The sequence below is a fragment of the Trichosurus vulpecula genome, chromosome 7, assembly GCF_011100635.1.
Source record: "Trichosurus vulpecula isolate mTriVul1 chromosome 7, mTriVul1.pri, whole genome shotgun sequence".
In the NCBI taxonomy this organism is placed as follows: Eukaryota; Metazoa; Chordata; class Mammalia; order Diprotodontia; family Phalangeridae; genus Trichosurus; species Trichosurus vulpecula.
The window spans coordinates 37899571-37971134 of NC_050579.1; the positions used below are offsets into that span (position 1 = coordinate 37899571).

The following is a 71564-nucleotide window of genomic DNA, read 5'->3' on the forward strand; positions in this document are numbered from 1 at the left end:
CAAAAAAGGCATGGAATATCCCATCCCCTCAATTCCTCCCCTCCCCCCAGTAATTCACGGTGATCTGGTAAGAGAGGGTGGCCTGATGACTGGGACAATTAGGAAAGGCCTCTTTCAGGAGGTGGCAAGTGGCAGGGGCAGGGCAGGGAAGGGGTTCCAAGATTCAGAGGTAAAAAGGGAAAATACTCGGGGCAGGGGGAATGAGTTTTTCAGAGGCATGGGTGGAGGAGGATGATGACATGCTATATAGAGGGAACAGCAATTCTCCCTTTGGGCTGGAGGACAGATTTTGAGAGTGGCACTAAAGATGCAATCAGAATGGGAAAGTAGTCTGGTATCAGAGTAGAGAGCTTTAAAAGGCAAACGAGGAATCTAATTTTTAAATTAGGCAACGGGATGTTTCTTGAGTTATTATTAACCTAAGATACAAGCGATTAGGAAGGTAAATTGCTTACTGTTTTTGTTTGTTTTTGAGATGCTCAAAGGAGCTAATGGAGCATATGCTTTTCCAGATTATGCTCATCCCTAGGTCTTTTAAGTGGTATGGATAATTGAGAGTCGAGTGTATTTTGTGGTGTTGTTTTTTTTCTTTGTAATTTCTGAGTCCGGAAGACTGGATCCAAGCCGGCCTGACACAGAAGGGCAGCCGACCTGACACCATGGCTAAATCATTTAACGTCTCCGTGCCCCCAAACAACTCTCTATAAAGATTATACCTTTATACCAGCCGGTGCTGGTCCACACTAGTGGAGGGAATTTCCTCACTGGGAATTCTTTACACAAATGAAATCAGAACTTGTTTTCTTTACCTCCTCCTTCGCCTTCAAAAAAAAAAGTCTAATATCCGAAGATCGTAGACTGGTCGAACTAGGAGGGACCTTGGCGATCTTTTATTACAGAAAAGGAAACAGAGGGTCGGAGAGAGGGAAGTGACTTGCCCAAGCCAGCCTGCGGCAGAGCAGAGAGGGGAATAAAGTCCCAGCCTCTTGCCTCCCAGGCCTGCGGTATTTTCATTTCCCCACGCCGGCTGCCTCTCTCTTCGGGCCCCAGCCGTAGGAATTCTGCAGATGCAGGTAACGGCAGAAATAACAAGGCGCGGTTTTCTCCGCAGAGCCAAGGCACATTTACTGGGAACTGCATGCGGACAAAAATGGGATTTTGCAGAGGACTGGCCTGACAAATAGGTACAGATGGGGGTGGGGTGGAGGAGGGGCTGGGAATTAACTTTCCAGTGCAGTTCTCCGGCTCGGGCCACTCTGCCGGAGTCCAAGCCCTGAGCTCCACCCTCGGGGAGAGCTCCTGGCCACCTAAGCCCCGCCCCCGCCCGGCCGGCATTCGGCAAGGAGCTCCGCAGCCACCTGCCGGCCCCCTTCGGCTCCCCGGGTGGCCAGCTCTCTTTACCTGGGGCTGGCCCGCCCACCTGAGCCCCGCCCCGTCCCGCTCTAGACTCGCGGAGCTCTGCTCCTAGCTCCTCACTCAGGGGCCTCCCTCCCGGGGGCGTTCGGAGGCCACGCCCCTTTCGAATCCCAACACTCCAGCGCCCTGTGATGTCACAGAAGCTTTGATACAAAGAAACCTTCGGCCCACGCGGGTCGCCCCAGCAACGGTAGAGGGTGGGGGCGGGGCCGGGGCCGGGGCCGTCGCCGCCTTCAACTGTTGCGGAAAGGACTGGGGAGAGTTGAAGGAGGAGGAGCAGGAGAAGGGAGAAGCCGGGGGAGATTGTTCCAGGCTGGACGCGCGGCATCCTTCTCCTCCTGGCACCGCCGGGGCTGCCTCCTGCCTCCGGGGCTGCGGAATGCGCTCGCCCCCAGCTCCTCCGAGCCAGGTAAGGCGTAAACTGGGGCAGCGCCAGGCTGGGAGGCTGGCTGAGCGCCGGGGGACCTCCGGGGGAGGCGGCGGCGGTCCAGACCGGGGACCCCCGGAATGCCCGCGGGCGGCGAGAAGTTCCTGGTTCGCTTGCAACTTCTCCCGCAGTCTGGCATCGCCGGGACGCTCGCTGCCCTCCCTGGCCAGGGTTGGAAGTTGCTTGCTTCTGTCTCCGGCCCCGGCCTGTGCTAGCAGCACTGGGGAGGCCGGGGGCACGGTCCGGTCGGAGCTGGCTTGGGGTCAGATTACCTGACCGAGTTTGCCCAGGTGCTGGGCGCGGGATTTGCCCGGAGCCAGCCCTGACTGGGCCAAGCTGGTCAACCCCCTACCGAAGCTCTTTCGAGGGGTGGGGGAGAATACACACACACACACCCCCACTCCCCCACGCCACTCTTGTGAGCGGGGCAGCCCCGTGGACAGCAGGGGCTAGGCCGCGTCTCCGTGGGGATTAGAGCATGGGGACTTCGTATGTATATATCTGCGTGTGTGTGTGTATGTATGTATGTATGTATGTATATATATTGTGGAGAAGAAACAGCTAGAGAGAGTACTCTTAGAAATACACCAATCCGCCCCCCCCCCCCCACACACACACCGAACACCCTCCTAAACTGTCCGTGTCCTTGAAAAAAGTCACATTTTTCCTGTGAGGATGTGGAAGGTTGGTTTGAAATGACCCGCCTCCCATCACTCCTTACACAGACCCCTGTGTCTGGGAGTAGAAAACCCTCACTTAATCCTGGGGAAGGCGGCCCCTAGACCTCCTAACAGCTAAGCCCCCTTCTACCGCCACCCCCCCCCCCTTCACCTGCTTGGCATCTCGCCCCGGGCCTTGGTAAAGAGCAGCGGCTGAATGAAACGCTGCTTGGTTGATCGGTGTATGTTGAATGAATGATTGTAGATTGACCAGGGTTGCTCATTGCAGCTTCGTTGTCCGTCCACCAGTAACTAGTTTTAATTTCTGCCTCTTTATCTTTGCGTCCTGTGAAATGCCTCCTTTGCACTGTGCAATATGCTGGAGATGTTGTTGTTTTGTTTTTTGGCCAGAACCCAAGATCTCATTGGTAACAGAAGAAAGATGACCGGTTGCTAGTGCCACTGGGGGCACTGAGAAATTAAATCTCTGGGTCAGGGTCATATAACCTGTATGTGACTCGAACCCTGGGCTTCCTGACTCCATAACTAGCTCTATCTCCTCATTCCCACTGTTCGGGACAGGATTACACCCCAAACAGCCCCTGTGCTCTAGGAGTGTACAACCCATTGTGGGGGGTGGGGTGACAGTAGCTACATTTACGTAGAAAAATAAACACTACATAATTTGGGAAGGGAGAGACCCCCAAGGACCAGAGAGATGAGCAAAGTCTTCTGGAATATGTAAGTGAGGAGGAGAATCCCGTGCAAAGGCATCATTTCTTCTGCCAGCCTTGGATGCTTTGAGACTGGCAGGTTTCTTGTGGCAGCATCCAGCTCCTCACCCTTTCCACGGAGGTGATCTCCTAGTGATCAGAAAGGAGAGGGGAGAATTGACTGTCCAAGTCATAGGCTTCCAAGTGTCTGGTGACAATTTTTGTTCCAGTCCCTTGGTGTTTCTGATCAGGCTGTCTTGGGTGCAGAGTGGATATTAGCAGACCTGTGTTCCTGGCCGACTTGTTGGAGTCTGACCTTGAGTAGCCTCTGCCCAGCCTCTCAGAGATGTTTTTGTTGCAAGACTCAAAGCAGATACTGTAGATAATGTGTAAAAACATGTAATTCAGAGATAGGGAAACACAAGATGCTGTTACTACAGAGAGGTAGGCAGACGGCCTGATTCCTCAGACCCTGCTGTGTGATTCTGGGCAAGTGAGTTCACCTCTCAGCGCCCCCTCCCCTCTGCCTTTCCCCATCTGTAAAATGGGCCTAAAATGCTTTCACTACTGACCTGGATGGGTTGTTGAGAGGAGAGGTCCCTAAAGTGTTCCAGAAATGAGTCATTGTCTGGAAAGTGCTTTAAAGTGTTGGAGAAGTGAGAGGTATTATTACTAATACTTGGTGAGGAGGTTAGGAGGGTTAGCAGCTCACCAGCAGACAGCCCCCTAACTCTGTGCTTCTGATCTGGGTTCACCACCTTGCTGTTCAAAGTCATCTCCTGCAAGTTACTTAACATCAGTATCTTAATTTTTCCTATGGAAAGAATATTTGCTTGGCCTCAGTTCAATTATGAGATAATTTGGGTGACAGGGATTAGGACCACATTTCCAGCCTGGCCCTTGTTAAAACCTGGTATTTACTAAGCACCTATTGTGTGCTCAGTAAACAAGCATCTACTATGTGCCATGGACTGGGAAGTTGGACAGAGGCACCATCGTGGGTTTAGAGGCCAGCTAGTTGGTCCAAGTCCCTAATTTTACAGACAGGAGGGGTGGATTGTTTTTGTTTTTGGTTTTTTGTTTTTTTTTTTTTAAGTAGCCTCTTCCCTGTATGCTTGCTGGCTAATCTGTGTGGTATTAAACCCTGGAATTTTCATGGAAGAAAATCTCTCCATCGCCTGTGCCTCCGGGCTTGTCTCTCTTCTGCTTGTCTTTGTGCCCACCATGTGTTTGCTTAGATCCTCAAAGACCTGTGGCCTCTGGCTCCCTTATTTTCCCAGAGCCGTTAATCTTTACAGAGACCAAAGTTGACCTGGGGGCCAGGGCCTCAGGTCAGATCACAAGACTCAGGCTTACTTCTGGTTGTCTGGAGATTTGATGTTCTCCTGATAGAAGCAGGTGACTGACGGGGCCTTGGTTCTGTCCGTGTCAGGTTGTCTGGGCTGTGATTTCTGTCTCGTAGAAAAAGCATTCTTAGAGGCTGATGGTCCTTCAACTTTAAAAAAGGATATTTTGACAACTGCATTTTATTATAACTGGTTTCCTTTGTAATCCTGTACATTAAGCATGATTCTGAGGAGGGGCTGTAGGGTTCACCAGAACATCAGTGTTCCTGTTTTAGTGTGTCTGATTATCACTAGGAATAGTGCAAAATTTCTAAAAACTCTCTCCAAAATAGAATCGCTGGTTCGTTCACCTGGAAACATGCACAGCATTTCAAGGAGTAGGTGAAGGTGGAGTGGGAGGGCTGAGTTTCATCAGGGAAATGAAACAGTAGACGAGTCACTTCCTCCCTCAAAGCTGGAACTGTCACCTCGGCTCCTAGACAGTCGAGGAAAGCCAGTAGGCAAAAACTGTGTTGTCCCTGACTGTGAGAGCCTGCCTCCTGGGAGCCTGGTGTTACGAGTCAGTGAATCAACAGCAGTTCCAATTTGAGACGTTGCGAGAGCTGGGTTTGATTCCTGCTTGGATGCTTGCCACCTGTGTGACCAAGTCACGGGACAGCTCTTGGCCTCAGTTTCCTCGTCTGTAAGACAAGGGGGGCACAGTAGGTGATTTTCAAGTTTCTTTTTACCTCTCTGAGATCCTGTAAACTGGACAGGTGGAATAGAGGGTCTCTTGGGAGAGAACTTGCCCATTTGGTGCCTTCTACATCCATGACTATGTGTTTGAGGTTGGATTGTTTTTGTGGAAGGAGATATAAATATGTATTCTAAGTATATAAAAGCATAAATTAAATATATTCTATTTAACACATATAGCTCTATGGATATTGATATCTGTGTATTGATATATTTACTCCCCCAAAGCTTTAATAAGTTAAAACAGCAGTGACCTTGGAACAGCCTGTCTCCTGTATTTATCTATGAATGTGTCATTTTTCCTTATTAGAATATGATCTCTTAGAGGGATGGGACTGTCTCATTTTTTTTTCTTCTTTGCATTTCCTCCTCCTGGTACATGATAGGTGTTTAATAGGTGTGAGTAAGGATTGTTTCATTCTTTGTGTTTGTATCCCCAGCATGGCACAGTGCTTGGAACATAGTAGGCACTTGTGATAAAATATTTGATTGATTGATGGTTGAGTTGATTGGGGGTCTAGCAGGAGTATTGGGCTATATGAAAAACTGGGCCAGGAGAAGCATGTGTTCCATTCTCCTGCATGGTAAAAGTGGAAAATCTAAGCAAGTTCTGTTCATGGTGTAGTCTGAATGGAAATTTCTGAAGATCCCTTTGGGAGGGAAGCCTGTTAGGCATTGTCCCCCACCTCCAGATGCAGTGGAAAAAGTGGATAGAGAGTCTGACTTTGACCTAGCTTCGAGTCCCATTTCGGATACATGCTCACTGTGTGACTCTAGGCCAGTCCCTTTACCTCCCAGTTTTCTAGGCAATCTCTAGTCCAGGGGCTCTTAACTTTTTTGTGTGTCCTGCCTTCTTAGCATAATATTTTTTGAATTTTAAATTCATCAAATAAAATGCATAGGATTACAAATAAAACCAATTCTGCTGAAAAAAATAAGTTGTGATTTTTTTTTCTATCCAAATTCATAGACTGCCAGAAATTTATCCAACTCCCGGTTAAGAATCCCTTCTTAAAGTTATAGGCAAGGTACCAACCTGCCTTGGTAGAGGGGCTTTCTCACCTGGGAGTCACTATCCCACGCACTTTGCCGGGTGGAGTGAGTACATATGTAGGAGAGGACCCCCACAATCTATTGGAATGCTTTTCAGAGCTTGAGGTTGACTTCCTGTGATGAGGCTCTGCTTCTCAGGGTTCCTGGCTATCTATACGTGTTTCTCTCTCTCTCTCTCTCTCTCTCTCTCTCTCTCTCTCTCTCCCTCTCTCTCTCCCTCCCTCTCCCCCACCCCACCCCTGCCTCTCCCTCTGTCTCCCCCTCTCCCCCTCTTCACTTGCAATCCCTACTTTCCTTAGAAGCCTGTCTCACCCACCACCACCTACTTGAGGCTGTCCCTGATTCCCACAGCTGGTCCTCCCCACCACAACCCCAAAATTGCCTTGTATTAATATACACTTATATGTGTACAACATATCTGTCCTGATGGGATGTAAGCTCTATACAATTTAATTGGGACATTGGCATGGCATACATACATACATATATGTATATACACACACACATATGTATGTATGACAAGCAATTGAGATAAAAGCTTGTGAATCAGTTGATCTGGGTTCACCATGTTGGCTGATTTTGACCAATGATGGTCATCAGAGTTGACTAAACATACTTCCTCCAATAAGTAGATGTATTAAAAGAGTTCTTACCTGGATTTGCATCCTGGACCTCCTCTGGAGGTCTGCTGAAGCCTTTGGGCCTCCATCTCAGAGTAATGTGCTTACATTCATAAAATAAATTACACAGGATTACATAGGAAACCAGTTCTATTGAAATATATATAAATTCAGGGGCCGCAGGTTAACAACCCTTTTAAAGATGATATTAATAACTTCCACGTAGATAGTTCTTCCTTTGATCCATCTCTTAACACAGTGCCTGGCATACAGTAGGCACTTAATAAATGCTGGTTGACTAGATCCTCACAACATTCCAGTTGTGTAGGTGGTGTGCCTGGAGAAGCCAAGTGACTTATAATAATTGACATTTTCATAGCATGATGAGTTTGCAAAGTACTTTGTATGGCCTCGTCACAACAACCCTACTAGGTGGGTGGTATCATTATCCCCATTTTACAGTTGAGGAAGCCAGGGATCAGAGAGGTCAGTCAACAAGCATTGATTAAACACTTACTGTATGCCAGATACTGTTCTAAATGCTGGGGATACAAAAAAAGGCAAAAACACAGTGCCTGTCCTCGAGGAGCTCTGTTCTAATGGGGAAGACCACTGTAAATAGCCATATATGGCCAAGTTAGGCACAGAGCTCTATGGTCACAGCTAGGACGTGTCCAAGATGGGCAGGATTTGAACGCATCTTCTGATCAGCTCCCAAGGTGCTGGCAGAGCTGTGACCAGCTGTCCCAGGAGTGATACTCCATCCTACGTGCTCCTGCTTTTGTTAAGGCCTCATGACTAATTCAGCCTAATTGAGGAGGCCTGTTTAATTAGAACCCTTCCCTTGTCAACTGACACCTGTAGCGCAGGAGGGAGGCTTTTTTTCCCTCTCCTTTCTCTCCCCACCTCCCCACTCCTCTCCTGAGAAATTGGAGGAGGAGAGAACCCAGCAATGGAGGAGAGATGATAGAATGACTCCTAGGAGAGCTTTGTCATTCTTTATGCCATCAGATCTCTATCCTTTGTCCCCTAGCTCTGCCCCAAATCACACAGGAGAGTAAGGGGGAAATTTAAATACAACAAACCTAGATTAAGGCTTTATTGTGGCACGAGGCCCTGTAGAGATTCAGGGCCAGTTGTGTGCAAGGCCCCATTGAAATTAAATTAGATTTAGTAACTGTGGGCAAGGTCTGTGGGCTACAAAAGACAGAAAGAGTACCGGAGGCTTAGAAAGTGTTTTCCCCTCCCTCCCCCCCCCCCCCAAAGTGCTTATGTTCTCCTACTCGGAGGATTTAACAACTAGGAGAATCTGGGCAGGCTTCAAGAGGTGGTGATGCTTGAGCTGAGCCTCAAAGAAAGAGGAGGATTCTGGGATGAAGACCAATGTTCCAGACATGGGACATTGCTGTCCAGAGTGAGAGGTGGAATGTCCATAACATGAGGCGACTGGACCTCTGAAGTCCCTGCTGGTTCTGAACTTTTAGGATTAACCCAGCCCAGTGGGAAGGATGGAGTAGGTGCTGGGGCAGACAGCAGGAAGTCTTGACTGCAAGGAGTCCATTGAGGAGGCTGTCACCAATCCTACAAACATCTATTAAATGCCTACTGTTTGCAAAGCACCATGTTATACAAGGGAGACACCGATAAGATTAGTCGACAAATTAGGGTCTTAACTAAGGAGATAGTTTGTGAGATCACAGAAGCAGACAGGACAGGATTTAAAATTAACTAATGACAGGTTAGGGCAAAGGGATGAGGGGAGTTAGAGAGACAGAGTAACAGGGAGAAGCACCCTGGCTTTGCAGTGGAAAGACCTGGGTTCAAATGCCACCCCTGCCTCTTACTACCTGTGTGATCTTGGGAAGTACTTCACCCTCCCCACCCTTCTGCCTTCCCCAGGCTTGTTTTCTCACTTGTAAAAATAAAGGAGCAAGCAGGACTAGAACAGGGCTTCTTAACGTGGGGGTTTGTGAATTTTTTAAAATTTGGTTTGAATTCATTCATTTTAATTTAATTTCAATAGAGTTGGCCACTTTGTAATCCTCTGCATTTGATTCATTTAAAAACATGATTCTCAGGGCAGCTAGGTGGTGTAGTGAGCAGAGCACCTGCCCTGGAGTCAGGAAGACCCAAGTTCAAATTTGACCTCAGATACTTGATATACTTACAAGCTGTGTTACCTTGGGCAAGTCACTTAACCCCAATTACCCTGCCTTCCCCCCTCCAAAAAAAAATATCCATGGTTCTGAGAAGGGCTTCATGACCCAAGAAAGATGGAAGAGTCCCTGGGCTCGATGGCCTCGGAGTTCCCTTTGGGGCCTTTGACATAGCTCCAAACTTTGAGTAATAATCTCTGGCAGTTTTATAACTAGCGCTTGAAGGTCTATAAAATGCTTTCAGATGCCTGCCTGAGAGGGGAATTCTACCTGTTTCTTGCATGAGGGATAGTTCTGACTAATGGGATGATGGAACGTCTTGATGGTGAGCGAAAGGGGCTAACTTTGGGCCTAGGTGAGAGAGAAGAGTTTCATGAGGTGCCTGATCTCATGCGGTCTACTTCTTACCCCTTTCTTCTTTTTCTCCCAGTAGATTCCATCCTTTGGAACAGAACAAGAAAAATGATGTATTTTCTATGCTCTGGGCTTTTACCCAGCTCAAGTCAGAGCATTAGCTGCCCCATACAAGCTTGAGACCCATATCTTCTCTCCTGCATAGTCACTGTTTTTGGTGTTTTGGGTTATTACAAAGTAAAGACTGGCGTTACTGAGAGCAGAATTTTGTGGCCTAAAAACTTCTTTGCTTATTAAAAGCAGGATATTAAAAAGTTTAAACTTGGATTTCTCCTCCTCCCATCTATATGTTCTAAGCAGCTGCCTGCCTAGTCCCAGTTCTGGCTTAGAATACTGTTATTATTAATAACTCACATAGCCCATTATGGTGACAGAGTACTTTCCTGTCCTCGCATTGGGTCTTTTCTGTGGTTTATGCACTTAATTTTTTTTAAATTGATGCTTGAAAAAACCCTAGCTACTATTATTTTCCACTAATGAACCTCTTCCCTGTAACAACTAAATATAATCAAACAAAACAAATCAAGTTTACCCCCCTGAGGGAGGTGCCTCCATCCTGAGTCATGGCTTGGATCCAAATTCCAAAGTCCTTTCAATACTGTTTTCTTTTACATTGTTCCCATGTAAATTGTTCTCCTGGTTCTGTTTACTAGCTCTATATCAGTTCATTCACATCTTCCCTTTTTTCTCCAAGTTCCTCACCTTCGTAATTCTCTAGGGAGATAAATAATCCATTACCTTCTCACACCGCCACTAGTCAGTATGACCCAACTGATGGGCACCCACTGTATTGTCCATCCCATGAAAAATTCTGCTGTCAATATATATTTTTTGCATTTTTTAAGACCTTTTCTTCTGTTTAACCTCCTTGGGCTGTTACCTTGAGAGTGTTATAGCTGGGTCAAAGGGTAATGGACAATTTGGTGATTTTGGGGGTCTAATCCCAGTTTTGTTTCCAGAATTTGGTAGACCAATTCACAGCTCCACTAGCAGGGAATTAGCATGCCTGTCTTCCCCCCACATCACCTCCCTAAGTCACTCTCCTCTTTTTATCACATGTGCCTTTTTGAGTGTGAGGTGAAGTTTCTCATTATCAAATCATTAGATTTGGAGCTTTTTTTTAATATGGTTGTTGACAGCTTGCATTTCTTCTTTGGAAAACTGCCTGTGTGAAACAGCTTTTGTTTGTATTGATATATATGTAGTGTGTGTATATGAATATATGCATGTATATATGTATATGCACATAATATATAAATGTTTTCATGTATCCATTTATACATTTATATCTATATATATTTATAAATATACTATGTCTGCCTACGCAAATATAGATATAACTATGAATATATATGCTCTATGTAGATAGATATAGATATGGTATATCTATAAATATATACACACTCTGTATTACATGTATATATATTTATATTTCAGCTATTAGATCTTTATCAAAAAATTCCTGCAAAGATTTTTTTTTGCCTGTGCTCTTCTAATTCTAGCTGCATTGATTTTGTTTATGCAAAGGCTTTTCGATTTTATATGTTCAGCAAGGCCCTTTATATATTATGTGATCACTTCCATTCCTTGTTTAGTTAAAAATTCATTTCCCAAAACAGGGCTTCTTCACCTTTTATATGTCCTGGGCCCCTTTTAGCAGTCTGGTAAAGCCTATGAACGCCTCAGAATAATGTTTTTTTAAATATAAAACTTTAAACATATATGGGATTACAAAGGAAATCAATTGTATTGGAAATACATAAAAATGCTAAAAGATTAAGTGCATTGACACAAGATACTCAGATTACAAAGGAAATCAATTATATTGAAATATGGTTATCAAAGTATTTTTTCAAATGCTCACCAACTCTAGGTTGAGAGCCCCTGCCTTCTCATTAGCTGTGAAAAGTTCCTTCATTTATTCTCTTCTTTATCGTAGCATCGTTGTGAATTTTTAGGTCAAGTATTTATTGGGAACTGCTTATATTCCATGGTGTTTGTCTAAGCTGAATTTCTACCAAGCTGCTTTTCCAATTTTCCCAACAGTTGTTGTCAGAGGAGGAGACCTGGTACTTAATCTCCAGGTTTATCGACCACTAGGCTGCTGTGTTCGATTGCTTACCAAGTTTTTCCATTGGTCAATTTTTGCTGTTTTCTTAACTGGCACTAATTAGTTTTGGTGATTACTGCAGCAGTGCTCAGTCCTTTATTCCTACTTTAAAAAACATAATTTCTCCTGAGCAGGACCTTCACATTGACTTCATTATTATTTTATCCAGTTCCATAAAGTAAGAGGAAGTGTGGTATTATAATAATATTAATAAAACAATAACAAATAATAAACAACAGTAATAGCATTTATAGAGCGCTTTAAGGTTGGCGAAGCACTTTAAAGTACATAGAAAGCCAGCCTTGAAGCCAGGAAGACCTGGGTTCAAATGTACCTCTGACACATACTGGCCACGCTGGCCAAGTCACTTGACCTGTCAAGGCCCTTGATCCTCTTTTTAAGATTTTTAAGTTACCGAGGAGGTGCTGACCTGCACTGGGAGTCCCCTCTACCAATCAAGTGCCAGTTTCCAGCCAGTCCCTATTTATTTCTGTAAAGAGAGTTTTGCATTTTGAGAGATTAATTCCCAGAGATCTCACACATTTTTGTAACTATTTTGAATGGAATTTAAAAAAACAACAACAACTCTTTGAGTTTTGTTAGTAGCATGCAGAAAGCCTTATTACATGGGGTTGATTTCTTATTCGACTTCTTTACTGAAATGACTAATTGTTTCAATTAATGTTTTTGTTGGATCTCCAGGATTCTCTAATCTATCATATTATCTCCAGATAGAAGTAATGTTGTCTCTTATTTCCCTATATTTATTCCTTCAATTAATTTCTTCTGACCCTATTGCTAGAACTTGACAGAATTTACTTGTAAATCTACCTGGGCCCAGGGTGGGTGGTGGTTGGTTTTTTTTTTTCCCTTTGAGAGTTCATTTCTGACTTGTTCATTTTCTGTTTCTGAAATTGGGCGGTTTTAAGTTCCCCATTGTTCTATTAATCTGGGAACTAGATGTTTTCATAAATATTCATTTAAGTCTTGAGTTTTGTTGGTGTGTAATGGCTGACAGTTTCCTTTGATTTCTGCCTTCATCTGTTGTGAATTTCATTTGATTTCTCATAAAAACCCAGTGAGATTCTGAACTATTGTGTTAGACTCCTCATTGGTCTCCTTGGCCAGATTCCCTCCCTTTCATAAACTGCCCTTCCCTCAGCTGCTGTGATATTCCTAAATGCACAGGTTTGACCAGGCCATCCCCCTGCAGGTTAATAATAGCACTTACCTCCCAAAGTAGTTATGAGGCCTAAATGTGAGAGTATTGTAAAGTGCTTAGCCTAGAGCCTGGCGCATAGTAGGTACTATATAAATTCTTCCTCTTATCCTTAGGATCAAATATAAATCCCTTTGGCTTGCAGAGTCCTTCACAATCTGGCTCCAATCTCCTTTTCCAGGCTTATTACACATTACTCTGGATATGCCCTATAAAGAGCTACCAGGCTGGCCCACTTGCCATACAGCCATATGTAGCTTTTCATCTCTAGTCTTTTCAAACAGTCTATCACCCATGTTGGGGATACAGCCCCTCTTCACCTCTGCCTCTGAGAATTCCTAGGTCCCATCACATTCATTTCAACCTTGGAAATTGAGGGGATACCCATCAGTTGACAAATGGCTGAACAAGTTGTGGTATGTGATCATGATGGCGTACTGTTGTGCTATAAGAAATGACCAACAGGATGGTTTCAGAAAAACTTGGGAAGATTTATATGAACTGATGCAAAGTGAAGTGAGCAGCAGCAGCAGAACATTGTACACAGTAACAGCAATATTGTAATGATGTTCAGTTGTGAATGACTTAGCTGTTCTCAGCAATCCAGTAATCCAAGACAATTCCAGAGGACTTATGAAAAATGCTATCCACCTCCAGAGAGAGTACTGATGAACTCTGAATGCAGATTGAACCTTACTTTGTTTTCTTTTCTTTTCTTTTTTTTTTTTTGCAGCATGACTAACATGGAAATGTTTTTCATGATTTTCCATGTATAATTAATATATTGCTTGGCTTTTCAATGGGTGGGGAAGAGGGGAGGGTGGGAATTTGGAACTCAAAAAAATATTCAAAACAAATGATAATTTTTTTGGAAGTTCAATTCAACCCTCCCCTGATTCCCTTTTCTCTACAATGCAGTGACACTGGCCTCCTTGCTCTTCCTCCTACAAGACGTTGTCCCTTAGGACATTTTCAGTGACTGTCCCCCAATCCTGCAGTGCTGTCCTCCAGGCTTCCCTGCCTTCCTTCAAGTCCTAGCTAAAATCCAGCTTTTTGCAACCCCAGCCTCCTAAAATGCTAATGCCTTTCTTTTATCGATTCCTGTATATATCTTGTTTGTCCATAATAGTTTGCATGTTGTCTCACATTGGATTGGGAGGTCCTTGAGAGCAGGCATAGGGTGCAAAGCTGGTGATCTCCTGCTTGGTGCCTGAGGTTACTTTAAGTGGATCACCTGCTCCTTTATCTGCAGAACCAGGGCTTAGACTAGATGACCTTTAACCAATCCACAGGCATTTATTAAAGGTTGACTCTTTGCCACATACTGTGCCGAGCCTGCGGGTGCAGAGAAAGGCTGAACCCCAACAGGAATCCTTGCCTCTTAGCTTCAAAAGGAGCTTACCTTCAGGGAACATGTAGGAAAATACAGAGGTTGGATGGAAGGTACCCGCAGAGGGGACTGCTCTAGCAGATGGGGGTGGGGTGGAGGCAGTGCACAGGGAAGGTCCTCCTACGGAAGGGTTGTTTGAATTGAGTCTCTTTCCCTGCTAAAGGTGATGTTTGTGTTGGGTTTTAAAGGAAGCCAGGAATTCTAAGAGGCTGGGAATGAGGAGGGAGGCAGAGCATTCCAGGCATGGGCCTCCCAGCTCCAGGCCTCATGATCCTGTTAAGATCTCCCAGGTCTGCATTGGTGGAGGGCATTTCCACCCTGGGAGTTCCCACACAACCCAACCCTTCCTCCTTCACCTTCTACAAATCTGATAAGGTGAGTGATATAAATATTATCAAACAGTTTTTCAGGTGAAGAAACAGGTGCAGGGAGGTCAGGGTCAGGTTCTCAAAGCCAAGGCTCCCAATTCTATGCACTTTCAATTAATAGACACTTGCTTCATGAGAATCCTTTCCTTCCTCCCTTTCCTCCCTTCCAGGAGCCAGATGCTTAATAATTGTGTGACCTTGGGCAAGTCACTTAATCCCTGTTTGCCTCAATTTCCCAAACTGCAAAATGGGGTTAATAATAGCAGCTACCTCCCAGAGGGGTTATGAGGCTCAAATGTGAGAGTATTTGTAAAGTGCTTAACCCAGAACTTGGCATGCAGTAGGTGCTATATAAATGCAGTTATTAGGCAGCTAGGTCGTGCAGTAGATAGAGCGCTGGGCCGGGAATCAGGAAGACTCTTCTCCCTGAATTCAAATCTGGCCTCAGATGCTAACTAGGTGTGTGACCCTGGGCAAGTCACTTTACTCTGTTTGCCTCAGTTTCCCCATCCATCAAATGAGCTGGAGAACAAAATGGCAAACCACGCCAGTATCTTTGCCAAGAAAACTTCAAATGGGGTCACAAAGAGTTGAACACAAGTGAACAGCCACTATTATTAATCATGAGGATTGTTTAAAGGAACTGGGGATAAGTAGCCTGGGGAGGAGATGGGGGGGGGTGGATTTTATAAATTTATTATTTATTTTTAACATTAAAAAAAATTTTGAGTTCCAAATTCTCTCCCTCCCTTCCACCCCATCTCTATTGAGAAGGGAATCATGATTTTAGAGACTGGTTCAGTAAGATCCCGTTACCACTATCCACTGAGAAGGCAAGCAATATGATGTCAATTCTACATATGGAATCAGGCAAAACCTAAAGGGGGGACTTGATAGATGCATTCGCATACTTGAACTATCCTATGTAGAGGACCCAGGACAGCAGTTAGGCTCGAGCCTAAGAGAAACTTCCTAGTAATTTAGGCCATCCGCATGTTGAGTGGGCTGCCAAGCAGAGACTGACAGACGCTTATTGGATATCTCTAACAGTGGGGATGCCTCAAGGGTTTGGGGTGGACTCTGGAGGGCTGCCGAAGATCCTTCCAGCTCTGTGATCTCTGGGGCTGAGTCCTAGATGGGATCCAGGGGCACATTGCCTTGTACTTAGTAGGTGCATAATAAGTGTTGGCTGGATTAAACTGACTTCTAGCCAGGCCCCCAGCATACATAGGCTCTGTGGCCTTGGGGCAGTGTGTGAAGCATTTCATCCAGCCCACTCTCTTGATTAGATGAGGAGGGCCCAGATTCGGTCTAGGGTAGAGATGTCTCTAGCTTTAGACATTGGGGATCGGGGCATTTAGCTGAGACTTGGTCTCTGAGCTAATAGGATGGAGCCTTCAGCCTGGGCTGCAAACACACCAGGTCACTTATTAAGCTCACCTGATGCTAATGGATAGCCCATCTCTCCAGCGCGTAGCAGGCCTTTGATTCTCCTGACCAGCTAAGAGGTGTAGAAGGGGGCTGTGTGTGCCGCTGATCATTGGAGGCTGAGATAGGAGGGGGAGGGGTACCCCCACTGGCCCTCCCTGGCCCCCCACCCCCAATCTGACCAGCTTGGCTGGCCAAGACTCTGACATTGGGATGATAACCCCTGGGTCTGACTTCCTTAAAAAAACATGATGTTATGCAACCGACAAGCTCATTCTTACTGACTCAACCTGCTTCCCTTTATAACCTAGTGGGTTCTTTCCCAACCAACAGGAAAGTGTTTTCTCATTTGAATAAAAGTCATGTAGAGGTTATCACAGATGTGTTCTCTTAGGGGGAGAAAAGAGGGAGGGGGAAGAGAGTGAGAAGAATGGAAGGGGCCCAGGCAGAAATGGATAATGTAAAAGGTGGGGGTGGTTTTCTTTGGACTAGGGTGTCCTCCCTTGCCTTATTCTCCCCCCACCCCCACCCTTTTCTGTACAAGCCGCAGCAAAGCTCTGGTTTTTAGTGGGCAAACCTTGGTTCCTTTGACATTTAATACCTGTGTGACCGTGGATGAGTCTCTCAGCCTCCTTGGGGCCCCTCTCCCTTTCCTGGCTGGTTAAATGAGGGGGCTAGATTAGAGGGGCTTTGGGATCCTTCCCGTCTTTGATCTTTGATCCCTCCAAGAGAAACATAAATCTTGAATGTTATAAGTGGGAATTCCTTAGGCTACATCTCCTGGGCAAAGGCCAGAGACAGAGGCCACAGCCTGTCTGCAAACATCAGGAAGATTCTCTCTGCTAACAAGCATTCACAGCTTCTCCTCCAACCCCCCAAAACTTCGACTGGAAGGATCTCCCAGGGCCATCTAGTCCAGTGCTCCCATTTTACAGGTGAGGAGATGGAGGCCCACGTAGAGCAAGCATCACCCGCATTCTGCAGATGAGTACGTTGAGGCTCTGAAATGACCCGGCCGGGGTCACAGAGTGTGTAAGTGCCAGGGTTCATCTCTTTACACCCAGAAAACCAAACGATCACCATGCCCATCATCTGGGTAGGAGAAAAGTGGCCAATAGATGGTGGTGGGTGAGGTGAGTCAGCAAGGAGGAGGAAAGGAAAAAGTACAGGGGGAAGGGGGGGGAGGTAGGAAAAAAAATCCCCTTGTGCCAGACAGACTTTTTTTCAAATGAGATTTCATGTCTTCCTGTTTGTTTGTGTGTGTGTGTGTGTGTGTGTGTGTGCGCGCGCGCGCGCGCGCGCGCGCGCGAGCTCGCTCGCAAGTTAGCTCAGCCTCACTGGATTGCAAACATCAGTGTCACAAGAAAGTGGCTGGTGTGTTTTCTGAGCTGTCTCGGAGCCTGGGAATTAGCTGCCGAGTCAGTTCCCCTGAAGGGGGCCCAGGAGGTGTCTCAAGCATCAGGGCTAAATTTAAAGCTGCTTGGGGGAGGGGGCACTGCCAGAGGTGTAAAGGGAGGCTTTGTTACCCCCGGGGAAAAGGACTCTGGGTAGGGAGGTACTACCCCCCCCCCAACACACACGCCCTTCACCCTCAGCCAGCATCAGCAGCTGGTAAAGACAGCTTGGGGCAGAGTGAGGCTGCCAGGCACACAGGCTTCATTGCCCCTATTAAAATTCTCAGGCTTGCACACACCTGGGAGCAATCTGGAGCTAAATGGAGAAGAAAACTGCTCCCCTCCCCCTCTCTCCTCCCATCCTGTCTTCCCCTCCTTCTCCCCTCTCCCCTTCTTCCTCTCTTCCTCTTCCCTTCCCCTTCCCCCTCCCCTCTCCTCCTGTCCTCCCTCCTTTCCTTTTTTTCCTCCCCCTTCTCTCCAAGAGACAACCCATAAGCCTGAGGATCCTGGCCACCCCCAGGTACCTTGCAGCTCCTTTTAGGACCCACAGGTTGGTTCAGGGCTCAGTAACAGTAACGCCTTCTGATCCTGTAGTGAGTGGCCTGGATTCTTAGGGTAGAGAAGAGACCATGAGTATCAAGAAATCAACAAGCATTTTGTGAAGTGTATACAAAGACAAAATCAAACTGTCCCTGCCTTCAAGGAGCTTACACTCTACTGAGGGGAAATGGTATGAACATGCACAGGTATATAAGAAATAAATACAAGGCATTTTTAGGAGGGAGGGAGTACTAGCAACCAGGATGATCAGAAAGGGACTCCTAGAGAAGGTAGTATTTGAGCTGAGTTTGGAAGGAAGTAAGGGATTCTGAGAGGTGGAGGTAAGGAGGGAGTGCATACCAGGTGTGGGGAACAGCCAAGGCAAAGGCCTGGGGGTGGGAGATGGAAATGTTGAGTTCGAGGAACAACCAGGTCATATTGGCTGGACCTGTAGTGTACATGAAGGGGAGTAATGGATCTCAGAGTTGAAACCTCAAGGGTCGCCTAATCCCCCCTGGGCCTGGTTGAGGATCCCTTCTACAATGTCTCCCCGCAAGTGGTCATCTAGTCTCTATCTAAAGCCCTCCAGTGATGGGGGGCTGACTACCTCTCAGTGCAGCTTTCTACAGGGTTTCATGAATGCTTTACAAAGGATAGATTTTTATTATGAGAGGCATTGTGATATAGTAGATGGGTGCTGAAGTCACAGTTGTGAAGACCTACATCCAAATCCTGCCTGGGCAGGCGGGTCTCTTAATCTGTGCCTCAGTTGACTCATCTGTAACATGAGGGGGTTGGACTCAGTGGCCTTGAAGAATCTTTCTAGCTCTAAACCTCTCATCCTTTGGTCTAGGGCACCCGTGGGCACCATCCCATCTTATCCTTCTGAGGACACTGAGGCATGTTTCTTTGCTCATCCCTGTTGGGTTCAGAAGGGGAAAAAAGGGGGGCAGTCAAACATCACTCAGGTTTCTTGAATCCGTCTACACCCGCTACATTCATTTTTCCTCCAGCTCACTCAGATTTTCATTTTCAAATGTGTTTTCATTAAGAGTGGGGAAGAAAAAAAAAACTGACAACGTTCTCTTTGTCTTCCCCTTCCTCTCTATTCCCCTCAAGAGCCTCAAGGGGTGGTTGAGTAGATAGGGGACTAGTCTGAGGAGTCATCCAGACCTGAGTTCAAATCCCATCTCAGACTCTAGCTGTGTGGTCCTATTCAGGTACTTAGAGGATCTGTGTTCCTAGTCAAGTTACTTCATTTCTCTGGGCCTCAGTTTCATCAGCTATAATATCGGCGGGTTGGATTTGATGGTCTCCGAGATTCCTCTCAAGTCTGACTGCTCCTAAGTGGTTGGAAATTCCTGTTTAGAGATTTGTTCCAAACATCATTTAGAGAGGGTGGGGAAAGGCTTCTGTATCTGTTCAGCACATGTTTTCTGGGAACCAAGTTATTTATTAATTTCCTTTCTGATGTTCTGCCTAGCACTCTGCAGTTTGGTGGCCAAGCAGTCCTGAAGTCACTGTGGCCAGCCAGCCTTTAACTACCCTATTGGACTGGGCCTGAACTTGCTAATGTGTCCACTGCAGAGCCATTAGGATCATGAGACTAATGCATCGTTATCCTGTTGGGATACCAGGGAGGGCTGAATACGACAGCCAGTCTGTGAGCTGTGGACTTTGTGGATTATCCCTGTCTAAACTCAGGCTTTTAAACCTTTTTGGTGTCCTGGACCCCTTTGGCGGTAGCCTGCTGAAGCCTGTGGCCTCCTTCTCAGAATAAGGTTTTAAATGCATAAAATAAAATACATGCTGGCGATTATTAGGCTTGGATATTTTTTTTTCTTTGCTGCATTGTGGCTTGTACATGGGGTGGTTGTTGTTTTCAGGCATGCCCAACTCTTTGTAACCCCATTTGGGGTTTTCTTGGCAAAGATGATACTGGAGTGGTTTGCCATTTCCTTCTCTAGTTCATTTTACAGATGAGGAAACTGAGGCAAATAGGACTAGGTGACTTGCCCAGGGTCACACAGCTAGTAAGTGGGGAAGATGTGGCTTCCTCATTTCAGGCTGGGCACTGTACCACCTAGCCAAATATGGGGAATTGGTGCTAAACCTTTGAGGGATTTTTCCTAGGTTCCTTCACCCAAGTGAAATGTGAACCCCTTATGCCTCGCTTCTTTCTCTCAACCTGGGTGTTTTGTGCCACAGACACCCTCCTTTTAGAAGAGTTAAAACTAGTATAAATGAAACATTCACAATCTAATAAAAACAATCTCAAAGCTTATGTTTGGGCTTTTTGTCCCTCTTGTATGTCTGCTCAGTGAGCTTCAGGTCTTAGCATGAGTGGCCTAAAGTTAGTTGTTTGCATTAAAGACCCACAGGGGATGAATAAGTAAATTAGGAAGGGATTCGGGACTGTTCCAGAGTAGGTGTTCAGTTCTGCCCAGATTTCTCCTCCTTGAACCAAGAAGAGATTTTCTTCATTATCTGCATATTCTAGTGCAAGCAGCTGCATTAACTTGATTGGGAGGCTCTCTCTCCCTGGCTTCCTCTTTCTTTTGGGTCAATGTTCAGGTCTTTAGAAAAATCTCTTTTATCACCGGCTCTTGGACCAGGACCCAGAGATAAAAATCCTTCCTTGTGCTTTGGTCCCCAGAGTCCCCTGTCCATGAGGGTGCAGGGTTCATTGGAAATCAAGCTCAAAGGAAACAGGGCTATAGCAAGAGAGAATTGTGACTTTAAAAAAAATCGCCTGTTCTCATTCGGCCTAGTGTTGTATCATGGGGAGGAGAGAGCACAGGTTGGCGAGTCAGATGACTTGGTTTCTAATACAGCCTCCAAAATTTACCACCTGTGTAATATTGGGCAGGGGTTTGGTCCTCTGGATCTCTGTCTCCTCATCTCAATAATGAAGGAGTGTGGGATACATGCCTCTGTGGTCTCTTCCAGCCCTTCATCTGTTATCCCTGGCAGCCGTTCACCTAGCAGACTCCTAGTAGCCTGGAAGAGCTTATATTTTCTGACCATAGCCAGGGCTCTGAGGCCATAGGCTGCTGCAGAGTCCCAGCCTTTCAGAAGAGGATGGATGAGCAGAGGGTCAGAGCAATGGAAGCCGGGTTGGTGGAAGGGGGTCAGGGCCGGGATCGGGCACCTCAAACCCAGAGTTGTTCTTTTTCCCCTCTCACTGTGGCTTTTGAGGACTGTTGCTGGTGACCCCAGAGGCTCTTCCTAGAACAAAGAACCTTCTGTGGCATTGGGCATTTGGGCTGCGTGGCCGTGCCCAGTTGAAGGGATGGAGAGAAGTAGGGCACCTCCAAGCAGAGTTCCTGCCAGGCCACTGAATGAGCTCAGCTCTGTCCTTCTGGCCTCACTCTCCCACTCACTAGGAAAGCCAGGTCATGCCAGGGGATGGGGAGGGCTTTGGAGAATTGAAGGACCTGGGGCAGGGGCAGGGGTGGAGATTCAAGTCCGGTCTGCTGGGAGACAGAGGGGAATTAGTTGTTGCTTGGGTGCCCATCCCAGCCCTGGCTTTCCAGATACACTCCCATGAGCATCTGTATTGGGGTACCCTGGTATAAGGAAGCAGTTTGGATTCAGCTGTGGGTAAACAGTGTGACTGCCTTGTTTGTTTCCTTTCTAAATCCAGGGGATTTGGGTGCTTTAACTGGAGGTTTGGGGGTGGGTACAGTCCGTGGGTAGATTAGGCTGCTGTAACTTTAAGTCGAGAGGTTGGCATTCCTGGGCTAGGGATAATAAATGAGGAGTGTGCATTCTCTCTGTGGGCTTGGACGGTGCTCTGTCTGCCGAGTTCCTTTTTGAGACCAGAGGCATTTAGGAAGCCTCAGTATATTAACTCTAATTGCTCTTCCCCCTATACATTTTTTTTTTAGCCAAAGACCAATTATTCTTTCAGTACAGGTTGGTGGAGTCAGAAAGCTCTGGCTTTGGTTAAGTCATCAAACATTTATCGAGTGCTTACTGTACACAGGATTGTCGTTCTGGAAGACCCAAGTTCACCTCTAGCTCCTGCTTCCCGCTGGCTTGTTGACTTGGGCTTTTAGCTGCTCTGTGCCCAGACGCCTCTCCAAGTCCTAGCCCTGTTGCTGAATCAGCATTGTTAGAGGGCATTTCCTAGCCCCGAGTTCTCTGTGGCCCCATGGAATCCAGGACCAGACACCCCTTCCTCCATGCTCCCCACCATGTGCCAGGCACTGTGCTTAGCTAAGCTTGGGTCAGCAAAGAATCCCCATCATTCTGTACCCCAGTGTCTGCATTCTCTTTGGGGTAAATGCAGAAGCTAACGCAAAGAAATTGCAGTTGAGACAGAAGAACAGGGGATGAAACAAGTCTTCCCTCTTCTCTGTAGAAGGGGGCACATTTCAGAAGAAGGCGTATGCTGTCACATGTGTCCCATGGTTGGTTTTGGTTTTGGTTTGGTTTTGTTCAGCTGTACTTTGTCAGATGGTGTCTGTGTTGGGGGAAACCCACTAATAGACCCAGTGGTAATAATAGTACCCACCTCATGGGATTGTTGTCAGAATCAAATAAGTTCATGTGGGAATGGCAAGATGGGGCGGCAATATTTTTGAGCACCGTTTTTTTCCACTTAAAATTTTTGATGTCATTTCTTTTTTTAATCAGATTCATTTCTGAATATATATACATATATATATCCCCCACCTATCCCTTAGCTAACATTTGTAACAGAGATATTTTTATATCTATTTATATTTATTAAATTAAACTAAATTAATAAATGTTATTTATTATTATATTTATTTGTTATTTATCTTACATTTATATCTGGGTCAAGCAATTTAGCAAAGTCAACCAACCTATCAACAGTGTTTGGCAGTATATGTAATATTACACACTCATAAGCCCCCCAAACTCTTCCATGAAGGAAGGAATGGAGCATTCTTTTTTTTTTTAAAGGAATGAAACAATTGAAAAAAAAAACCCAAGAGAGCACTAATATCCAGGCTGTGGGGGGAATCAGAAAAGACCTTGTGTAAGAGGTGGTGGCTGAGCCATGTGCTGTGAAGGAGGGTAGGGATTCTTGGCGTCGGCCGTGAGGAGGGGGAGCACATTCGGGGAATGGGGGAAGAAGACGGAAGATGGATGGCTGTTCGTGGCATCATAGCTCCTGAGATGGAAAGGGCCTCAGAAGCCACTCAGTCCATCTCTGTCATTTTGCAGATGAAGAAACTGAAGCCCTGGGGTGGGGGGAGGTGAGTTACCCATGCTCACACAGGTAGTGACATTTGAACTTGGTTCCTCTGACTCCAGAGCCAGAGTGCTTCCCCGCTGAACAGCATTGTTGTATCTGGGACATCCAGCAAGCTGCTCTGACCAGACCGGAGAGTGAGGGAAGGGAAGGGAAAGGAAGGGAAGGGAAACAGACCTAGACGTGTTAGTGGGAGTTACTTTGTACAGGATATTAAACGCCAAGCTGAGAAGTTTGTATTTTATCCTGGAGGCAACAGGGAGCCACTGAAGATTTTGAGCTGGGGAGTAACACAGTCACCCGTGCTTTAGGAGTGTCAATTTGGTGGCTCTGTAGAGGATCACTTGGAGAGAGAAGCCGCTATAGAGAGAGGGGGGCTGTTATAAAAGTCCAGGGGAGTAATGTTGAGGGCCGTATGAATAAGGAGGAGAGTCAGGATGTGAGAAGTACTGTGTCAGTAGAATTGGCAAGGCATGGACTCTTAGTAGGTGCTTGGTGAATGCTTGATACAGGATTGGCTGCTTATTCCAAGTCTCTTCAGTGAATATGGGGTGTTAAGGGACCTAGAGACAGTTATTCACTTAGAGAGACTGAGTCAGGGACCCCCATTATCACAGATGGAGGGAGAAGGAAGAGGTTTGGGCTGATTCTGGCCCAGTGGGTTGAGCCTGGGTGAGGGAAAGCCCGATGGACCTCCTCATCTATAAAAGGACCACTCTTTGGACCAGACAGCCTTTGAGATCCCTCCCCAGTCTGGCTCTGTCATTCTCCCCTTCCCTACAGTTGCAGGGAATTCACAGGAGTGATTTCACAGGAGCCCTTTGCCCCAGGTCCCCATCCTGATTCATGCTCTTCCCCTTTTAAGAGCTCTCAGGCCCCTTGTAGTCGGCCCCAGTGGGCAGTGCCAGATGGCCACGTGTTTCTGAATGCCTTGCGTTTGGACCAGACCTCTTTCGGGAGGGAAGAGCCGCCTCACAAGCCCAGCCAGATGCTAATGGGCTCCTGTCCTAGACTTTCTCATTTTCACCTCCTGTCCTGGTGGAGATAAAATCGGAAACCCCAAAGGCAAGGCACCCTCCAATCTAGCCGTGTAAGTAATTAAGCCCTCACTTCAAACAACCACATTTTTTAAAAAGCTGTAATTTTTGTAGCTGAAAATAGCCGCCTGTTCAGAGAGCCAGAGGAGCTCTTGATCTGGCCCGTTTTAACTCCACTTTGGAGTCTTTCTAGATTGTGGCCCAGGCCCCTTGCAGCTACTTATAGGCTTTGTTCAACAGTGGCCTGTAGGGGAAACTGAGTTTCTCCTTCCCCACCCAGGATTAGAAGTTTTCGTTAGATTACGATGGAATGTCTTCTCAAGGTAGACCATTTCTCTTATTATTTCTCCCAAGACCCGACATTTATTCCTTCTGTACCTTTCCTAATACCGTTCCCCCAGTCTAGAAGGTCTCTCCTCTCCTGTGCATTAGGGAAGACTGAGTCGTAGAACTGGAAGTAAATTGGATTTGGAGTCACAGAACTTGAGTTCAAATCCTGACTTTGCCAATTATCATTTGGGTGACTTTGGGCTAATCATCTCACCTCCCTAGGTGTCTTTTTCTTCACTGACATCTTGATGGGATTGTGCTCTGACTCTCAAGGCCCCCCTCAAAATGTTTTATCCTGCACCATGATACGGTAGCATAAGCAGTCTGCTTTGTCAATGTCGTCTCCTCCTTTCTTCAAGGCCCAGGTCAAGGCTGTCTTCTTCCAGTTTTAGGCTTGATGTAAGGAAGAGGGGAGTGGGCTGCCTTGGGGAGGTCCTAAGCTCCTGCTATGCTAGGGAAGCCCAGATGCCCACTTTGAGAGATGTCTCAACTTCATAGACGTGTCTTCTGAGGCATTCTAGAACTCTATGTCCATGGGAAGTTAGCCAGGTGCCTTTTGTCTTTGTGCCCCAAGAGCTTAGCACCGTGCGTGGCGCATAGTAGGTCCTTAGTAAATTCTTGTTGGTATCGATTGGCTGATTGTTGCAAGACTTTTCAGTGAGCATTGGGTGTTGAGACCCAGAGATACAGAGAAACAGCCAGAGATTTCCAGACACAGAGATGGAGACCCCCCCCAGACAGACAGACACAGGCAGAGACCCTTCCCAAGGAAAGCTCCCCCACCCAAGACAGACTCCCAGAGACAGAGCCCTTCCCCCACCCTCACCCCGACCAGAGACAGATATAGAGATAGAGACAGGGCTGGTCACAGAGAGGAAAGGAAGGAAAGACTGAACACAAAGTGACAGAAATTGCTGGAAGTACAATAGAGGTTCAGATGGACTTACCAAGGGTTGGATTTGTCCGTGGGACCTTGAGAAATGGGCTTTTAAAGAACCAAGAGCTGGGAGATTTCCCCCCATTTTTTTTCCCCTCTCAGTACATCAGGATTTTGACCAGCTGCGGTATGCCACATCTCTGGCCGGAGGACCAGATACCATGCCACGTCTGAATTAGAGCTGGTGCCCTATCTTCATGAGCAAGGGGCCCGAGTTTGGGGTTTATGGTGTTGTCTCTCTCTCTTTCCCAGCCCTACCACAACAGAAGAAATCCATCTGCCCTGGATTTCAAGTTGCCAAAAATAAAGACTGTGGCACAGAAGGGCTGGAGACCTGTTAATTAGCAATGTCTTCTCCCCCGACTGACTCACTGTGGAGCTGTCCTTTTGGGGGATCGAAGCCCCTGGGAGCGGTTCAGAAGGAAGAGGATTGTCTGGTCGTGGCTTGAGGGAATCCCAATTTTTCATACCTGTGACCTGGCCTGATTGGCTCCATTTTATATGAGGGGAAAACCCAGGTGGCAAAGAAACCTGGGTCCTTATAAAGACTTGGGGACAAGACCTGGTTCCCTTGCTGTGTGAGCTGAGGCAGCAAATCACTCACCTCTCCTGGCTTTCTCCCCAGCTAAATGAGAGGGTGGAGCTACATCAAGGCCTTCTCAGCCTTTCTTGTGCATTGGACCTCTTTGTTGGGCTGGTGGGAGCCTCTGAACCCCATCCCGGAATCAGGCTTTTAAATAAAGGACTTGTTCATTTTCACTTAAAGGTAAGGGAAGGTGGCTCAGTGGGTAGAGCCCTCTATACCTGCAGGCAGGAAGATTCATCTTCCTGAGTTCAAATCCAGCCTCAGACACTTACTAGCTGCAGGACCCTGGGCAAGTCACTCAACCCTGTCTGCCTCAGTTTCCTCATCTGTAAAATGAGCTGGAGAAGAAAATGGCCAACCACTCCAATATCTCTGCTAAGAAAACCCCAGATTGGGTCATGAAAGTCAACTGAACAAAAACAATTATTTTCCCATCAATGTTCACAGATTCCCCTGGAACCTCTCTGAGGATGTAGGGGAAGGGGAGAGGCATGGTCCTCATGTTAAAAGCCCCCAAGGCTCAGTGATCTCTTAAGGGCCCTTTGGCTTTAACTCTTAGAAAAGTTGGGTTTGAAGCTAGGAAGATGACTGTAGACCTGGTAATATTAGCTTCATCCACACTCTTGCTGTGTGTAGTTACAAACCAAAGCATTTAGGTGTTTGAACTCTGTTTAAAATAGCGTGGGTGCTGAAACACAGAGCTCTTCTCCAGAAAGCATTGATGACTCCCCCTTTTTTCAAGTCCTATTTAGGCCCCTAAGTCATGAGCCAGTCCACCCCCTCCCCAAACCCCCCTCTTCCTAACTGGAGACTTGACAATGTGGGATGGAGTGGCCTTTGGGCCTTATGGTTTGCCTGTCCTGCCTCCAGTTCTCTTCTGGGCACTTCGGGTCCTGGAGCAGAGGAGGCAGAGCCCTCCTGGAAGGGAAGGTGGGCAGCTCTGGGGCTCAGGAGATGACCTTTGCCATTCACGGCACTGGGCAAGCCTAGGAGCTTGGCTGTGTGTGTGTGTTCATGTGGACCAGAGGATCCTGCTCTAGAGAAGCAGCCTGTCCCCAGGCCTGCCTGGGCAGTGGTAGTAGAAAGAGGTGTAACATTTAGTCATTTAACTAAGTTCCTCTTCTAAAGTCTTGGGAAGAAGGTTAATTCCACTTATAGATGAGGAAACTGAGGTTAATTAATCATTAAGCATTTGTTTTTTCCTTCTTCTATCTTCTTTCTTTCCCCTCTTTCTCTCTCTCTCTCTCTCTCTCTCTCTCTCTCTCTCTCTCTCTCTCTCTCTCTCTCTAGTAATCAGGGTTAAATGACTTGCCCAGTGTTACACAGCTAGTAAGCAAGGCTGGATCTGAACTCAGGTCTTCCTGACTCCAGGGCCAGGGCTTTACCACTTTACCACCTATCTGCCCTTTCAATAAGCATTTATTAAGCGCGTTCTCTGTGCCAGGTACTGGGGGTGGAAATAGGAAGAATAAAACAATCCCTATTCCTAAGGATCTTCTCGTGGGAGGGGCCACAAGGATGTCTATAAAGACATGGGATGGATCTCAAGAAAAGAAATAGAATGTCGTTAAGTATGGGGTAGGTGACTGGTCCAAGTGCCGGCACCAGGAAGTTACAAGGGTCAGGACTGGAACCCGGGGTGAGTGACTCCAAATCCAATGCTTATCCCCCAGACTGACACTCACCTGGACTTGGCAGAGGGGGACCCGAGTTTGAATCCTAGTTCTGCCCCTCATTACCTATTGACCTCGGGCACCTGGTTTCCTCTTCTCCCTGCCTTAGAATTTTGTTTGTGCAACAGGGGAGATGTCCTCTGAGCTCCCTTCCAGCTGGATCTCCCTTTTAACATCTTCCTTTCTGGCCTCGAGGTTAATTGTGGCTTGCCATCGGCTCTTCGGAAGCCAAAATCATCATCATCCTCATCCTCATGACATTTGTATGATGCTTTAAGGTTTGTAAAATGCTTTCTTTCCATAGATTCTCCTCTGACTCCCACAGTGACCCTGTGAGGGAGGAGCTGGTATTATCCCCTTTTTACAAAAGAGGAAACTGAGATACACAGAGGTACAGTGAGTTGCTCGGGGTCACATCGCTAAGTATCTATCTGTGGCAGAATTTGAATTCGGGTCTTCTGTGCTCTCAATCCAGAGCTTCACCTGCCCCACCTAGTTGTGTTAGCATGTAGGTCTCTATTAAGCTAAATACGAAGTAGGGGGAAGGTGTGTGTGTGTGTGTGTCCGTTTTGCAGATAAGGAAACTGAGGTTGAAAGGGATGAAGTGACTTACCGAGGCTCACACAGCCTGTATTACACACACACACACACACACACACACACACGCACACATACACACACATACTCCGAGGGACTTCAGAATTCCTGTTTCACTTACCATTGGTAGGTCTCACCCTCAGTTCCTCCACTTCCCCATTTCTCCAGCCCTGTTTCATTTCAGAAGGCCCTTCTCAGGCCCCTCGGCCACTAGCACCCCCTCCCTTTGGGACACCTTCCATCTACTTTGTATTTAGCTTAATCTGTAATGCTCTCCCCATTAGAATGTAAGCTTGAGGCCTTCATCCTTTTGCCTATCTTTGTATCTTCAGGGCCTAGCACTGTGCCTAGCACTCAGTAGATGCTTAATGGTTAAGACTGACTGTAGTGCTCCTTCGATGCTTGTAGATTTGATTGCCCGACTCACTGTTGTCTTGGCCTGGGCCCACCTTGGACCTCCAGGGGCTCAGAACTGCCCCCCTCCCAAATTTCCAAACCTGAGGGGTCCCTTCGATGAACACCCTGAGCTTCCCCCTCTCCCACTCCTGTTCACACCGGGTTTCTTGTTAATTATGTATTTTCTTCATCCCATTGGTGTCACTCGCTCCCCAACCCAGACAGCTTAGATGCCGCTGTTAGTCACCTTTTAAAACTGTATCGATAGTTTCTGTTTTTATATCATTTCCAAATGTATCCCTGCCTCCCCCCAGCCATCCATCGTTACTTGAAGCAGATTGACCATGTATTTCGTGTTCCACGTCTGTAGTCCCCCACCTTTGCAAAGAAAGGAGGGAGGTACATGGTATATTTTCTGAGCTAGGTCACTGTAAGGCATTCCATTTGTTTGCTTTTTTCCCTTTACATTGGCGAAGGAATTGTGTGTATTATTTTCCTGGTCACAGACGTCTTTCCAGACTTGAAGTTTTCACCATCGCTGTTTCTTGGGATACAGTAATACTTTTCCATTGCAACCATGTACCATAACTTGTTTGGCCATTATCAGTGAGCACCTTTGTTTGGCACCTGCTTTTTTTTCCCTCCCAGGTCTTTGGGACCACAGAAAGTCTATGACTATTTGGTATACGTGGACCCATCTACCTCTGGCTTCCTTGGGGTGTTTAGCCCAGGTGGGGGAATCTCTGGTTCAAAGGAATTACTTTGACCTCATCTTCCCTGGGATCTCAGAATGCCTCCGCCCTTTGAGCTTCCATGGGTTGGGCTGGTCTTCAGTCCCAAGTCACCTCAGCCTTTGTCCTCTCGGCTCCTGGGTCTCAATGAAGCATCACAGGAAAAGCCACTAACTCACCCTTCACTGTTCATTGCTCAATGATCCTTTTTACTGACCTCATCTGGCCTTCTTGGCCTATTCTGGATGGTCCCAAGGATTTTTTTACAATTCTGAATCCAAGGTCACCTACTCCTAGCCAAAGATTTTACCTCTTCCTTCCCATTGGCCCAGGGTGGTTTCTTCCTTACCTTTTCTGCTGTTTGCCCCAGTATCTGTAGAATGCAAACCATAATAGCACCTACCTCTTAGGGTTGGTACAAGGATTAAATGAGATAATGTTTGTAAAGCCCTTAGCAGAAGGCCTGGCGCATAGTAGGTGCTTACTTGTTTTCTTCTCCTCTTCCCCACTTCTCTCACTGGCAGCTCTCTCTGCCCCCAAACTCCTTTCTTATGGGTGTAACATTCAGAATTCATCTCCTTTGGGATTGAGAGTAACATGACATGTGATCAGCCCTGACCAGGCTTTTACCACCGGGCAGGACCCCTGGTGATTACGATCAGATTAGATAACTCTGGAAAGTGAGTTGCTCTTAGGGGCAGAATATGGCCTTGAAACTGGAAGGGACCTCAGAGGCCAGCTCCATTTACCGATGAGGGGACTGAGGCCTGGAGAGGCAGGGACTTGCCCAAGGACTCCCAGAGCTGGGATCCAAATCCAGGACTGACTCCAGAAGCAAGGCTATGGAGTATTCTGTAGTTCTGCGTCTCTGTCTCTTTCTGACCCTGTCTCTCTGCACCCCTCCCCCTTTCATTGTCTCTCTGCCTCTGTTTCTCTGTCTGTCTCTGTCTCAATTCGGACACAGGGCTGGTGGAAATTCCCTGTTTAGGCTTCTTTCCTCTTTCACCACCGATGCTTCTCCTTGGGGAGAGAGGATTACTGTTCAGACCCAGAGTGGACGTGGTGACCTCCAAAGGCCCTTCCAGCTCCGAGCTGCTTCTGTGAAAGTCTCCTTCAGCTCATAGCCAAAGCTTTGTTTCTAGTGAGCTGGGACCAAGGGTAATGATTTGGAACCAGAGGCTCCCTGGCCCTGGGTATGTGGCCAACACCTGTATTCAAATGAAAAGAGCTGCATTCCAACACACTCCCCAGAAATTCCATCGTGGGTTATCTCGCTTGCCCTTCCCTGATAGGCATCTGCCTGAAGGGGCCCGCATTAATTACTCTCTGGCCTTCCTTGCTAGGACTTTCTAACCTTGTGTAAGTGTGTTAATCCTGGGCTCTGGAAGCTGGCCCTGAAGGAGATCTTAGAATCCTGGATGTGGGGCTGGGAGAGACTCAGAGCCCTGTGCTCCAGCACCTACATCTTAGAGAAGGGGAAACTGAGACCCAGCTCGGTTAGTGACTAGCCCAAGGTCACAGAGAAAGTAGTAATAATAAGCATAGTATAGTATAGATATATATATAGATAGATATGTATATAGCATATATATTATATAGTGTCTATATGTATGTATAATATAGCACATTATAGTGTATATGTATTATATATAGTAATATAATGAGGCCAGATTTGAACAGCCTTATTCCAGAGCCTTATTCTAGAATGGGAGAATGTTGGCTTCTGGAAAGAGAAGAATCTCATCCGGAGCAGCTAGGGGGCACAGTGGATAGAGTAGATAGAGAGAGAATTCAAATCCAGCCTTAGATACTTACTAGCAGTGTGGCCCTGGGTAAGTCATTTAACCCTATTTGCCTCAGTTTCCTCATCAGCGTGTGTGTTTGTTTGTCCTTTGTTCTCGAAGAGGCCCATGACATCAGGAAAATGATGACATGACTTGCAGTCGAGTTTGATTTGAGTGAGTTTGTCCTCATCTGTAACATGAGCTGGAGAAGGAATGGCAAACCAGTGCATTATTATCTTTGCCAAGAAAAGAGTCAGACACAACTGAAATGGCAGAACAACAACCACAATAACTGCCTTGTTCCAGGCCGAGCACTAACCACAAGGCTACCTTGCTTCCTCAAACGTAGAAGGAGCAGCAGAGGTGGGATTTGAACTCATGTTCCTTCTCCTTCCAATGTGGCTGAGCGAAGGATTCCACCTTGGATCTTAGGGTCACTCTAGCTGAATGTGGGAAAGGTCATCGTTCTCTGGAAGTTGGCCATTGGGTGAATGGATACCTTTTGGGGGGTCACATACCCCACACTGGAAGCTATCTACAGCATCATGGTGAGAGATGACCCAGTCCTGAGTGGATGACTGGAGTAGGGAAGAAGGACCCTTATACACAACAGAACTTTAGTTAATTTACCAAAGACTAGGGGACCCATGTCTTCCTCTCCTGTTTTGACTCCCCATTCCCCCTGTGACCTGCACTTGTTATCTGTGTAAGTGAAACTTTCTGCCTCCCTCAAAAGAGGAACAGGTTTTGATATCTCCATTTTCTGTCCCATTGCTGAATACCCTGATGTGGTATTTTGATAACGGTTTTCATCACTTGCCTAAACATTGAGCCCAAACTGAAAGAAACACGTTCCTGAGGCCAGGCAGTTTGCCCATCTCTCCCCTCTCCCCCCACCCTTGTTTCCTTTCCCTCACCTCCCCAGGTTGTGCATGTGAATCCCAGGCGCTCACCCCAAAGCATGTTGAGGGCTGCCATTGGAGGCTATTTTTACCGAACCTTGTTGAGGCAGGCTTGGTCCCTCGGTTCTTCCACGTTATTTTGTAGAGAATGGAGCATCGCTAAGGGGGTTGGGGATGGGGAGGGAGGGGATAGAGGGCCTTGCCAACTCATTCCAAACATGTTCTCTAAGGGAGGTTATATACCGTCTTATAACATCCTAAAGAATGGGTCATTAAATAGCATTGGGAGGGGAGAGCGAGTGTGGGAAGGAAAGAACTCTGTTCCGGGACAGAAAACCAGTGCCCAGCATTGCTGGCCACACAGAGCTGGACAGAATTTGGAATGGGAAAATGTTGGCTTCTGGAATGAGAAGAATCTGCCTCTCCACCCGTCTCTTCTGTATAATGTTTCTGTATGGGGAAGAGACCGACAGAGCTTCTGGGGGAGGGATTTTTTCCACATCCTGGGAATTCCCTAATATCACTGAAATCACAGGTCTGGTCCCTAATCCCATCTTTCACATAGAAGATACGTTGTTTCCCTTCATTTTTTTAAGTAGGTAAAAAAGGCCGTTCTCTGCCTCATTTCTTGCCTGGACTTAATCACTGAATGGGTGTTGCCTCAGTCAAACCGAGACCTGGGAAAGGCCTTAGCTTGAAAAGGCCACAGTCCCCCACTGCATCCTGGACCATCTCCAGTGTCTTGATCTATATCTTGCCACTGGACCCAGATGGCTCCAGAGGAGAAAGTGAGGCTGGTGACTTTGCACAGACCTGCCTCACTTAAATCCATTTCACTTGAACATCATAGCATCACCTCTCTGATGTCATGGTCCTCACAACAAAGGACAAATACTGCCATGTTGTTTCCCTTGATAGAATGTAAGCTCCCTGAGGGCTCAAAGGCTGTTTCCCTTTTGTCTTTGCATCCCCAGTGCCTAGGACTGTGCCCTGGCATGGACTGGGTACTTGTGGTTGATAAGTCTCAGGGGAGTGATGTCATAGTCAGGGCCGTTGGGAAGTGGAAACATTTTTTGTCACTGAGGAAGTCTTGCTTCGTGGAGGTGTGGGTGGATAGCTGCAGGACTAGGGACCAGGTTGACTCATGGCACTTGGTTTTCTCCTCTCTCTTCCCTCCTCCCCCTGAGGAGCCTGGGGACAATGGAGCATTGTCAAGCACCCAGAGCCTGGGAGAGCGCTTTCTCTCTCTCTCTCTCTCTCTCTCTCTCTCTCTCTCTCTCTCTCTCTCTCTCTCTCTCTCTCTCTCTCTCCCCACTTGTCATAGCACTGTGGTTCTTTTAGCTGTCTCTGAATTCAGCCAGCACCAACTTCCTATAGCAGTACAAGTGACATTGGGGTCCTTGTGCTGGGTTGGTGCTGCCCTCTTGAGATGCATAGGGGGCCAGCCTGTGGGCAGAGGCTCAGACATCCAGGATCCAGCTGGTTCCAGCTGGACCCACCCCCACCCCCTGCCCCCTTAACCCTCATGGCAGCTCTGTACCTTAACATCAGTCAGGAGGACTCCAGGAATGGAGAAGTTCCCAGGGAAATCCTCTGAGAGGGCTCCAGCCTTCATTCCACTTAAGGCTGAAAGCTCTCTGCTAATTTGTAGTTTCCTGCAGGAATGGGTCCAGCATCCTTTGCTTTAGTATCACAGGGGTCTAGTGCCATAGTGGGGGGTGGGGATGATTGTAAATGGTACCCCCCAGCAGCTCTAGACACCCATCATGCTGATCAGCCTGGGAAATGCCTTGGAGCTGAGGAGTCACCTAGTGAATAATGTATTAAACTTGGAGTCAAAAAGACCTAAATTCGGGGCAGCTAGGTGGTTCAGTGAGTAGAACACCGGCCCTAGAGTCAGGAGGACCTGAGTTCAAATGCAGCCTCAGACACTCGACACACTAGCTTGTGCAAGTCACTCAACCCCAACTGCCGTGCCTTCCTCCTTCAAAAAGAAAAAATACTAGTCAAGAAGACCTAAATTCAGTCCTGCCTGAGACATATACTAGCTGTGTGACTCTGGGCAAGTCGTTTGATCTCTGACTCGGTTTCCTCACCTGTAAAATGGAGATAGTCATGTCATCTACTTCCCAAGTTTGTGGTAAGGACCAAATGAGATAGCTTCTGTGAGGCGCTGTATTGGTGCTAGCTGTGTTATGTAAAGCTTAATGAGGGTTTGTTCCTGCCTCTGGGGAGGGAAGGGGATGAGCTGAAGGGCCCCTTTGGAAACCAAAATGAGCGTTTGTGTGTGCCCTTTTTTACCCCTGGGAAGGAGGCATGTGTCATGGCAGGGAAGGGGATCCTCAGGGGTGCCTCATACCCCAGCCTCTTTCCCAGATTCCCTTGCCTCCCAATGGGCTGCATTCCAACGTTTATTTGTAAGTTGGTTGTTTCTGGGGAGGCAATAAATAATGCGCTCTTCGGAGAGGAAGATTTGGGCTTGGTGTAAGCGCCGTCCACTTGGCTACTTGAGGAGGCTGGGGCTAGGGGTTTTCCCTCATGCAAGAGGCTTCTGGAATTAGACTTCCTGTTGGGTGGGCCTGGAGGGATTTCTTTTTCAGGGATGGGTTGGGCCAGAGAGCTTCTGAGAGCCCTGCCACCTCTGAGATCCTGTGGTTAACATTTAGTGTCTGCTGCTAATCGTGGCAGCTAGGTGGCGCCATAGTGCACAAGCCATTTAACTTCTGGACCTCAGGAAACTTATCTGTAGAATGATAAGGGGAATGATAGCCCCTACTTCATGGGGTTCTTGTGAGGATCTGATGAGGGAGGATATGTAAAGGGCTTTGCAAAGCTTAAAGAACCATGAACATGATGATGATGCTCACCCACAGGTGTTCTGGTTCTGTTTCTCTCTTTCCCCCACTTCTCTCTTTTCTTTGTCTTTTCCCCCATCTCTCCCCCTTTCTATACCCCTCTCTCTTTCTCCCTCCTCCTCCTTCTCCTCCTCCTCCTCTTCTTCTCCTCCCCCTTCTTCTCTTCCTTCTCCCTCTCCTCTCCCTCCTCCTCCTCCTCCTTCTCCTCCTCCTCCTCCTCCTATTCCTTCTCCTTCTCTTCCTTCTCCTTTTTTCTTTTTTCTTCTCCTCCTCTTCTCCCCTCTCCCTCCCTCTATCTGTCTCCCCCCTCTCTTCCCCAATCCAGGTTTCAGCAGTTTCTGGGTGGATGGAAACTAAATTTTATAAGGATGCTCTGCTCCCAGGGAATCACATTTGTCATCTCATAAAATGAGTATTGAAAACATCATCCTTCCAGAAGGCGTCTGGGAGAGTGAAGATCAGAAGGCTAGGGAAATCTTTGCCTTTGGAGAGGTTTGGGGGCTTGCTGTTCCTCTCACCGGCAGTGGGAGATCCAGGTGTCTCTGTTCCTCTGCCCCGCCAAGCAGAGCCAGCCCTCCTGGGAGGTTTTGTTCTAGCTACTAGCCCCTGAACTAGGAACTGCCTTGCCAGAGAGCCAAGCAGCTTGCTCTCACGGTAGGGCTGGCATGCACCATCCCCAGCCATGTTTCTGCATTCCAGTCCCTGTGTGCATGTGCGGGGGGTGTCCCAAATTCTTTCTAAAGCTGCTGGATTCCCCAACGCTCCAAATCTATTTTCCAGATGTGGAGTAGGGATGAGGAAAGTCCTGTCCTCTAGGGAGTTGAATTTTTTTAAATTTTAATTTCTTTCAGTTAACAGAAATCTATTTGTCTGCCTCTCACCCTATCCTTTTTTTTTTTTTTTAACAAAAATCATTGTAACAGAAATACCCAGGCAAGCCAAACAAATTCCAGCATTGGCCCCGTCCCAAAATATACATCTCATTCTGCACCCCGAGACCTAAAATACCATATAAATAAATGAAGATGTTACCCGCACTCACCATACAGATGTGGGGGGGGGGGGGAGGGAGTGAGTGATGAGTCTGTCCACCCCCGGGGACCTTTCCAACCGGCTCAGCCATTTTGATCGTTGTCTCTACCCACCCTGTTCCAGATCTGATCTTTGTTAAGACCTGAAGGATTGTACATGTGTCATTTTCTTCTTGGTAGTGTTTGCGAATCCTGCTGTTCTCAGAGTGTGAACGGGCTTCCTGTGAGTCCTTCTGGGTCTTTGGATCAGACTTAGAGTGAGGCTATCTAGTCCAAACCACTTGTGTGAATGATGAGTATACTGAGGCCCAGAGGGGTTCGGTGATTTGCCCGAGGTCACACAGGTAGTAAGTCTGAGGCAGGATTGGATTCCTTCAGATTCATCAGTCAGCATTTATTAAACACCTACTGTGTTCTAGGCACTGTACCAAGTAAATGCTCTACAGTTATTTCCCTTGATCCTCACAACTACCCTGTGATACCTAAGTGCTGTTAATTATCTTCATTTTACAGTTTAGGAAACTGAGGCAAACAGGTTAAGTGACTCACCTAGGGTCACCTAGACAGTAAATGTTGGAGGCTGAATTTGAATTCAGGTCTTTTGACTCCAGGCCCATCTGTACCTCCTAGAAAACAAACAAAACAAAAAGTCCCCGTTCTCAAGGAAATCTAGAATAGCAGTCTAGAAGTCTTAGAGGTCATGGAGTCATTTTACAGGTAGAGAAACAGAGACCCAAAGAGAGCAAGCGATCTGTCCCATATAGCACAGGTAGTCAAAAGAGCCAGAATTTGAACCCAACTCCTTGACTTTCTTTATTGCTTTGTCTCTTGGTTCCTTCCAATGTGCTTCCCCATTGTTTTCCATATGAATTGTAGTAGGGATATATATATATATACATACATATATGATATTATATTTTTATGCCATAGCTCCTTGTTACTAAGTGAATTTCGTAAATATCACATATATAATTTATATATTTATAATAATATAGAAATTATTTCTAATTTATATATTAATAATTTATATAAACTTATATATAACAATTAATAATTTATATGCTAATTTAATTTACATTTCCTTAAGGCTGGGAGGGCCTGGCTCAGTATGGTACGATTTTTTTTTTTACAGCACTTATGTTTTTGGTGGGAGGATAGAGGCGTGTAGCTAGTATGAGTCAGAAATGGGGCTTGAACCCAGTTCTTGGCAGGCCATCAGATACTCACATGTAGCTATCCTATACATCTTTCTTTCTGCTCCAAACCCCTTAATATTCTCTTCTCCAGCGGAAACATCCTCTTCCTTCAATAAATCCTTATGTGACCGTGGTGGAGTCAGTGGATATTTATTAAGTACCTACTTGCTGCTGAAACCTTCTTACCTCTGTCGTCTCCCCGAATTAGCAAGTAGGCTTCTCAATCGCAGGGACTGTCTTGCCTTTCTGTCTGTATCCCTGGCATTCATTGCAGTGCTCACCCCGCACTAAATGCTTACTATGTGCCTTTTCATTCATTCACTCATTCACCCATTCATTCATTCATTCATACTTCACGCCAGGCACTCTGCTAAGTGTTAGCGATATAAAGACAAATGTGAAACAGACCCTGACCTCAGGGAGTTGGGACATCTTTAACTGTCCACAGGCAGAGCAGTAAATGGCAGACCAGAATTCAAAACCAGGTCCTGTGACTCCAAATCTCATGCTTTTCCTACCATGCTAAGGCCTGCTGGACTCCGTCATGGTGGATGCCCAAATGTCTATGTTAAGTTCTGGGTTCCACATTTTAGTAAGGACATTGAGGAGATAGAATGTGGCCAAAGCAGGGGACGGGCATGGTTAGGGGTCTTCAAACCGTATCGTATAAGGATCTATTGAAGGAATAGGATTAAGTCACAATCTAATGAGAGAGAGAAGTCATTCATAAAGGTATGGAAGGGAGCGAGACTGTGGCAAAGAGCCCTGTGGCTCCATTAGAGACCTCCCATCAGCTTAATATCTGTCCATGAAGTCAGCGCTCTTATGAGTTCTGGATCCACCTTACTGTGTTATCCTCCAGCCTTTGTGTCCTGTCTTATCTACCAGGGAATCGTGAGAAACTTAACCAGATACTTTACTAAAATCCGGGTAGTTCTACCGCATTCCCCTTGTTCTCCTAATGCAGCGGTAACGTTGTCGAAGGAGAAAGAGAGGTTAGTCTGGTACGACCTGCTTTTGATGTGCCCGTGTTGGCTTGTAATAGCGGCTGTTTCTCAGAGTGCTCACTGGCCCTCCCTTTTAATCATACATTCTAGAATGTCGCCACAGAGTAAAGTCAGACTGCTGGCCCTGTCATTTAAAGACGACTTTCCTTCCCTTTTGAGAAGGGGGAGCACTGAAGGCCTGGCTCTGGGCCTGTCGCCACCATCTTCTCCAGGGTTGTACAAACGTCATAGATGATGGCTGAACGGTCGTATGAAATCGATTCAGCCGGAATCCATCCAGCCTGAATGAAATGTCCCTACTGAGGACAGCTGGATGGGCTCAGTCTTCTCATTTGTGTCAGGTTTCAAATCCCTACGTGTTAAGGTTTTATATTTTGCAAGGAAGGGAAGCAAAAGAAACGTTTAATAGTTGTCTTTTTTCTTAAAAACAAACAAAAAGGTTTATTGCTATTTTTATTATTTATTTTAAAATCATTTATTTTATTTCTACTTTTCCGTAGTAGAAAACCATTGTCTCCACTCACATGTTCACCACCCTGGTGCAGGCCCCCAGCATCTCATTTCTGGCCTATTTCAGTAAACCTTGGGTTGGCCTCCCTGTCGTAAGTCTCTCCCCACTCCAGTCCATCTTTCTCTCAGGTACCAAAGTGATCTTCCTGATCTAACTGTGTCACCAGTAAACTCCAGCAGCTTCCTCCTCCCTGTAAGATCAACTATAAAGAGAATGCAGTTAAAGACCCCAGTTGGGTTAGAATGATTTTGGGGGAGCAGTGCACCCAGAGACGGAGCGGCCTGGAGGCTGGCCGCTGGCTCTCTTGGAGCCCAGTTAGCCCAGGTGGAGGCAGGCAGGTAGCTCAGGGAGCCTTTTCTGCCCGGGAGAAGTCGAGGATGCTGATTTGCTAAGGGCTCGACCTGTCACCGTCAGGAGCGTCTTCCTAGGCTGGCAGGACTGTATGCCACCGCCGCTGCTGCTGGTCGATTTCGCCTTCTTTCTGAACATCTCTGGCTTCCAGGCCTTTGCCCAGACCCCGCACCTGGGATGCTTTTGTAATTTCCTGCCACCTCTTGGAGCCCCTGGCTTTCTTCAAGGCTCAGCTGAAATGCCTTCTCCTAGGACCCTCTCCTGATTCTTCCCAGTTATTAGTATTTATTCCCTGTAACCCTGAAATCATTTGATATTTGTTCAATAATATACTTATCCACAGGCTTGTTTTCCCCAGGAGCACATTGGTTCGTGGAGGGCAGGGGCCGCTATCTTTATCTTCATATCAACAGGGGTGACATCTTGTTGTTCAGTTGCTTTCAGTCAAATCCAACTCTCCGTGACCCCGTTTGGAGTTTTCTTGGCAAAGATGCTGCATTGGTTTGCCATTTCCTTCTCCAGCTCATTTTACAGATGAGGAAACTGAGGCAGACAGGGTGAAGTGACTTGCCCAGGGTCACACAGCCAGTAAGTGTCCCATAGCAGATTTGAACTCAGGAACTCTTCCTGACTCCAGGCTCTGTGCACTGTGGCACCACCTAGCCACCTTGATACCTAGCATCTGCACAATAAATGCTTGTTCAGTTGAATTTAATTCCCTGAGACTTGTCAAAGGCGATGATGAAGCTTGAGACTGGCTTGCAGTGTACCTTGGATGGATCTTGAAAGTCATCATTCCTTTGTGTCTCTGCGCCAGTTTTCCATCCCACCCTCAGTGCTGTTTTGTTTGGGGGTAATGAGCTGACAAGATGCCTTGAACACCGTGTAGGAAAGTGGTTTGTAAGGAACGTGTCCCAGCCCTAGTGTCCCACCGTGGCCGACCAGCTCATCACCGAGGTTTTCTTTGGTCGTTGGGTCTGTGTTTATCGTCGGCCCGGCAGCTTCCTGCCTATGACGGAGAGAGCCAGAAGCGCCGCCTTCTGAACAAGCCCCAGCCCCTGATGAAGCTGCGCGGTCCGGCTGGTGTCGGCCACTTTCCTGACACCAAGACCTCATCGATAACTGGCTTCAGTTTTAATTTTTTGGTAGCAGAGACGATGCTCTCCCTCTTCTCATTAATTTGATCTAGAACAGGAAGGGCCCTTGGAGAACATGCTGGGCCCCCACTCATCGGGTCCTTGTCTCCTTTGGAACGGCAGCCCATTGAAGTAGGGATTGTTTCTTTGTTCTTGTATCCCCAGTGCCTAGCACCGTGTCTGGCACCCGGTAGGCAGTTAATAATTAATAAATTATTAATGAATGAATGAAATTAATTACTGGAATTAATGAAATAATGAATATTAACAATAATAAATAGTATTAATAAGTATTCTGTAACTCTATTAATATATACTTGTTGATTGTAAATCACTGAGCCGTGTAGTCAAGAAGACCTGGGTTCAAATTTGGCCTTCACTCTGGATAGCCACTTGAGCCTGGCAAATCATATAATCTTTTGGGCTTCAGTTTCCTCGTCTGTAAAATAGGGATGACAGGAGCACCTGCTTCTCGAGGCTGGTTTGAGGCTCAAGTGAGATGACAGGATCATAGCTTTATCTCTCTCTCTCTCTCTATCTCTCTACATATATACATATATGTGTGTGTGTGTGTGTGTGTGTGTGTGTATAGCTATAGCTTTACAGCTAAAAGGGATCTCAGGGCCCAGCAAGTCCAGCACTCCCACTTTACAGGTGAGGAAACTGAGGCCCAGTGTCAGTGGCAGGATTTGAACTCAGATCTCCCTGCCTCTAACTCCAAATTTAGTGCTCTTTGCGTTGAACTGAGGCCCAGGTTGGTTAAGCATCTAGCCCCAGGTCAGAGAGTTTCTGGATTTGAACTCAGATCTCCCTGCTGCTAACTCCATTCTCTTTCCTTAAGACAGGTGTTGAAGGCAGGTTTGTTGCCCCCGTCCCCATTTATACACAGGAGCATCAGAGGCTGCGGATCTAACGGCCTTTGGGGTCTCGCTCCTCATTCACGCTGTGTGTGTGTGTCTCTCTGTATCCCAGGGCAGTGAGATCCAGGACCCTGCCTACGTGGATAGCGAGAACGCCCTCAGAGAGTCCGATCTCTTTCCTGAGGACGAGGCCATGACGCTGGCCCAGCCCGAAGTCCTTCATGAGTCTGACATGGACAGCGCCATTGACAGTGCCCCAAGTCTGGAAGTATCTGACATGAGTCCAGGAGAGGAGAAGGATGGGGTCCTCGGAGGCCTCTTTCTTCCAGGTGACAAGTAAGTCTAACGCCCCTAGGGCTGATGATAGCCTCTCCTGCTCAGGTCCAGTTGAGGAGGATTCCTCCTTCCCTTTCACATTGTGAGCTGATGGGCAGACAACTGTGCTGGTGCTGGGACAGGGGGATGCCCCTTAAAGGGTAGAGGGGAAGGGAATAAGCATTATCTCGAGCCTACTATGTGCCAATCATCTGACTGGATCCGTTCAACCACCTGTGAGATAGATGGTATTATCATCTCCATTTTACAGCTGAGTAAACCGAGGCAGGCATGTTAAGTGACTTGCCCAGGGTCATACAGCTGGTGAGTGTCTGAGACCAGATCGGAACTCGGGTCCTCCCGACTCTATCCACTGTGCCACCAGGTTTGGATGATTTGGAGGTGGGAAGAGCACCAGGTGGACTGAAGAGCTGAGCTGCCCATTAGTGGATGGCTAATGGTTGTGAAATCAGATCTAGCTCTTCTACTTATTACCCACGTGACCCTGGCCAAGTTTCTTCTCCTCTCTGAATCTTGTTTTCTGCTTCTATAAAACTGTGTGACCCCAGGCAAATCAGCGAATTTCCTAGTCATGCAGCCACATTCGAGTCTGAACTCAGTCCAGACCAGTTCCTTATACATGAGCACAGATGGGGAGGAGAAGAGGGATCAGGAACGCTCCCCCCCCCCCCCCCCCCCCCGGGAAGTAGCACTTGAGCTGAGGTGCTGAGGAGCACAAGTGAGGAGACAGGAGGGAGGGCATTCCAGGCACGCTCAGAGCCGGCAGCAGAGGTGTCGTTCATGAGAAACAGCGAGACAGGCCGGCGAGGCTGGGCCAGAGCGGGGAGACGGTATCAAGTGTGGGGAGGTGGGCCGGAGCCAGATCAGAAAGGCCTTTAAGTGTCCAAAAGGTGCTTCTCTTGGTCTTCCAGGTCATTTATCCCCAATCCATCCGCAACATCCGATCTCTCCACACACTCGACAGCCTCTCTCATCAGTAATGAAGAGCAATTTGAAGACTACGGGGAAGGGGAGGACGTGGACTTTAACCCCAGCAGCCCCTGTCCTGATGATGAAGCCAGAACCAACGTCTACTCTGACCTGGGGTCCTCCGTGTCTTCCAGGTGGCTGCTCCGGGTCCGGGCTGGGAAATAGGACTCGATTAGGGTTTAGGATTCAGAGAAGAGATGGGAGAGCAACTTGGTGCTTTTCTACCAAGGGAAATAGGGCAGAACTGCTCTTGGAGAGGCAGCCTGGTGCCTGGCCCGACGTAAACATTGAATAAATGCTTGTAGACCGACTGACTGACCATCCTGCCTCATTTAGGACCTGCAGCTAGCAGCCTGGGCTGGGGTCAGCTTGAGCCAGCTGTCACTGGTTGTTCAGTTTTCAGTAGGAGCATTTACTTCTCAGAAATCAGTAACCTTGCAAATCAGGGCTTGATTTATTCGGGTTTCTTTTTCCATCATCTAGATATAAGAAAGTGATGGAGAAAATAGTAATAGGACAGATTAAATGAAGAAGTGTGTCCTGCATACATCCCTCCCACCCTGCCAGAGCCGGTTGTTAAACATTTCCTAGCATATCCCTGGCTCTGAGTCAGGTGTCTCAGGCATGGTTGCCTCTGACCCTAGTTCATTCTGTAGTGGACACTCCTCCCTGGGGGTTGGGAACAAGAAGACTTGACTCTGCATGACAGCTTTTGTCAAGAGCTACTGATGTCTCTTTTTCTGTCTCTACCAACCACTCATCTCATACCTGGGAAAGATGCCAATTGGAATTTATCTGGGGAAATTGCTGAGAGGCAAGGGTCCCTACTTAGACCTCAGACCTCGGTCTTCCTAGCCTTTAAATGGGCACAAACCTACTTAACTGCCTTCCACTCTCTCCCTCCAGGATATTGTAAGGATTCTAGATCTAACCAGTACCAGGGGTGATTTCTGTCATTGAATTGCTCCCAGCATTTCTAGGGAGTTCAGACTTTCCTGAAGTGCACGCACTGAATTTGGAGTCAGCAGACATCTAAGTTCAAATCCAGTCCCGAACATTTGCTAGTTTGGTGAACCTAGTCATGACATTAAATTTCATCACTTATAATATGGAGCTTATGATAATAAAAAATACGTGTAGCATACACCCCACTGGGTTGTGAGGAGCCAATCCGACTGTGTGCTTGCATTTGCGAACCTAAAAAGTACTACGGTGGTGGTGGTTGTTTATTTTTATCATGGGACCTCAGCTCAGGAGGATGTTTTAACCAGTTAGATTAGGCAGATGATAAGTAAAGTTATCTCCTTCCCACCAACAAACAGCGCAGGACAGACCCCTAGAAAAACGAGGCACGTCTACAACAATGAACTGCTGGATGTGTACTGCTCTCAGTGCTGTAAGAAGATCAGTCTGCTGAATGATTTGGAAGCCAGGCTGAAGAATCTGAAGGCCAACAGGTGAGCAAGCATCAGCCCTAGAGAGGATTTCTGGATTCTTTGGATCCGGCTTTGACCTGAAGGAACATGAATGAGAGGAATGCATTCACCCTCTGCCATCCTGGGCCAGAGAGGGATTGTGTCTGCCCAGCCAGCAGGTCAGCTTAGTCCCTCCAGTGGGTCTGCGTAGGGGAGTTTGTAAGGCAGAGCATGGGCTGAGAGGTCAGATGACTTTCATTGGAATCCTGGCATTGCTGTGTGATCTTGGGCAATCACTTTACTTCCCAAGGATTCGGTCCTTCTATAAAATGAGGGGATTGGATAGGTGCCCTCTGAGGTCCCTGCTAGCACAAAATCTACAATCCTTTAACCTATGATCATAAGATTTAACCTGCTGAGGAGCAGGTTCTTGGGATGTGTAAATAGCTGAGGGCCTGACCCGCTGCTGACTAGGGAGAAAGTTGGGACAAGCCTTTCCTGTGCTGGGATGAGAAGAGAATGGCCAGGCAAGGGCTTGGAGGTGGGAAAACACAGGGGAGTGTTCACAGAGCAGCAAATACAATCCCATTTTATGTAGACTAACTGGGGAAGGGAGCTTCCCCTACCTCCCTGTGTTGTTTCAAAGAATATCTGTGAGGCATCTTTTTCCCCCCAAACCTTGATCATGAATGTGATCGATGGTCTGTTTTGAGTTAAGACCAAGGCTGGTCTCAGTTATTTCTTCTTTCCTCTCCTCTAGCCCCAACCGGAAGATCTCTAGCACTGCATTTGGACGGTAAGACTCTCTCTTGTGGGTTTCTCTGGGACTTAATGTTTTATTTTTACTTATCTGTATGACTTGAGATAGCCCCTCTTCCCTCCCCTGACTTCTCTGTCCCACCCTCAGGCAGCACTCTGGACCCTTAACAGAGTTGACATTAAGTGATGGGACATGCCAAGCGTAACTGTCCAACAGAAGTTTGTCCCTCTGTCCTGACAGCTGTACAAAAAACCAGCGTTGATTCTGTTCCCCCAGACTAGAAGATCCCTGAGTGAGAAAATGCAGCCATGTGAACATTGACCCTTGGCCCTAATTATGCTAAACCCTGGGGAGACACAGAGAAAAACAAACTAGTTCTTGTCCTCAAAAAGCTTCCATTTTGGCGTTCGCAGGCAACTCATGCATAGCAGCAATTTCAGCAGTAGTAACGGCAGCACCGAGGACCTGTTCCGGGACAGCATTGACTCCTGTGACAACGACCTCACAGAGAAGGTGAGAGCAGGCTGAGGTTTCCATCTGCACCCTTGTTTCTCATTGGGCATTGGGGGCTTACGAAGAGAATCTGAACTGTTTACATTGAGGGATGGGGGTGGGACGTGGAAGGAGCAACAGATGTTGTAACAGTGTATCCCAAGCCACTGGAAGTCCCAGGGCACTGTTAGGAGTCCGTGGGGAAGTCAATACAGCAGTACCTACTGTGTGTTTTACTGGGAGGGAGGCAAGGGGGTATGCATGTACACATCTGCACAATCCTGAAATGGGGACCTTTGTTCCTCCTGCATTTTTTAACCACACGCAAGCCTGAGATGCTCTGTCCCCTCAATCCACCCATTCCGATTTCTTGCTGTTATATGTAGGTGAGCTTCCTGGAAAAAAAGGTGACCGAGCTAGAGAATGACAGCCTGACCAACGGAGACCTGAAGAGCAAATTGAAACAAGAGAACACACAGCTGGTCCATAGGTAGTGACACACCCACCCTTCCTGAGAAAGGGGCAGGCTGGAAGCTGTGCCACTGGGGAAGGGGAGAGGGACAAAGAAGGGAGGATCTGGGCCGCTGGGGAAGTCAAGATCTGGACCCCCAGTCACAGAGGGGTTATAGCAAGAGGGCAGTGGATAGAACATTGATGGCAGAAGACCCATTTGACCCCAGGGGCTGTTTCTCCGCAGGGTACATGAGCTGGAAGAGATTATGAAAGACCAGGAGACGACGGCGGAGCAGACCCTGGAGGAGGAGATCAGACGGCATCGGGAGTTGTTCAGCAAGCTGGAGAAGGAGAAGGGCACTGAGATCGAGCTGCTAAACACAAGGTGTGTGTCTCACTCTCTGGCCTTCATTCTATGGTTTGTCAGCCCCACGGACGATATTTGGAATATTGGATGAAAATATTTGAAATATTGGATGAAAATAATAATACCATTGATACAGTGATTAAAGATTTGCAAAGTACTTTACATCCACGGATCCTCACAAGGACCAGGTGAGGTAGGTACCATGTGTATTAGCTCCAATTTACAGATCAGAAGACCCAGACTTCAGAGCTTACATTCTATTTGTGATAAGAATGCCCAGAAGAACTTAAAACCCTTTTATGTTTATAATCCAAAGAATCCTCGCCCTGTCCCTCTAAGTTAAGAAGAAACAGGTAATATCCCCATTTTAGAGCTTGAGAAATGACTTTCTCAGGGGCACCCAGGCACATTAGGGGCAGAGCCCCTGTGATGCTCTCTTCACTCCCAGGGCTTTGTCAGCTGTTGAGTTTGGTTATGTTGATGGAACCCAAGGACCTAAAAGAAACCAGAGGCTAATTTAAATCAGGAAAATGTGTTTGCAGGGCTGGCGGGCTACCTTTTAACCTCCTGACACATTCTCTATGATCCGATGACACCAGCCTCCTGGCTCTTCCACCAACAAGACCCCCCATCTCTTGGCTCAGGGCATTTTCTCTGTCTGTCCCCTGTACCTGAAACTCACTCCCTCTTCCATACTGACTGCTGGCCTGCCTGGCTTTTTCATTAAGTCCTAACTAGAATCCCATCTCCTACAGGAAGCCTTCCCCAACCCCTCTTAGTTCCAGTGGCTTCCCTCTGTTAATTATCTCTTTTTTATCCCATGTAGAGCTCACTTTTTATATATTGGTTTTCATATTGTCTCCCCCATTGGTTTGTAAACTCATTGAGGGCAGGGACTGACTTTTGCTTCTTTTTGTCTCCCCAGTGTTTAGCACAGTTCCTGGCACATAGTAGGTGCTTAGTAAATGTCTCTTAAATTGAGAATGGCGTGGGATGATAGATTTAAAGCGGTACAGGACCTTGGAGGCCACTTAGGCCTATCCCCTTGTTTTCCAGATGAGGAGACGGAGGCCCAGGGCAGGCCTGGTGACTTGCTCCAGGTCACATAGTTAATAAGCATGTAGGAAAGGGGGATTTGAACTCAGGTCTTCCTGGCACAAAGTCCAGCACTATCCACCATGGCATGCTGCTTCTCAGGTCCATGGCAGTCTTACTGGGGAATGGGGTATGGTTGGGAAGGGAGTTGAAAGCACTGGACCTGGGTTCAAATTCTGCCTTGGACACTCACCAGTTGTATGCCTGTCACATAACCCTTCTGCCTGCCTCGATTTCCTCATCTATAAAACAAGGATAGTAATCTTCATACTCCCTCCCTTTATGGCTTTGCTTGAGAACAGGCTTTCTTGGAGTGGGACTTTGAGTGAGTCTCTTGCATTCTCTGGGTTTTCATTTCCCCATGTTTCAAACGAGGGGGCCAGGTCCAGATGATCCCCAGTACTAATGTTCTCTGGTTCCCTGAGGCAGGATATTAGGAGAGCAGACCTCCTGAGGAGGGCTAGAAGTCACCTGGGATGCCAGCTCTGCGGGCTGCTTTTGATGCTGAAAACAGCAGCCTTCAGTCCTCTGCACAAAGGATAGTCTGGAGTCTTTATTCTGTACTTCCCCACTCGGGCCTCCAAAGCTTGTCGGGTCCCTGGGTGGCCTGATTGATATCGGCAAAGACAGCCTCAGCCCTTCCTGACCAGTGCCTGCTGTAGGGATGCCAGGCAGAGTGGCCAGTGGTCAGGGCCGTGGCTTCTTTCTTATTACTCACTGGAGGCAGCTTTGCTGGTGCTCCCCATTTAGAATCCCAAGGCCTGGGTTCAAACCGTGGTCCAGAGTGAGGATCTGCTGCAGAAATCGCTAAATGTCCTTTCCTTTTAGAAATTATTATGGTGCTTTGAACAACATGATAGTGTGGACTTCACTTTAAAGCAGCCAAAGTCCAAAGAATGCCCCCCCCAAAAAAAACCTTGAAAAATTTAATTTTTTCCAGTAAACAAAAGTATTTTCTCTCACCATCACCCCAGCCTTTCCCCCCTTGAAAAAGAAAAACAAAACCCTTGTAAACAAATTTACATAGTTGAGCATCCCCTCTCTGTCGGGAGGCGGGAAGCATGTTTTACAAGGAGTCGTGGTGGGCTCATTCCATTGATCAGAGGAATTCAGGCTTTCCAAATTGCTTCAATTCAAAAGAACTTTGAAGTAGTTGTGGCCATATTCAGTTCTGACCATACCAAGAGTTAAAAACAATAGTGTTCCTACTAAGAAGTATCCTTTTAAGATGATGTGGTCACATCATGTGCAGGATTAAACATTTGGTTTTTTTAAGTCGTTTCTTTTACAAACAAGAAAATGTAATTGAGTGTACATATACATACATATACATATATATATTTGACTATATAAATACAAAAAATTAATACTTTAAAAAATTTTTTCTTAATTACACATAAACAAAAATTTTTAATCTTTAAAAAAAATTTTTTTGAGCTCCAAATTCTCTCCCTCTCTTCCTTTCCTTCCCCCTCCTTAAGAAGGTAAGAAGTTTGATATAGGTTATACATGTGCATTCATGAAAGCATTTCCATATTAACCATGTTGCAGACCAAAAAATCCCAAGAATAATAAAGTAAAAAAAGAGTTAATACTTTTTTGATGAAAAAACCATGTGACCGTGGCATCGTACAGTGGAACAAGCGTTTTCTTTAGAGTCAGAGGACCTGGATTTAAATCCCGACTCTGATGGGTCCTAGCTAAGTGAAGCTCCATGAGTCACTGGTTAAGTAACTCCCACAGGATCACCCAGTTAGGAAGAAGTGTCAGAAGTGGGAGTCGAACCTGGGTCTTCCTGAGTAAGTCCCACACTCCATCCACTGGTCCTGCCATAATGCCTCTGGGGAGACAATTATGATGGACCAGGATTTCATGTTGGAGCTCATGTCTCCCTAGGCGCCTAGTGCAGATTGTCCCTCTGGGGACTGGTGAGTTTGTTTATTTACTTTGACAACCCAGATCCTTTTTTAATTTCCACTCTGGAGGCTGGTTTCCAAGAGTTCCTGTTATGTTCCTAATCTCAGCAGTGGGACCCCTGACACCTGGCTGCTCCCTCCTGTCCTCTTGGTAGAAGGCAGTGATGCCCAGGAGAGCTTGGGACTGAGAACAGAGAGGCCACGGCTCTGGTCCCAGCATGGCCACTGCCTCACTGTGTGGCATTGGGCAAAGAACCTCCCTCTCTGGGCTGCAGGTGATGCCTTTATTAAACGAGTAGGGACTTCGATGTCCATGTGCTGACCTGTTAGCCCATCTATCACAGAAGCATTGATTTGAGAGCGGTCAGGGACCTTAGGTCGTCTCAGGTAGCTTTTTCATCTTCCATTGGAGACCCAGATAGGGGAAGTCACCTGCCTGAGGTCATAAGCATGAGAGGCAGGATTTGAACCCAGGTCAACCAGCTTCCAAAGCCAATACTCTTTTCCTTAACCATGCCTCTAGTGCAGTCTGGTCTGCTGTTTGGCAGGTGATAGGGAGAGGATGAGGGAAGCGTAAAGGGGCGGCAGAGAGGTGGAGGAGAGAGCCAGCGGCGGGTGTGTTGGATGTTGGAAGCCAGAGGGTGGACGGAAGCTTCCTCTCCTACCTGACCTTCCCTTCTTCTTTCCCTACAACAACAATAATAATGTTTATGTAACATCTACTAAGTGCCAGGTGCTGTGCTGAGTTCGAGCCAAAGTAAGTCATCCAGACTGGCAAGAACATAGAATGCACAAAAGGAGCCTGGGATGGTCAGCTGGAGTCCAGTTGTAAAGGTCTTTGCGCATGAACATCCCCGTTTTACAGATGAGGATGCTGTTCGGTTGTTTCAGTCGTTGTCTGACTCTCGGTGGCCCCATTTGGAGTTTTCTCGGCAGAGATACCAGAGCGCTTCGCCATGTCCTTCTCCAGCTCATTTTACAGATGAGGAAACTGAGGCAGACAGGGTGAAGTGGCTTGCCCAGGGTCACCCAGCTAGTAGGTGTCCAGTGCCAGATTTGGACTCAGGCCTTCCCGGCTCCAGGCCCTGCACTCTTACCCACTTGGGCCCCCTAGCTGCCCTTCTGTGCCAAGTGCTTTACAATTATGATCTCGTTTGAGCCTTACGATAACCCTGGGGGGTAGCTGCTAGTATCATCCCCATTTTACTGAGAGGAAGCTGAGGCAAACAGAGGTTAAGTGACTTGCCCAGGGTCACGCAGCTAGAAAGTATGAGAGGCCAGATTTGAATTCAAGTCTTCCTGACTCCAAGCCCAGTGCTGTAACCACTGAGCTACCCAGCTGCCCCTGGATTTGTGACCTACAGTGGTAGCCGTGGTCCTGGTCATGTTCAGAGTAGCAACTGCTGAGGGGAAGGGGAAAAAGGGAATTGAAATCTGAGGAGAAATGCCGTACAGGAACCATGGCATCCAGTATGGTGGTCAGGCTCCCATCCTATTTGGAGACCAAAGTCGGCTTGCACCTTTCCAGAAATGTCAATGAAGACTGAGGGAGTTGTGATAAGAGACCTGGTCTAGGATCATTGCAGAGAATAGAGTATGTTGAAGGGCTATGATGAAAAGAGGGCTTAGCATGGCACTTGACACATAGTAGTCATTTCATATTAGGCATCATAGTAGGTGCTACTGTAGGCTTGCTTATTGACTTGTCTTGTGTGACCTTGGGACCTTTGAGATCTAGTTTCCTCATCTGTAAATTTAGGGATTGGGCTCTTGGCTCTTTTCCAGCTCTCATGGGTACCTAACCCTGTCCTTTGATAGTAAATGAGGAACAAACGTGGCCTTCCACCCTCAGGTTCTCACCAGTCAAGAGATACTCTCTTCCTTAGTCATCCTCCAAAATGCCTGGCTCATCTACACCTCTTCATCGAAGCCTTGTATGACAGATTTGGCCAAAAATAAATCTAACATGATTGTGACTTTGCCCAGGAGAAGGTGCGCTGTCTTTGGTGGCAAAGAACCTGGGTTCAAATCATGCATCTGATGCTTACTGCCTGTGTTACCTTGGGCAAGACATTTACTCTGGCCTCAGTTTCCTCGTCTGTAAAATGAGGAGCAAGACTTGATGGCCTATCAATTTCACAAATCTATGATCTTAAGAGAGGCCTAGCTTTTAGAAAGAAGGAGGTCATGGGCCCGTTGGATTCTGCCCTCATCACGATCCCATCTAGATTGTCATGTTCGTTCCTAGGCCCGTCATTGAAAAAGGGTGTTGATAAGCTGAAGAGTACCCCTGGGAGACAGCTGGGATGTCAGAGGGCGCCGATGACCTTCACACTTCATGAAGGTCATCTGTGGAAGGAACTGGTGTTGTTCAGCTTGGAGAAGAGAGAACTCATGGGTGATGCAGGAGATCCCTGGAATAAGGGGGATTGGACTTGTTTTGCTTGGTCCTAGAATGAAGACCAGTAGGGCAGAATCAGACCGTTGATTAGACCCAAATGGAAAATGACAGCCTCCATCACTCCCTGTTGGTCAGGTTCACTTAATCATTTTCTAAGAACCTAACAGTGTTTTGAGTTGGAGGTTGAACATTTGGGGAACCAAGGAACTCTAACAAAAAGACACTATGTTTAAATAAATACAGTCACAGTCACTACAGAGAAAGTTAAATTAAACTGTCTACCATTTTAATTCAACAAGCATTTCAAAAATTAAATTCCTACAGAGATCAGTTGTCAGACGCAGCTCCTAGCCTTGCTGGAGTTTAATGACCTATATAATTCCTTTAATACCTCCAGGATCAAAGAGTCTGTGTACATGCTTCACTAGGGCAGGTCATACCTCCTTTTGACAAAAACCTTAGTTTAATAAATGGCTGCCCCAAATTACTGGGGCTTTAGAAAATAAATCTCCCTTGGCCACCTGGGTAATAAACCTGTCAGAATTTAGCGAGGCTGATCCTCTGATCTGGTCTGTCCTGGAAACCTTCCCAGCTTGATTGATTGATACCTGTCAGAGTTGGCATTGTTTTTGAGATGTACTAGTGAGGCATCAGGGGAGAACCCCAAGGAAGGGGCATATTAGGTGGATGGGGGTATTGTAAAATAACTCATGAAGAATGCTCCAAGTTCAGGGCTAAGGCAGGAAAGGGCATTTTCAGCTGGGGGGGAGATGGATCTCAGAAGGAGATGGAATCAGAGACAACTTCCTGGAAGGAGTGATTTATTGTAGAAACTGAAAGCAGACACAGCATTGGAAAATGGTGGTTTTGATTCTGAGAGCCAGATCCGTTAAACCTAAAGCTGGGTATTTGTTGTTTTAGGCATTTGGTCTCTTTTCAAGAAAGAAGTTACATTTTGGGTCTAAATTCTGTAGTAGTGAGTCCATGAGTGAAAGTGACATTGGTTTCTCTGTACCCCATCCCCTTGGCCCCCCCCCCCCACTTTCCGCAGGGTACAACAGTTAGAAGAAGAGAACACAGAACTAAGAACCACGGTGACCCGTCTAAAGTCCCAGACAGAGAAATTAGATGAGGTAAAATTTTTTTTTTAATTAATACATTTTTTGTTTTTACATTACCTCGATTTCCAAATATTTTCCCCCTGGCTTTTGGTGTTTTAGAAATTGTCAGTTGTTTTGAGGCACAGGCAAGGCAAGATCTGGTGTGTACGTGAGTAGGGATGGGTGGAAGGAACACAGTGGGTTTGGGGTTTTGTTGGCTGACTCTCTCCCCGCTCCCTTCAGATATCAGTCCCCATCTCCTTTGGGGACAGTGTCCCATCTCTAAATAGTGTTGGGTGTCTCGCTCATTTTCAGGAGCGGCAACGGATGTCTGACCGGCTAGAAGACACCAGCCTCCGGCTCAAGGACGAGATGGACTTGTACAAGCGGATGATGGACAAGCTGCGGCAGAACCGGATAGAGTACCACAAGGAGCGAGAGGCCACTCAGGAGGTGGGGCACCTGCATTCAGGATCACCCAATGCTGGGGTCCAGTTAGTAAAGCATCACAGTTCGGCCATCTGGGTCCATTGGAGGCCTGGGTTCCCCAAGAAACCCATTTAGCAGAGACATTGTGGTGTAGGGGGCTTAGAGTCAGGAAAACCCGAATTCCTCCTTAGACACTCACTAGCTGAAAGAGGCAGCCTAGGCAAGTCATTTAACCTCTGATTGCCTTAGTTTCTTCATCCATAAAATGAGGGGCTGATCTTCCAGTTCCTCATCTGTGATCTAGCCCTAGGAGAAGTAAGTAGTTAAGTATTATGAATGTCATTTTTCAGGTAAGGAAATTGAGGCTGAGAAGAAATTCAGGCTCCATCCATCTTTAAATTTATGAGCCTAGTAATACCGAGTTACCCATGTTTTGTGGAACATAAATTCCTAAGTAGGTAGGGACTCATTTTTTGTCTTATGCCCAGAGCTTGATAGAATGGAACACAGTAGGTGCATAATAAGTGCTTGTTACATTGAAATGAACTTGATGTATTTGGGACCTCATTCCTACAGCTCATTGAGGACCTGAGGAAGGAGCTGGAGCACCTCCAGCTTTACAAACTGGACTGTGAGCGGCCTGGTCGGGGACGAAGCTCCTCTTCTAGCATGAGTGAATTCAATGCCCGGGCTCGGGAAATCGAACTGGAACATGAGATCAAGCGGCTCAAGCAGGTGAGTCAGGGACCGTGGACTCCAGTGGGGTGGGGTGGCAAAACACAAGTGCATCTGCTGCCTAACCTTTTCTTCCAAGATGGAGCAGAGAGAAGATGCAGCAACCACACATAGCAAGAGCCAGGTTACTTTCAGTAGCATGTCTCGAGCCCCCACCAGAGCCTCACACCAGGCAAAGTGACAGAAAACTAGGTAGATAGATGGAGAGGTAGGCAGATGGATGGAGAAATAACTGGATAGATGGAGAAGTAGGCAGATGGATGGAGAGATAAAGAAATAAATAAAGAGATAGGTAAATGAATGGATAGATGACACATTTATCCAATCAAGAGGCTCGAGGTCCTTAGGGTGGGCAAGGCTCCTGGTAAAAGAGGGGGAAAACTGAGAGTTACTATAATGTAAAAGACAAAATATATAAAAGGGAAAAAAATCCCTCATTGGCCCTAGGAGTTATATTAAAAATAAAAAAGACTTTAAAGCACTTAGAAATTTTCTTATAGTAGAGGAAATTAAGAAAAAGGCAAGCTGAGTGCCAGGGAACTAGATAAAAGTAAGAACTGGCAACCACTCATCTTATTTCTATATAACTTTAAGGTTTACAAAGTGCTCTAAAGAAAGGCAGTAGGAAAAATAGAAGATTTGGAATTTCAGGTCTTGAATTTGAATCCTGGCTCTTTCACTTACTGTCCAAGTGACCTAGGGCAAGTCACTTCCTCCTTCGGCATTTTGGCATTGCTGTGACCCCCTCAGGCCCCTTGCATGGGATCCAGCCCCGTGAGGTGGAGAGTTCAGTCTTCTTATCGCCATGTTTTGGCTGAGCCCTACAGCTAGTAAGTAGTTGATGTGGGAGCTCAAACCTGTCTCTTGGCTTTATGTGCATCACTGTCAGTCTCTCTAGAATTACGGAATGTACTTTTCACTGTTCTACTCCAACATCCTCTGTAGGCTAAGACTACAAGTTGCACAGAAGGCACCGATCTGCACTGGTAGACGGAGTTTCCTCACCTTTGTAGCCATGTCACAAGTTCAGTTTGTAACTCTATCCCTTTATAGGGTAGGAGGGAGAAGAAGATCAGACAGAGTGTGAATCTTGGGCACTTTCTAGCGGTGTGATTCTGAGAGGGCAACCTATCTCTGCCTCACTTTCTTCATCTCTAAAAGGGGAATGATAATAGAAGCTAAACTTCATGGGGTAGTTGTCAGGGTCAAGTTAGGGAGTGTATGTACAATGCTTTGTAAACTTTAAAGTTCCATAGGAAAGTTATAGTATGTTATACGGGGGTGGTGGTGTTCTTAACTATGTGATTTTTAAATAAGCAGCATAGTGGTATAGCTGATAGGGTGCTTGCCTCAAGTTAGGAATATCTGGGTTCAGATCCTGCCCGTGACTGCGTACTAACTACGTGCCCCAGCGTGAGATACTCTCTCTGAGCTTGCTTCCTCATCTGTAAAATTGGATTAGTTGGGGTCTGGGTTGCTAAGGTCCAGGGCCAGGCCTGGGGGGAGGCAGGAGACATCTGCCTCAGGATCCCACCTCTGCGTGACCACTGTGGGCAAATCACTTCCCTCCCAGAGCTTCGTAAATGCAAAATGTAGCGCCACGATTGTGAGGATCAGATGAGATGAAGTCCGTTGATCTCCTTGTAAACACTGAAGAGCCGGATAGATTGGAGTTGTGATTGGCGCAAAGCCTTCCCTGTGTATGTCCAAGGATTGTCTTGTTCTTTCTAGTGCAGGGATTTTTAACCTGGAGTCCTTGACCTTGGATGGGAAAACAACAGCGTCTTTATTTTCACCAGCCTCTAGCTGAAGTTTATATTTTCTTCATTGTGAATGTGGGCAACAAATATGGTTCTGAGAAGGGCTCCCCTGGCTTCACCGGACTGCTGCAGGGGTCCGGGACACAGTGACAACAAAGAGCCCCTGTTCTGGAGAGAGCCTGGTGGGGAGCCCATAAATACAAGCCCATGAATCTCCCGTCTTTGCACAGATGGTGCTTTCAGATGACTTCCCCCAAAGCACAGCTGGGCACATTTCCGTGGTGTGCTGGGCACGTTCCTTGGCTTAAGCCTCTCCTCTCTGCCTCTGGATACAACTCCCTGCCCTGCTCCTTCCCTTTCCACTCATATTGTTACACTGAGCCAGGCAGGGCCCCTGGATCAAAAACTCACTCCACCCATGCTGAGGTGGATAGTAGCCACTCTGTGTCAGGAGCAGGATTGCAACCCTGGGCTTCTTGACTCTAAGGCTGGTGTTCTAGCCATGTGTTTTCACTTCCCAGGCAAGTGCCTCGACCCTAGCTGGAACCCAATATACCCATTCCCTTGGAAGGATGTGAGGGGACCTGAGCTAAGGGCTTAATTTTAGTTGAACCTAGTTATTTCTCCTAAGAACTCCTTCCTCTTCCCTGCCTCATGAATTTCCTCTCCTCCTGTAGGACACATCCCAAGCGCTACCTTCTACAGGAAACCTGGTCCCCTGACCAGCTAGTGACCTCCCTCACTAGGTTACCTCATTGTGTCTACTCCTTCTCTATGTGTATGCACACTGTCTCCCCAGGAGAATAGAAGCTCCTTGAGGGCAGGAACTGTTTCCCTTTTGTCTCTGTATAATCATTGTCTAGCATGGCGCATAGTAGGTGCTTTATGACATACTGTTTGGTCACCTCCCTCTCGGTAGACTATAAACTCCTTGAGGGCAGGCACTTTCATTTCAGTGGTTGAATCCCAAGCCCTAGCTCAGTGCCTGGTACATAGTAGGTGCTCACCACTTGTTGACCGATCGATTGATCGGTGACCTCTAACTCTTCTGTTTCCCTTATGCTTTTGACAGGAAAACCAGAAGCTCCGAGACCAGAATGATGACCTGAATGGGCAGATTTTAAGTCTCAGTCTTTATGAAGCAAAGAATCTCTTTGCCACTCAAACCAAGGCCCAGTCTTTGGCAGCAGAGATCGACTCAGCCTCCCGGGATGAGGTAAGGACAGGCTCAGTCCCTGGATCCTTAGGAAAGGCATTTTTTAAAAGAGAAAAGCATTTCTAGGTGACTCGTTGGACCCTGGACGTGTGTAAGTGCTCTGATTCCGGTCTAAGAAACTCTCTTGCCCCTGCAACGGACAAGGGGCAAGATTGGCAGATGCTGCACTTTGCCAAGAAAACTCAAGTTAAAGTGATTTTGAGTCGCAGAGGTGCAGATCTAGACCTGAAGAGACCTTAGAGGCCATCTTGACCCCCTTTATTTCACAGATGGGGAAACTGAGGCCTAGGGAGATGCGTGGGACAATAGATTTTGAGCTCAGAAGGACCTCAGGCCTTCTTGTCCAAACCCTTCATTTTTAGATATGGGGAAACAGGCTGGGAGAGGTTAAGAACTTGCTCAGGATCACACAGTTAGAAATTGTCAGAGGTGGGATTTGAACCCAGGTGCTCCTGTCTCCAAGTCAACACCACAGTATATTTAACCTGAATTTTAATGAATAACCACAGGAATTCTCTTTCAATTTGCTCCATAGCTCAGGAAGTTACTGCCTCCTCTCTTTACCCTGCTCTTCATCCACCAGGATTTTTATAAATGCATTCTTTTCTTTCTAGTGTTGATTTAGAGTTCGTTTTCTCATTTACCCTTTGCCATAGATTTTGGATCTAAAGAGTAATAATTTATTAAAATAATAATAATAATTGTAATGTTTTTAAAATAAATTTTTTATTTAAAGGTATCGTTTGTTTTTGCTTCACTGACATCCCTTTCCAGGGATCATTTTACTAAAAACATCTTTTTCTTCTCCTAAAACTTAAAAACAAGAGGCAGGCATCTCCCTACTGGGCCAGTCTCTTAGAATTGCCGTGTCTTATGGCCTTGGACAACTCAGAGAGTCTCACTGACTCTTAGTTTTCTCAGGTGTAAAATGAAGGCATTGGGCCAGATGGCCTCTGAGGGGCTTTCCAATTCCAAATTTGCTCCCTCAGGCCCCTGTAGCCCCATAAATACTGCTTGATGTCACAGCAATGATCCATTTCAGGGCTAGGAATCTCTTTAGGTTCCTGAAGTAGAATTCTTACCCAAAACCAAATGTTTCAATTTTTTTTTTAACATAGGAGAACTTTCGACTCCTTTCCCCAAGTTAAAAGGAAACCTTATCTCACCTGATCGGTCCATTGTGACCCATACCCAGCCTAGCTTTTTTGGATACCTGGTTTTCTTCAGCTGAGGTCTCTGTGCTTGCGCCAGTCAGAACAGGGGAGGATCCTTGGCTTTGCTTGCAGAAGATTGGGTTTTCATTGGGCATCTCTTATCTGTCCCTCTCAGCTTATGGAAGCCCTCAAAGAACAAGAGGAGATCAACTACCGCCTGAGACAGTATATGGACAAGATCATTCTCGCCATCCTGGACCACAACCCGTCAATCCTGGAGATCAAAAACTGAAAGAAGATGTAGGGGTCGAGGTGGGAGTGGGACCAATGAAGAGCTTGGGAGAGCAGCAGCCACCCGACACCTTCTGCACATGTCACTGGATTTAAGAGTCACTAATACTGTAAATGTCTATACATACAGCCATGTGTGTGTGTGTGTGTGTACGTGTGTGTATAATTGGGTATGAAAGAAAATGTGTGTGCGAATGTTGATATTAAGGATGGTGTGGGGTTGATCCTTTAGTCACAAAGGTCTACTTTGGTTAGCTTTTCATGCACTTTGTTGTACCTTTGCGGGAAAGAGGGTTGGCAGAGGGGATAGGAGGACATTGTTATTGTAATAACAATATAACTGGAAGTTTGTGTCTTAGATATTGGCTGAAATGACTACCTCTGGTTGTAAGGATTTTTTTTTAAAGGTCTATCTCTATTGTTGGAGGTGCTCCCTCACCTCCTACAGAAGGGAGAACAAAACAATGACTTTTCCAGTAACTTGAATACCTAGCAGCCTTGTGATTAGGATTAGCTTGATATCATTCTCCCTTTGCCTTCACCGGTGGCACATCCTGCCAGGGCACAGATATTTGGGCCAGGAAAAAGAAATTGGTCTTTTAGTAGAAAATCATGGAGGAAAAAGTCACTGCTTCTGATGTTTGGTGTGTTTGGGGGTAGAGGGTTTATGACTACCATAATCACTTGCTGGCAAAGAGTGGTTTGTCACTTAATGTCTACCTCCTCCATTTCACACACCATTCATAATGACCAGTGGCTGGTTCTGGGTTGGTGTATGAATGGCTTTGGGTCTAACGAGCATTAAGCAGCTGTTTCTATAACTTAACCCCAGTTTTCAGGGGACTTAGAATTCAAGCTGTTTAATTTTTTTCTGGGTGGACTCTCAGCCTTTATTTTTTAAGGTTTTCCTTGCACTCCTACATTCCTACTACCTCCCCCTTTGTTTCTGTGTGTGTGTGTGTGTGTGTGTGTGTGTGTGTGTGTTTTGTGTATATGTGAGAGAGTATGTGTTGTTTATTTAAGAAAATGAAGATGCTTCATTTTGTGTTTGTTAGGGAATAGATGTTTGGAAAGAGTGGGGGATGGTGAAGGCGTAAGTCACTCATAGTTGAACCGAAGGCTCATTTTGGGGTGAGAAGGGTTTTATTCCCAGCAGCTTTCACCCCACACCATCACCTTCCATCCCTGGACATCTGAATGGCCAGCATCTAGATCTGCAAGCCTATGGGCCATGTCTGTGTAGGGGCTGAAACCAACATCCTCAGAGGTTTTGGATCTAACCAAGAAGGACTTGCTTACCCATATTTTTAAGTCCCACCCGATGTGGCCTGACATGGTGGTGTCTGTGTCTGTAATCCCAGCTATATAGGAGGCAGAAGCCAGCAGATCGCTTAAGCTGGGGAGTTCTGAGCCTTAGGGTGCTAAGTCAGTTGGTTGTCTGCATTACACTTGGAATAAATATGGTGAGCCTCTAAGTGCGGGGGGCCACCAGGCCTCCTAAGGAAGGTCAAACTGGTCCAAGGGAGGAACTGAGTTGGTTATTCATCAGCAGTTTAACTGGGAGTATGCATAGCCCCTACCCTTCCAACCCAGGCTAGATAGAAAAGACCCATTTTTTAAGCCCCACTAGATGTACCCAGCACAATCCTGAAGCCAGGCTGTCTCTTCTTGGGGTATGGGGTTTTGCCATCAAAGGAGTTGGCTACAAAATCAGGGTCCTGCACTCTGCTAGGATGTGAAGCTCTTTTGTTCTAAATATTCAAGCAGCCCTTTGTTACCTGCACTGAAGAGAGAGTGAGGTTGTCTGTGGGACATGACTGGAGTAGCCCAGGAGAACTCGGATAGACTTTCATCATTCTCCCAACACTTGGTGGGGGATTCACACTGAGTCTTTTATCTACACTTACATAGAAACTGAGCTCTTTGGCAGTTGGCAACATCTTCCTCCCCCTCCCCCTGAAATTTGCACATTCGTCTTAAATTTTTATAGCCCTTTGTAATGCATTTCTCCCTTTCCCTTAATCTAAAAAAATATAACTTTATTTTTCCCTTCAGTTCCTTGTTTTATTCAGCACTGTCATGTGAAAAAGAATGTCTGGGCATGTTGGAGAAGGGGATGTGGAGGGATCATAATGAGACTAAGGCGGGGAGCCATCATGGAAGCAAAAATGGAAGGGAATGTTTGGGTTTTTTTTCTCCCGAATTTAAAAATGTGGTCTATGAGAGCAGCTACAGGAGCTGGACTTTCCCCTAACACGAGATCTTGGCAATTTTGTAAGCTGAGTTTTCCCCTAACAGGGAAGACTGACAAACAGGAACTTTTGTTTTATGTAGGGAATAATGAATTAGCCTCCAACACGTACAGGCCACGTGACCCTGGGCAAATCCCCAGGAGACTCTCAAAGACTGAAATTACTGAGTGGGCACCTTTCTGCATTGGTAGAGGGAGTTTTCTCACCTCTAGTTCCCTATAGCAGTGACATCATAGATCCATTCCAAAAAGAATTAGTGGGGCAGGTAGGTGGTGCACCAGCCCCAGAGTCAGGAGGACCTGAGTTCAAATGTGGCTCCAAACAGTTGACACTTACTAGCTGTGTGACCCTGGGCAAGTCACTTAACCCTGATTACCTCACCAAAAAATAAATAAAAAGAATTAGCCACTCACATATATTGACCTATTAACAGCCCATGGGTGATCAGTCTTCTGAAGATTCTCAAAGTCCTCAGGAAAGTCATTTCTATAGGCCCACTTGAGATATGATACTCCATGGGAAATCCAGTAATGAAATGGGTATGAAGAGAAGGTTAGATATTAAGGGGAGAGGATCTAGGAAAAGGAAAATTGGATGAATGGACTGGAAGAGGCAAGGGAAAAAAAAATGGGAAAGCAAGTGGGGGAGGGGAGGCAGAAATTAAAAAAAAAACAGAACTCCAGGGATGGCAATCATATCTTAATTCAGCAGCAAAAGAGAATTCAATATGTTTTAAGCAAATGAAAGAAAAAGAGATCAAGAGCCCCAGCACATTTAGGCCTCCCTAGCGATCATCCATAGAAAGAGGTTAAGAATAGAAAGTTTCAAAAAAAATGTCAGTTGACGTATTTTTTTTCTTTTTGTGTTTGTTTTGATTGTACCAAGTACAGTATGTGTTGTGTTCCACCATCGAGGTCTGCCTCAGTGGGGACACCTAGAAAAATTGTCAGGTGCCTGAGCTGCCATGAATAAAATATATGGAGAAATTTGTGCCTGGTGCAGAGGATCCAGCCTTGTAAACAAACAGAAGCAGACAGGAGTCCTGGAAACTTTCTTGTTCTCAGTCCCTCTTCTAGGAGGCACCCAGGCAGGTCTGGTGTCTTTGCTTGTTTCTTTCCTCATTTCCGAGGTAGCATTAGGTGCTTCTTTCTCTGGGTTGGTGGCTGTTTGCACAGCTGTTCAAAGGAGAAAGAGACATTCTGAGATCAGAGAGGCCAAACACTGGTGTGGTTCTCTCCCTTTCCCTCCTCCCTCCTCCTCCCTCCATTTTCCCTTTCCCCCTTTCTCTCTCTCTCTCAACACCTGATCAAGTCTTATGTAACACTTATTTAAAGTTAAGTTCAGTGTAGGTGTTTTAATGATTTTTTAATCTTTAAAATCAATTATTGAGGTCTTTTTAAAATACTTTTAAAAGTTGTCAGAATCAGTGGTAATTAAGCTGACCCGCTTCATTCAGCCCAGTGGACCAACAAGTGTCATTGTCTAAATAGTGAGCCATGAGGCAAGTGTGGAAGGCGTGTGTGTGTGTGTGTGTGTGTGTGTGTGTGTGTGTGTGTGTGTGTGTGTGTGAGAGAGAGAGAGAGAGAGAGAGAGAGAGGAGGGAAGAGGGAAATGAAAGAGAAACTAGCTGCCATTTTATCTGTGATACTGCATCTTTTTCTTCTCCTTTTGGGTCAAGACGTATAATCTTTTTGTTCAGTAGGGACTTGTTACCTTCATATCTACCTTAAGACCTTCCTTCTCACTTCTGTGTCCTCCAGGTCTGTTTTGTTTAGATGAAATTTGGGGACAAAGAATAAAGGCTGCCATCCCAGATGGAAACGCATAGGATCATAGTCTTAGAACTGGGAGGGACCTTTGGAAGGCCATCCAGTCCAACCCCCTCATTTTACTGATAAGGAAACTGAGGCACTAAAGAGAGGAAGTGGCTTGCCCAGGGTCAAACAGCTAGTAAGTGTTAAAGGCAGGCTATGAAAAATTTCCATACAGTTTGACTGGCTTTTGTATGGAATGTGACAGAAAGCAAGCATTAAGACAAGGCAGTGAAGGCATAGAAAGAAATCAACTTCTGTTTTTTTTTGTCTGGGTCTTGGGTTTGGGTTTTTTTTTTTCCGTGAGTACTAGAAAGTTTTGGGGTAAACAGATGGGACTTTACAATTCCCTGAGGGAGAAGTTTGAATGGGAAGCTTTCTGTAGCCTCTTCCAGTTCCAGGTATAGGATTTTATGACTGTACTCCATTCCCTGCTGGATGCATGCCAGGGAGTCAGGTGGGGATGTGAGTAGGCAGGAAGGAGTATCCTGCACCTGAGTGCTTTATGTATATTATCAAATTTGACCCTCACAAAAACACCCTGTGTGGTAGATACTATTATCAACTCCATTTTACAGATGAGAAAACTGAGGCCAAGAGAAGTTAAGAAATTTTCTAGAGGGCACAAAGCTAGTTAAGTATCCAAGGCAGGACTTGAACCCAGGTTTTCCTAATTCCAATTTCAGCACTCTAGCCACAAGCGGCTCAGTTACTCATCTTGATGAGTGAGCCAGGGAAAGTCATCTCTCTGGACTTAAATTTCTTCCTTATGGAAAAAGGGGTGTAGGTGGGGGTTGGACTAGATCAACAAATCAGGCATTTGTGCCAGGCACCATGTAAGAGGCTGGGAATGGATACAAAGACAAAAGCGAAACAGTTTCTACTCCTAAGGAGTTTACATTCTAATGGAAGAGGTTTATGTCAGTTTCTTACTGGGAGTTTCCTTTCCTCCCTTGCTTCAGCATGAAGGCACCATTAGGGCTCAGGGTAGATGTGTTCCACCTGAAGTCCTTCTGGCTGGCCAGGACCTCCCCCTGGTGGTTATAGAGTGAGTTGTTCATGGGCACCATGGCTAGTGTCTCCGTCAGATGCCAGCAGCCCCATCATCGAGCCTGGAAGTGGGCTGATTGCCCTGATATTTGTCAGAGGTGGAATCGAGCCTGATAGAACAAATAAAGGCACCCTTCTTTTTTTCTGTAGACACAGACCCCTGGAAGCCTCAAAGAAGTCCACAGTTGCTTTTACCTTCACTGAAGGAAATGTATATCCAGTCTGGCACTTTGGGCACCTGCCCAGCTGTAAGAGATGAGTGATGGGGGTCCTCTGCATGGACTCCCTCCCCTTCCGGTGCCAACCCCAGATGATCTTTGGGTGGTCTTTACAGTCCTGTCCAGTTCTAACAGAGGCACTATAGTATAGGGCAGAGCTTATAACCTAGGGTCTAAGGACTGTCCCCCATCCCCCTCCCCCCTGCAATGGTGACAAGGAGTCAGTCCATGAACTTAGATGGGAAAAAATTTAAGTTTTTATTTCCATTTTCTTCTGACGTTTCTTTCAATTATGAATGTAGGCAACAAATATTATTCTGAGGAGTCTATGGGCTTCACCAGATTGCCATTGGGGTCCAGAACAAATAAGGTTAAGAACCTGGATAGAGAGCTGGCCTCAAATCCAGGGATACTTGAGATATCATCAGTTACCTTGGAAACAATATGAATGGGAGGCAAGTCTGTTTTTTCACGGATTCTGCATGTGTGACTTTTTTTATAGCTTTAGAAGAAATTGGCACAGCTCTCTAAGGAATTAATGAAATTCTGGGGAGTTTCAGGTTGTAGCATATTGTGTATGCTAATGGACAGTGTTTTAACTTTGGTAGTCACCATGCTAGGGCAGACTAAGCCTCAAGGATTCCTGGGAGACTGATCGTTGCTCCTTTTAACGATGATACAAGTTACATGAGATGTTAATCAAGGATTATTTAAGTCTCCCACATTGACTCACACCCACAAGGCTTTTTCCCCTGGTATGTGGTTTCATTGGCCAAATGATTCAGGATCTCCTTGGAAAATGGTAGGATTTTCTCCCAGAAGCCTTGAGGACCAGTAGCTGATGCCCAGGAAGGGTCTTCTGAACAGCTTGTCAAGGAATAAACAAAGGTAAAACTGAGTCAATAGACAAAGAGGAGACATAGAATTCAGGTTCATATATGGGACAGTTAGGTGGCACCATAGTGCATAGTGTCAGGTTTCTGAGTTCAAATCTGGCCTCAGACACTAGCTAGGTGACCGTGGACAAGTCACTTCACCCTGTTTGCCTCAGTTTCCTCATCTGTCATATGAGCTGGAGAAGGAAATGGCAAGCCACTCCAGTCGCTTTGCCAAGAAAACCCCAAATGGAGTCACAGAGAGTCAGAGGAAAAATGACTGAACAGCAACAAAAACTCGGGTTTATAAGATCATGTATTTGGAACTAGAAGGGACCTTACGGGCCATCTAAGTCTAAACCCCTCATTTTGCACTTAAAGGTCACATGTATAGTAAGCTCCAAAGACAGGATTTGAACTTGGGTCCTCTGACTCCATCTCAATACTCTTTCTACTGGCTTTGTAAATTTTGGACTAGTCGCTTCTTCTGTCCTGTCCTTTGGACTTGCCACTCTAAATCCTATGATTTTAAATTGACTTCACCTCTTCATTGGCTTACATGAAGGCTTTTTCCTCCAAACATACTCGGGAATTACACTTTCTTCTGCCTTGCTGAGTAGAAGAGTGGTGCCTTCATTTCCTTTGCTGCCAGGATTTGCTGGGGGAGGGTAGACCAAAGGAAACTTTCATGAGAGTTGCCTTAAAGTCAACTCAACTCCTTTTCCGTTCCCATTAGACCTCCCTCTGTACCTCCTGCCCCTCCCCCAAAACAAAAAAACAAAACTATGCTGCCATCTTTCCCTAAATCGGCTCATTTCTATAGCTGTCTCACTAACGCATGGTCAGGCCAATGGGTTGAAACCAACAGCAACGAGCAGGACTATAGTGAGTTTTCTTGATTCCCCCCACCCAAGATGGCAGCAATAAATTTTCAAGTTGTTAAGAGTACAGATATGAATGATGATTGAGTTTGGAGAATGTTTCAGTGTAATGGAATTGGGTTTTGGCAGGGGGGTGGTGTTTTTAGGTATAGCAAACTCAGCAAATAACGAGGTCTAACTGGGTCATGAGTCCAAGGAAAGATTGAGGGGACACTGTGTATCAGAGTTGTCTGGTATAATTGTGTCAAGGGTGAGAGTTTGGTTACATCTAAGGTCTTCAATAACTAACTCTGGTGGTTTGGAGCAGTAGGGATCGTGTAAATGAATTAACAGTTCAAGGAACATCCATCAGCTGGGTATTGGTGCTAAGTATCTCTTCCTTTCTCTGCCTTTTCTCCTTGACCCTTGACATCTCTTTGGGAATCAGGAAGCCTTCTGGGTAACTACTGTTGGTAGTTCACTTTGGGATGCAAGAGTTTTTATTCTGGAGTCTAGCTGGGAGTCCAGAGTAGTAAAGATGGTGGAAATGAGAACAGCTCGACTTTAGAATGGTTCCTGTCTTTTCCAAGCTTGAAAAAACTGGAAAGAATTTGGGTGTAGGGTGGGACTCCCCCCAGAGGCCAACTGGACAAAGGTCCTGATGGAGGTAATCAATATTCATGATCATCCATCAGTGGGTAGATTCACCAGTGGCCTGAGCTCTTAACCATGATGCCCAGGAGTAGCCTGTCCTAATGGACTTGTGGTTGAACCACATCAGCTGGGGGCGGGGGGGGGGGGGGTGGTGAAAGAATAGAATGGAGGGCTGATACTGGTTGAATAGCCCTTTTCTTATCTCCCAGCTTCGCTTTGGGACACCCACTCTCTGAAATCAAACACTAACAACTCACTGTGTGACCTTGGGCAAGTCACTTTCCTTTTCTGGGCCTCAGTTGCCATTTCTGAAAAATGACCAGACTGAATTTCAGGAATTCTGCTTTGATTAGCTGAGGGATGAAAATCCAGGCTTTAGATAAGTGGACAGCATGGTGGGGAAGGGACCAGACACACACTGTACTTTTCCTTTGCCATCTTTCAGACCCATGGGTGACTTGCTGCTGCTTAAATGAGGAAAGTAGGGAGCTGAGGAATATCTAAAACAACCTTTGAGAGAAACCTGTTTCTACCAAGCTTAGATCTTTAATGGAATGTGGCCACACTGTACGCACACAACTTGGTTTCCTACACCAGGGTCACACTGTTATGTTAAACTTGTATGGGATTTGGAGTTTGGTTTTTTTTTTTCCCCTCCTAAACTTAGATGTTCCTGACGTGGCTGTAAGCCTTCAAATCTCTCTCCGGCTCTGATTTTCCAGGGAGCGGGAAGTTACATTCCGAAGCTATCCGTGTTGTATACCCACGGTATGCTTGAAATACTGTTTGCACTTGAATGAATTTTCCTAGAAACTGCATTGTGGGACCATTTGCTTTTTTTTTTTTTTTGGCTGTGTTGCCCAGGCCATATGGATCTCTTGTTTGCATGTGTTAGGGGTCTTTTGGATGTGTGCCTTTCCTTCACTGTCTTGACTGTACAGAATTTTTCACATTTACCTGTAATTTGGGATACTTTTTTTTTTAACTCACTTGTCCTATGTAACCTGGCCCTGGTTTCCCTCTCCCATGACCTGTAAATGTATAAATACAATGGACTGTATTTGAATTTCATGAACCATGAGGAGATGTAAAGAAAATAAATATTCACGGACAGGTCTACGCCTACACTCATACTTCTCCAAAAGATTCGGGCCCTTTAAATTACTTTCCACTTGGCAATGAACATTGATCATTTTGTACAGATTATTATGCTCATTATTTTGGAAAGATTAGGGGAACACAGAACAATTTAGCCCTTCTTTGACTGTCATACACATCCTATTTTAGAAGTATCGTATATGAGAAAACAGTTACTCTTGTAAAACTACTGCCCATAGAATCCCAGTAACACACTTGAGGAAGGAGCGGGGTTTGCAAATACTGCTGTCACATTACAGATTCCTGATCGGTTTTGTTGGGTTAGCTTCAAACAGCTGCACAGGATTATTAGAAGAGGAACAGCTTCCAGTCTGGCTGTTACCCTTGAAAACCAGGGGTAAAGCAAGGGTAGCTGCCTGAGTACCACTAAGTAGGAGCCCAGCTCCTGTGAATGTGGTGGTTTGGGCCACTAAACCCAACAGAGTTTAATAGATCCTGCTTGATGCAGAAGGGATTTATTGATGAGTGTAATTTTAAACTTTCAATTAATTTAGATGAAGTAATCAAACCATGTGATTTTTAGGTAATTTGATGAAGAAACCCTCCCTGACAAACAAATGATCTCTTTTGTTCTAAGATGTGGGCAGCTAATAACCACCTTTCCTTTGTGCCCAGTTTTCCTGGAGCCCAGGAAAAGGGAAGAGATTTGGCTTCCTGTTCCAATGCAAAATTTATATATGTAGTCATCTAAAAAAGGTTAGAGTTAAAATTCTGCCTTGAGCAAAATAGAGTTCACTGCAATGACCTTAATCTGGAAATTTGTCTCAAGCCACTGGGGTTGGGGATGATGCTGGGACTTCACAGCAAGAAACCCCTGGGGCAGAGAGCCAGGTATACACTCTCCTCCTGTCCTTGGGTTCCTCTGACAAGGTCATGTAACCCAGGGGAGGAGGCGGGCAGGAATGGTGCTTCTTTCTCTCTGTGTCCCAGAATCTCTATAACCTCTGGCTGGATTTTACTCTGAAAGGAAAGGGCTCTTACTGATATTGGGTGAGCCCCATCCAGGGAACTGTAATGTTGTATAGACAAAGGTGTAAATAAATGATTTGCTTTTCTTGCCTGACTCAGAGTATCTCTTTAATATGGGGCAGGGGGGAGTCTACAGCAAGAGGAGAGGGAAATCAAGGATGTAAAACCAATAACATTCAAAAGAGAAAACAGTTGAAAAAAATATTCAATCTCATTAATAACCAAAGAGATGCAAATGAAATCAAATTTGAATTACTGGCCTGCTTATCAAATTGGTTAAAAAAATGCATGGAAACTCAGTGGTGGAGAACTGATTGTTGACCTCCCATTGCTTGTGGAATCTTTTTAGATAACAGTCCAGCAGTTCACAGTTAAAGTTATGAAAAGAATTACAGTCTTCGAACTAATAGTTGTATTGTTGGCACCATAGAAAGCAAGACAAAAAAGCTGTCAGTTCAAAGATTTTTATGACATCATTAGTTCTAATTCCCTCCCCTCCTAAAACAACAACAAAGAAACAAAACCTAGATGCAATCTGATTATCCCGCAGTAAAGAGAATGGCTAATAAATTGTGGTATATCGGTGGTCAAAGATTTTCATAACATCGTCACTCCTAATTCTGAAATAAATACATAAACAAACTAGAAGCAATGTGAATGTCCCTCAGTAAGGAAGTAAGTAAACTGTGGCATGTTGGTGGTCAAAGGGGTTTTTTAAAGCATCATTCTGAATTCTTAAAAATGACCAGAAGCAATCCAAATTTCCTTCAGTAGGGGAATGGTGAAATAAATTGGGGTACATAAATGTTTTGGTGCCATAATGCAATTAATGTAATAAGGAATATATTATGGAAAGTCCTTTATGAAATAGTGCAAAGTCAAAATAAGCAAAAGGCGGGAGTATGCAACTACAGCCTTTATGAGTGGAAAAGGAAGTGAGAATGAATGGGTGAAGAAGAGGAGGTGATGATGTTTGCACATTTCATGTGCCAAAGTGGATTTATTTGAATCTAAGTATCTACAGTACAATGCTAATTGGTTGTATGAGTTTTCATATGGCTTATGGGGAGCATAATTCAATCAACTTGTTCTTTCTCCCCTTTTTTTAAAAATTTTACTTATTTTTAGTTTTCAACATTCGCTTCCATAAGATTTTGAGTTCTAAATTTTTCTCCCCTTCCTTCTCCCCCCACCCCAAGACCATGCAGTCTGATATAGGCTCTCCATATACATTCACATTTTCACATTAGTCACGATGTAAAGAAGAATTAGAACTAATGGGAGGAACCACGAGAAAGAAGAACCAACAACAAAAAGTAAATAATATACTCTGACCTGCATTGAGACTCCATAGTTCTTTCCCTGGATGTGGATAGCATTTTCCCACTTCTGTCCTTGAAGGGATGATGCCACAGCCCTTCAGGCCAGGGAGCTTAGCCCAACCAGTCCTATGCTTTTGGGTAGCATGCCCAGTCCTGTTAGGGCTACGGACAGGGATGGCCATAGATTCTTTCTGGGGTCATGGTAATCATGCCCGTCATTTAAGGTTTTATAATCTTAGTAATATGTTTCTACAGCAGTTTTAGGGTTTTACAAAATGTTTTCCTTGTAATAACTGAGATTGGTCGTACAAATATTGCAGTACCCATCTTAATTACCCATGGAAAGCTGGAATTTCAGAGAGGTGTAGGAACTCGCCTGGGATAAAATAGCATCAGAGCCACAATTTGAACCTGTCTCCTGGCATCTAGGTGGCCCAGAACGGGGAGAGCTGGATTTGGAGTCAGGAAGACCCTTCCCCTGGTAAATCACCTCATCTCTCTGTTACTCAGTTTCCTCATCTGTATTTGATTTGATTTGATAGGCCTTCAAGGCCCTTTCTAGCTCTAAATCTACAGTCTCAGTGATGCCTTTCCCACTCTATTAAGGTATTGTTGGAAAGTATTGTTCAGTGGAGCAAAGCATGGGACCCTTTTGGGGCCAGGTAATGTGGTCTTAGCTCCACAATTAGAGTGAATAAACATGTTTATTATGAGAAGCAGCTTAGGGTATTGCATTGAGAACTGATCTCAGAGTCAGAAAAGACCTTGGTTCTAGTTCTCTTAACATCACCTGCCTGCATGACCCCCAGCAAATCCCTGCTCCTCTCGGAGCCTTTAGTCACCCTCTAAGACTATAAGTTGGAGAGAAGGTTCTGACCTACATTGGTAGAGGGACCTTATTCCTTGGGAGGCTTCTATGCTGATGAAATCCCAGGTCTGGCCCAAAACAAAATATAAAAAGGTTTTTATTCTTTGAAATTGAAGAAGCGGTCAATCCAAGGTGAGCTTTATTATTGGTATTATTTATTATCACTAGACCTTTTATATCATATATAACTAGACCTATTATAACTGGACTTTTTAATATATAACTACATCTTACATAGTATATATAACTATGCCTTTTATATTATATATAACTATACCTTATATATTATGTATAACTAGACCTATTACAACTAGACCTTATATATATAACTATACCTTATGTATTATATATAACTGCACCTTATATATATAACTATGCCTTTTATGTCATATATAACTAGACCTTGTATATTATATATAACTGGACCTATTATAACTAGACCTTATATATTATATATAACTATACCTATTATAACTAGACCTTATATATTATATATAACCAGACCTTACATATTATATATAACTGGACCTATTATAACCAGACCTTATATATTATATATACCTATTATAACTAGACCTTATATATTATATATAACCAGACCTTATATATTATATATAACTATACCTATTATAACTAGACCTTATATATTATATATAACTAGACCTTATATATATAACTATACCTTATGTATTATATATAACTACACCTTATATATATAACTATATCTTTTATGTATATATAACTACACCTTATATATTATATATAACTGGACCTATTATAACTAGACTATATATATGTACATATATATAACTATACTTTTATATTCTATATAACTAGACCTTATATATTATATACCTAGACCTATTATAACTAGACTTTTTATATACTACTAGACCTTATATATTATATATAACTATACTTTATATATTATATATAACTAGACCTATTATAACTAGACCTTATATATTATATATAACCATACCTTTTATATTATATATAACTAGACCTTATATATTATATATAACTAGACCTAATATAACCAGACTTTTTATATATAACTAGACCTTATACATAATATATAACTACACCTATTATAACTAGACTTTTTATATATAACTAGACCTATTATAACTAGACCATATATATAACTATACCTTTATATTATATATAACTAGGCCTTATATATTATATATAACTAGACCTATTATAACTAGACCTTATATATTATATATATAACTAGACCTATTATAACTAGACTTTTTATATATAACTAGACCTTATATATTATATATAACCACACCTTTTATATTATATATAACTAGACCTTATATATTATATATAACTAGGCCTATAATAACTAGACCTTATATATATATTATATATATATATAACTAGACCTATTATAACTAGACTTTTTATATATAACTAGACCTTATATATATAACTAGACCTATTATAACTAGACCTTTTATATATAACTAGACCTTATATATAATAACTAGA

At 45.7% G+C, this 71564-nt stretch overlaps 1 protein-coding gene across 1 annotated transcript; it reads left to right on the top strand.

Moving 5' to 3' along the window:
• The first annotated feature begins 1605 nt into the window (after positions 1–1605).
• RAB11FIP4 (RAB11 family interacting protein 4) lies at positions 1606–58382 on the top strand. The gene is made up of 13 exons (XM_036768539.1): positions 1606–1825; positions 41248–41471; positions 42383–42574; positions 43763–43897; positions 44616–44651; positions 45029–45128; positions 45494–45597; positions 45805–45945; positions 52391–52472; positions 52755–52892; positions 53445–53603; positions 56436–56579; positions 57909–58382. The coding sequence occupies exons 1-13, from the start codon at positions 1796–1798 to the stop codon at positions 58023–58025; spliced, it is 1602 nt and encodes a 533-aa protein (XP_036624434.1). The 5' UTR covers positions 1606–1795; the 3' UTR covers positions 58026–58382.
• The last annotated feature ends 13182 nt before the right edge of the window (positions 58383–71564 follow it).

What these genes read in the sequence shown, in the direction of transcription:
- RAB11FIP4 (XM_036768539.1), top strand. Translation starts at nt 1,796, where the DNA reads ATGCGCTCGCCCCCAGCTCCTCCGAGCCAG. An exon ending in AGACAGAGAAATTAGATGAG is followed by an intron (nt 52,473 to 52,754) that starts GTAAAATTTTTT and finishes GCTCATTTTCAG; the next exon opens with GAGCGGCAACGGATGTCTGA. An exon ending in AGCGAGAGGCCACTCAGGAG is followed by an intron (nt 52,893 to 53,444) that starts GTGGGGCACCTG and finishes TCATTCCTACAG; the next exon opens with CTCATTGAGGACCTGAGGAA.